This window comes from Eschrichtius robustus, chromosome 15, assembly GCF_028021215.1.
Source record: "Eschrichtius robustus isolate mEscRob2 chromosome 15, mEscRob2.pri, whole genome shotgun sequence".
Classification (NCBI taxonomy): domain Eukaryota; kingdom Metazoa; phylum Chordata; class Mammalia; order Artiodactyla; family Eschrichtiidae; genus Eschrichtius; species Eschrichtius robustus.
Window position 1 is genome coordinate 7101937 of NC_090838.1, and position 70702 is coordinate 7172638.

Here is a 70702-nt window from a genome sequence, read left to right on the forward strand (position 1 = left end):
GGGGCGCGCGGGGCATCACCGCGCGCGCACCGTTAGGAGCCCGGGCGGCTTCGGGAGCCGAGAGGGGCGGTGGCCGCACGAGGTCGCGCCGGGAGGGGCGGGAAGTGGGCGTGTGCCTTGCGCTGCTCTCTGCGCAGCTTTGTCTACCGCTCCCGCAGCGGCCCCGCCCCGCCGGCTTCAGGTGCGGGGCTATTTCCAGCCATGACGTCACCAGGCCCTGTGAGGAGGTGGCCGTTGGGCTGGGCGTAGCTGGCGGGAACACGGCACGCGGGCGGCGGGCGGCGGGCGGCGGGCGGCGGGGGCGGGGCGCCGGCGGAGGGGCAAGGACTGTGGGAACGCGGCGCACGGGCGGTGGAAAGGGTGAGGGGGCGGGGCAAAGGCTGGCTGGAAGGTGGGGGCGGGGCAAGGGCTGTGGGAAGGTGGGGGCGGGGCAAAGGCCGGCGGGAAGGCTGCACGGGGCGGGGGTCGGGGCCCGGCGCCTCAACCCTGGCGGGCTCCAGTCGGGGCCTGGGGGCCGCGAGGAGTTCGCTGGTTGGACCTGGGACCTAGTCGAGCCGCGCGGACCTATGAGAGGCCGAGAGAGAGAGGGGTGGGAGACCCGCGCCGCTCTGTCCCTGCCCACCTGTGGGCCAAGCAGGCGGCAACCCGCACGTCTGTGGCTTCACAGTTCCGAGGCCCGGGCTGCGGGCAGAAGTGGGGCTAGAGCGGCGTTTGTAAAGGCGGCGGCGTTGCCTGTGTGCTTTGGGGGGCACCTGGGCAGGACAGGTTGGATGTTTAGGCAAACTGAGTGGAAGTGTGTATCTAAGTAGATGTAAAATTTCTCTGCGAAGAGATCAGTTAGTTTCAGTCGCTTCCCGCCCCGCTTTTGCTTGACAAGAGGCGGTCTGCTGCGCTGGAAAGTCCTCGGGGCCCGGGCTTGTGGCACATCTTACACTTTGTTCCTCTCCCCGCGCTGGACTCGTGGCGTGAATCGGTGCTCCTGGGTGTGGGGACCGGGGCTGAGCCAGCGCAGGCTCTCCCGCCCAGGGCTCTGCTGAGTGACGGCCTCACTGGTGTGGAGCCTCCGGGGTTGTCGCAGATGCGTCTGTGGGGACGCTCTGGTGGCTTCGCCGACTCAGAAGGGCTGCGTTCTCATCTCACCCAACCTCAGCCATCAGTGTCTTTTCCTCCTCCCCCGGGGACAGTTTGGTACTAGCCACTGCAGCTCACACCTCTGGAAGTAAATGTTATTAATCATTTTCCGAAGGAGAACACTAGCTTAATAACCCTTGTTAAGAGTCAGGATTTTCCGTGGAAGCCCCTGGCGGACCGACTCCATTCCTTCTCCTCCCCCCCGCCCCGCCGCAGAACGCTGGCTCGGAGCGAGTGGTCCTCGGCGCTCGGCCGGCATCCTTCCCTGGAAGCCACAGCGCGTGCGCGTGCTGCCGGGGGCGGGGCGGGCTTCTGGTGTGCGCGTCCCCGTGCTGTCCGGGTGCCCCTCCCTGTGTTTCCAGGGACTCAGCCGCCGTGTTGTGTCGACTTTAGGTTGACATAATGGACATATGCGAGTCAATCCTGGAGAGGAAGCGGCACGACAGCGAGAGGTCTACGTGCAGCATCTTGGAGCAGAACGACATGGAAGCTGTCGAGGCTCTTGTTTGCATGAGCTCCTGGGGTCAGAGATCCCAGAAAGGGGACTTGTTAAAGATAAGACCCCTCACACCTGTCTCTGACTCTGGGGATGCTTCCGCCATTGTGCACGTGGACGCAGCCACACCCGAGTTACCAAAGGACTTCCATTCTTTATCAACTCTGGTAAGAGGCGGGGGGGAGGAGCGATTTGTGCAGTGGCTGGAGTACCTTCAGTAAACATGCTGAAGAGCTCCTGGGGGGATTCACCCGATGCTGGCAAGCAAGTTCATACCCTCCCCTGTATGGGTCCTAAGGGTGAAAACTTCTTTTATCTCTTGAAAATATGCTTTCCATTGATTGATCATAGCTTGCAGCCAATGATGAAAATGGGGGAAAATGTCCATAGGCTGAAACGTACAGATTGATGGGAGAAAGCAAAATGTACTCATTTCCCTGGGGAACTGAGGGTGGAGGCTTAGGTTCCCCCAGATACCCCAGGCCAGGGTCAGGATCAGCTGCCACAGCTGGGGAAAGCCTGTGCTTTGGCACCAGACAGCCATTGTTAGCTGGGTTGAGACCCTGGCCTCTGCCACCCTGTGGCAGCCAGCTTCTTTCTTGGGTGAGTTGGGTGCAGTCAAGCACTGGTTTTGGTTTTTGTTTTCTTAACTTGTTACAGCTGTGAAGTTACTGGGAAAAACTGCTTCTCAACTTGGAGAAGTCGAGAGCTGTCAATTGCTAACAAAACTGAAAATTATAATCTAATTGTCCTGAGCTGGAAGCCTGCCCTGGAAGGAGAGTGTGGAAAACCGACTTGGAGAGGGATGAGAAGGGACTTGTGGGTAGTGGAGAGGATTGTACAGGTAGTGGGCCTGGCTGTCCGGAGCACGTCTCAGCTTTGGGATCGTCCACTGAGAGGCTGAAGATAAGTGGGAGTGGTGGGGGAGGTGTTACAGAGGCTGGCTGTAGGCAGAACCCCTGGTTAGAGCAGGGCCTTTTAGGGATCATTCTGACAGGTTTTACCTCGCATCCAGTAGGCACAGGATACGTGTGTGATTGATTGGATACGTGTGTGTTAAATGATTACCACGGAGATTTTTTAAAAATTTTTGAGAATCTAAAATTATCGTGTAAAGCTTTCATCTTGAATATAAGTTTGATTTCTCATTTGTAGTCCTAATATGCAAATTGTTCATTTCAGTAGCTGTGCGAGGCCAGGAATGGCACTGGCGTCCTTACAACCGAGCAAATGGATGGGTTTGAGAGAGGTTGGGAAAAGGGGAGAAAGCTAGAAAGTTAAGTGTCTCATGCAGCTTTTATATCCACTGGGTGCGATCATGAGCAGACTTTGACCAGTCTTTTCTAGATACTTCTTTGTAAAGACCTTGGGGACAACATGATCAAAGTAAGTTCCTTAAAATTTAACCAAAACAACCTTTTCACACAGTACTTTTTTTCTTTTTTTTTTTTAAAGTGCATGACTCCTCCTCAGAGCCCTGACCTCCTGGAGCCATCAACAGGGACAGTTGTTCCTTCCCAAGTAACTGATTCCAAAGCACCCATGGTCGTGGCTGTCCCCCCAGCCTCTACTGGGGCAGCCGGAGTGCTGAGCAGGAGGTCAGAGAGGGCCCTGCCTGGTTTGAAGCCAGAGCTGCCGGAGCCAGCTGTCAGCCCTCACTGCAGGGCCACGGTGACAAGTGTCATTTGCCACACTGGGGGGTGTCCTGCTTCTGCCCACGTTCCTACCACCCAGACTCAAGCACACCAACTTTCAGCCAACGCGGGAGGAGAAGCGCAGTTTCTGGGGCCTGTTGAAGCTGTGCAGGACGCACACCTCACACGCAGCGTGCTCAGCGTTAACTCAGCGTCCTGTCAGCCTTGTTTGCACAAGTCCAGTGGCCTGAGGCCCACCGACAAAGGCCAGCAGGCAGGGTGGCCCGTTGCAATTCAGACCTGCTCACCAAAGAATTACGAAAATGACTTGCCAAGGAAAGCCACCCCTCTGATTTCTGTCCCCATTCCTAGTCCCCCTGTCCTTTGCCAAATGATCCCTGTGACTGGACAAAGTGGCATGTTATCACCTTTTTTGAAGCCACCTCCCCAAGTGTCTGCAGGGACTGTCAAACCCATCTTACCCCACGCTGCTCCAGTGCCCCAGCCTGTGTTTGTGGGACCGTCTGTGCCTCAGGGAACTGTGATGTTGGTTCTGCCCCAGGGGGCCCTCCCGCAGCCTGCCACGTGTTCCTCGAGTGGTATGGCTGTTGGGAATACCAAGTTACTGCCCCTTGCCCCTGCTCCGGTGTTCATCACATCCAATCAGAACTGCGCCCCTCAGGTAGACTTTTCCCGAAGGAGGAACTATGTTTGCAACTTCCCAGGCTGCCAGAAAACCTACTTCAAAAGTTCCCACCTCAAGGCTCATCTTCGCACTCACACAGGTGAGAACTGAAGCAAGTAGGGCATAGGGAATGTCGGATCCCGTGATCGGGAAACACATGTCCAGCCACCTTTGAGTGGGAGCGAAGCTGAGAACCACTGGAGAAGGTGGCCATCTTTCTTTGGTTCTGAAAAGCCTTCATAGTCTTGGGGTGAACGTTAGTACAGCTGTCAGTGGTTTTCCTAGAACATGGTATCTGGTCACCCCAGTAGCTAAAATGTAATATAGTTCTGTGATTGTGAACCTGTGATTGAGAGGCTTTTAGGGTGAGGCTCACGTTCCCCCTTTCTCTTCACATTGCAGTAGACATTCTTTCTTTGCATTTTAGAAAGTGTCCATTCATGTTCAATAAACATCTTATCAGTGTGACTTAGGCTTACTATGGGGAAAGAGCTCTCCAAGGTATGGAAAAGTTTGAATTCTAGAATGTTTGAGCTTTAAAGGAATATTGTTTTTTTATTTTTGGAAATATGTAGTTTTAATTCAGAAGGAGTCACAAAAGAAACTAACTATAATGACTTAATGATCTCTTTATTGTCCCATCAGCTCCATACAGTAGAATTTTCGGCACTGATGGAAATGTTCTCTGTCCATTAGGAGGGTAGCCACTAGCCACACGCACTTGAAATGTGAACAGTGTGTCTGAGGAACCGAATTTTACGTTTTCATTAAGGTTGCATTTATATAGCTACATGGGGCTGGTGGCTACCATGTTTAGCGGAGGTGTGAGGTTGCCTGGTGGATAGAACTTCTGCTGTAGTTGATTAGGGCAGAATGTCTCAGGTGTTCTGTGACACTCTTGTTCTTTGAGTTAGTGTCAGTTGTTTTGTTTTCAAGGGTCCTGTGGTTAAATAGTCTGCTTGTTAAACTCACCTTTCAAAGGTTCACACACGTATGTACATATAATAAGCCCAGTTAACAGGTTGCAGGTTCTGCAGTAAAGAGGTGCTTCGTAAACTGTCTTGATCATGGAACCCCAGATGTCGGCTAGTGGCCTGGGGGACAGCAGTGAATTGTGAAATACAGTTTAGGAAAGGCTGAATTGGAGGGAGTTGTCATAGTACTTTACTTTGAAATGCTTTCCTGGTAGAGTGGTTTCTAATTAGCACATTAGAAGTCCAATTGTGGCAGCTCCCGCTTGCAGAGTTAAGCCGCATCTGGAAGGCGGGCCTTAGAGAAGGAGCCCTGCTGTCCTCCACACTGCGGAAGGGGCTGTGTGCTTCCAGGCTAAGGCCCCAAACCTGGCCTGTGAAGAACTTGCCTCTCTGCCTTTACCATCTCTCTCCAGTTCCACATTTCTGCCCTTCACCTTCTGCCCTCTGCCTGTCTCTACTTACTGAAAACCCTTTAAGGGCCATCCCAAAGTTAGTTCTTAGAACTCTTTCCTGATCTCTCCTTCTTTATTTGACCCTAGTGGTTTGTTGTGTTTTTCACCACATTCTCCCTTTGTATTTTTAGTTACTTACATACGTGTCTGATCTCACTGGATATAGACTCTTGGTGTCTGTCCCAAGAGGCTGACGCTAGTCATTGGTGCTGCAGGGTTGCTGTCGTGGCTGTATCGGTGTGAACGGGCACCCCTAAGGGGCTCATTGACTTGGCAAGCCCTGCTTTTCACTGAGAGACTGCTGAGGTGAACTTCAAATCACATCCAAACACAGATTCCACATGTGGGGAAGCAGTGGAATGAGGTTTTACTGTTTATTCAGTCAGCTTCCCTTGGTAGAAAGATAAGGTGATCATACAAGCTCTTTTCAGGTTTCCCAAAGTACTTAAATTTAAGTAATCATAAAGGTTCTGAAGAGTCAGATTCTTGTGTTATTTCGCAAACACTAAATTGGAATTTTCATAAAAAATAGAAACCTTGGATAGGTTTACCTTAGATAAGATAGTTTTTCACTGTACCAACATGAAAATTTGTTTAATTAGGATAAGGTCGAGTGAGCAAAGGCTACATTTTTGATAATGCTGAAAACATAGGGCACTTTATAAATCCCACGCCGAAGGGTGGTGGTTCTCTGTCCAACATCTGGCCATCTGGTATGCTGCCAGCACTGGTGGTAGTTTCTGGAAACAGGTAACCTTATGCTTTCAACATGGGGTCTTTGAAATCCATCACAGCATCACTGTGATAATGAATTTTCCTTTTAAGTGAACTTTGAAAAACATCAGATATTTAGTTGATCTCTCTCCAACACTCATTCATTCAAAACCATTTATTCACCACCTGTCATACAAAGTGCTGTGCTGGGGGTTAAACTGTACGTAGATGGATGAACTAGACAAGTTGTAAACCTTCGGGAAGATAGGTCACATGACAGCACGCAACAGCATTTAACAAATCCCTTCACAAGGTTGCACAAGCGGTCTATGGTTGTCACAACCTGGTCAAGATCAGGGCTTCAGGATGCAGGAGAGGGAGCACTCCTGCTGGCTGGAAAGGCCCGGGAGGACTCTGCGGACAAGGGCTTCCCGCTCACCCCTGTACCTCCAGGAAGACACAGTACGGGCAGGACACCTGCCGGGTGCTCTGCAACTTTGAGTGAATGACAGATGCTTGAAGCTTGTAACAACAAGAAGGTAGCTGTTAGAATTCTAACCTGTTTTGCAATTAAGCTCTTTGTCAGTGTAATAACAAATAGGAAGATGGAATTAATGATTCTGAGAAGTCTTGCAGGTCCTAGAAGGGATCTTTTTTAGATATGCAGCTTTCAGAGAGGGAAGGAGTCCTTCTTTTCAAGAATCTACCTCCTACCCCAAGTCCACAGTCAAAGATTTATTTTTATTTTAAAATATCTTTAGAAGCATTAGATTAGTTTGACGTCTTTGGGCCCTGACATATTACATCTTAGGTGTGGCAGGAAGAAATGCTCTTGGACAATTTCTTGACTTCCAAATAACCTGATACCAGAATACTAGGATATTACTTGCTTCTTAGGTTTTGATGAATACAGTTTTAAAACGACATGAATTAACCTGTCCAATAAGGTGCTGAGCATTTATGTTTTCTTTACTTTGTGTTTTCTTACCTCTCAGGAGAGAAGCCTTTCACCTGTAGCTGGGACGGCTGTGATAAAAAATTTGCTCGTTCAGATGAACTCTCTCGCCACCGCAGAACTCACACTGGGGAGAAGAAGTTTGTATGCCCAGTGTGTGATCGGCGTTTCATGCGCAGCGACCACTTGACAAAGCATGCCCGGCGCCATATGACCACCAAGAAGGTCCCTGGCTGGCAGGCGGAGGTTGGCAAACTGAACAGAATTGCCTCAGCAGAGAACCCTGGGAGCCCGCTGGTGCGCCTGCCGGCCTCTGCATGAAAGGTCCTCCAGGGAATTGTGGATGGGAATTTTTCAAAGCCTTTTTTCAGGAATGGAAGTGATGGTTTTCTCTCCAAAAGAAATTGTCTTGAGGGCTAGGGGAGCTGGTTCTGATGAAAGTATGTTAACTTGTCTTTTTTGGTGGGGAACCCTGTTCAATATCTTTTGTAGTTTCAGAAGTTCTTTTAAGGAAAATGGAAGAAAATTTGATAATTTAAATCACCAGCATTCAAACAAACATTTCGGCAGGGGCTTCCCTGGTGGCGCAGTGGTTGAGAATCTGCCTGCCAATGTAGGGGACACGGGTTCGAGCCCTGGTCTGGGAAGATCCCACATGCCGCGGAGCAACTAAGCCCGTGAGCCACAACTACTGAGCCTGCGCGTCTGGAGCCTGTTGTGCTCCACAAGAAGAGAGGCCGTGACAGTGAGAGGCCCGCGCACCGCGATGAAGAGTGGCCCCCGCTTGCCACAACTAGAGAAAGCCCTCGCACAGAAACGAAGACCCAACACAGCCAAAAATAAATAATAAATAAATTTAAAAAAAAACATTTTGGCAATAAATTTTACAAAATCTGGATTTTTTGGATTTTTTTTACAACCTTCCTATTCCTGTTTTGTAGAAATGAGACAGGTTACTAATTTTTATACTGTTTTTTATAAAAAAATACATTGTTCTCAAATCACCAGTTTCTATATAGATGACTTTACAATCTTCTTTTCAATGTTTAACAAAATTTTTATAATAACCCTACTTTTAGTAAAGTTGGCACGTTATTCAGACAAACTTTATAACTTTGTAATCAGGCCTTTTAGATATAAGAATTTTTTAGAATCAGAACTGGTTGAATAGGGGCCTCTTAAAGAAATGGGGGGAAAAACTTTGCAGTCAGCTGCTTCATAACGTTTTCAAGGGAAATTCCAGACAACCATTTCTTTAAGGCTGTAGCCCAAGGAATTAAAGTTTTCGTTAAGTAGAACTTAGTCACCTGTGTCCATGGTGTGACTTGTGAAGAATGTACCCCAGAGATAAAATACTCGGTAGATACCCGGTGAGCAGAGAGCTGCTGTAGGGTCTGAGTGTCTGTACTCTGCTGAGAGCAGACCATTCAGAGTCTCCTGTTTGTACCTCAAACCCCCAAAAAAGAAAATATAAGCACTCAAACCCAGCTGCTTTGTCAGTTGTCAGTTTGACTTCTTTTGCTGTGGCCTTATCCAAGTGTTTTGTGGGTAGAGTAACTTCTTAGAGAAAAAGATGTCCTTAGTAGTTGGAGGAACTTTCCACCAAAGTAAAGCTTATGTGAGGTGAAGCGGACATGCAAATGGTCCAGCTCCAGTGTTCTGATTACTTTATTTATTAAGTATTAAGAACGATGGGGAATGCAAGTTACAGTAAGCGGCAGTAATACTACCAGGCTGTCCTTTCATTCATTTTGTTTGAAGGAAATTGTTTTGATCAAACAGAAAATTACTTGGAATGGGGTATTTTGCAATCTGCCTGGAAAATAGACCATGGGCATCACTTTGAAGCTGTGAGCACAGGTCCTAGCATTACAGAGACTGTGCCCCAGTGTCCAGGTGTCCAGGAAGCTGCTGAGACTGCTTTTGTTGGGCAGCATTGGGAATCCAGGCAAGAGAGTGCATGTAAGGAACACGGTGATACTGCTCTGCCCTTCGAGCCTGGGAATGGTTTTTATTGTGCTGTATGTATTTAGATTTTTGTCTTTGCCTCTTATTTATTTGCATTTACCTTGATTAAAATGACGGTAAGGTGAAATATTGAATAAATATAGTCAGGTTTTGTGTTCAGGTCTTTTTAGTCTAATAACCCTTGCCTGGTCATTCATTGTATGTTACTTGATACCCATGAAGTATCAACCGCTAAATTGACATACAGGTCTGTAAGCGCCGGCTGTGTGTTTAGTAGGCTTCCATGTCTTTGGAGACTTCTGTAGTTGAGTATTCCTACTGGTCATGAGACGTGCTACAGTTGGAAGACAACCAGAATTCAATGTCTATAGCTTGTGATTCCCCACCACCCAGTTCTTTCTTGCACTCATATCTTAAATCAGCATAAACATTTCTATGTGTATGCTGTAAGTGGCATTAAATTTGGATATTTTTCCTAATTATACAAAGTAATCGTTAGTCCTACTAATGTTCTGGTGGATAATACAACGTCTTTGAGTATTTGGTTGCTTGTCACCTTGAACTTCATTCTCTGATCAGTGTTGTTGCTAAAGGATAGATGTGTTTAAAAAAAAAAAAAAAAAGGTTTTGATTTACACTTCCATTTCCTGATTAGACTTTGAAATACCTTCTGTAAACAACGTTTTTGGCCCTCTGTTGATTGAAAGATTGTAAATTGGGAAGCAGCTTCATGTGAAAAATGCAGCGTGAGAACCAGAACCCCGCGGTGCGTGCTCAGCGTGGAGTCCCTCCGCTGCGGCCCGGGCATTGGAGGAGGGCGTGGGCGGCACGTCCCCCAGTGCACTTTACTGCCTGAGCAATTTTGCTTGATCTTTTTTGACTTTGAGCCTTTCAAGTAGTTAATAAAATTTTAAATGTTTCAGAATTATGTTTTATGTAACAGACTTTGACTTATTATTTAAATGAATATGTGTGATGTAACTTTTTTCTTTGGATCCTATAAAACTTTTTTGATTTGCAAACTGGACTTGTGTCCTGTGTCATTTAACTGCACTCCAGTGTACCCAGTGTCTGACCCTCCTCTTTGTTTTCTGGGGTTCTTTTCTGCTTTCAGGGCACCCTTTGGCTTCTTCGGAGGGTCCTTTCTGAAAGAAATGTGTGAAGGAGCGGCTTCTGTGTTGGCCAATCTGACGTCAGGACCGGTCTTGGCAGTAGAGGACCGTGGCTGCTGGGTAACCCATGACCCTCATCCTCATGCCGTCCGTGTGTCAAGAGGGGAGTATGGGAGGCAGCCTCTTCCCTCCCTTCCCCCGCCCCCAGCCCAGGCTTTAAAGGTACGCCAGGGAGCCACAGTCTTCGCTCCTGCTCCTGGAGTACGTTCTCTCTGGAACCCGCTCTGCTGGGGCTGTGCATCCACGTCCCGCTAGGGGAGGCCCCGTGGGTGTGGCCAGGCACTCGCGTGGGCTCAGCTCCGGTCCCCGTGGTGCTTGTCTGTGAACGGCACTGGACAGGGTTGGTGGGTTCCCCTGCAGGCCGCACCGTGTTGCTTTCCTCTTACCTCACTGCTCCTTCGCCAGTCCCCCTCCTCTCCCTGATCCCTCTTCTATTCCCCTCACAACCTTGGTGATCTTTTCCAGCCTTGTGACTTAGATAAAAATAATTTCTGTACCGTAAAGACCCCCGCATGTATGTCTCTCCTTTACACTCCGCACCTGGCTTCAAACTCCTGTATCCAGCTCTCTGCTTGGCACCTGTCTAAGCAGCATCCCAAACTTTAGACGAGTGAACTCCTCATCTCCTCCACACTTGCTTTTCTCACAGTGACCCCGCTGCCTTTAAAAAGAACAGGGAGTCCATCCTTCTAGCTGTTCAGGTGCAAAACCTTGGAGGCACCCTGGGCTCCTTTCCTGCTCCACAGCCAGTCTGTCACAATCCTGTTGACTGACTGCCTTCCCAAGCCAACCATCCTGGAATGTGATTCCATAAGCCACGCTAGACCCGGTTATGCGTGTGTGTGTGTGTCTGTGTGTGTGTGCAGGTGTGTGGGGAGGCGGTAAAGGATCACAATGCGCTTTGCATTTAGCAATCCACTTAGAAAAGTCTCTCCAACTCCAAGCCCCTTTGTGCCTAGGTGCCGGCCACACGCCTGTTAGCCTCAACTTTGTGACTCTACCTGCCATCCTCCCTCTGTGTCACCAAGATTTTACTTTCTGGCTGTAATATCCACTGTTCTTTGCTTTCAACCTGCCTCTTTGTTTAGGGACTTTTTAAATTAAGGACTTGAGACATGTTGCTAACACCCAGGCCCCATCCTGGGAGGAAGTCCAGGTACCAAGGACACTGCACCCCAGGGGGGTGAGACACACTCAGTCCCTGCTAAGTTAGGGAGGCTCATTCTCAAAAGCCTCTCACCACTCTCTAGGAAGCCTAGTTGTCCCAGAATTGCCCAGAGCTGGCTCTGCAAACAGGTTTCCTCTCCCCAGCATGTTCTCAGCTCAGCAGACAAACTGGTCAACAGCAAAGATGATAAGAAACAAGTTATAAAATAAACGTCACAGGGGTGTAATGTACAGCATAAGGAATATAGTCAATAATACCGTAATAACTTTGTATGGTGACAGACGGTAACTAGACTTACCAGGGTCATCATTTCGCAATGTAGAAAAATACCAAATCACTATGTTGTACACCTGAAACTAATATAATATTGTAGACTAATTATAATTTAATTTAAAAAAGAGAAGACTGTTTAAAAAAAAAGAAACAGGATGCTACAAGTCCAGTGGTGCTGGGGGAGGAGATGCACAGGCAGAGTGAGATGATGAAAAGGTGGGACAGTGGCAGCTAAGCTCTCACTGCCCAGCTCTGTGATAGCCTCTGGAAGCCTTCCCAGGGCTCTCCTTCTGTGGACTCCTTTAAGACTAGAGGTTCTAACCACTAGGAAGAACTTGCCAGTTTTATTGAATTTGATTGTAAGTCTTGTGGGTCCCCCAAGACTTGTGGATGGGTGGGTAGGGGTATAGATGGATGGATGGATGGATGGATGGATGGATGGATGGATGGATGGATGGATGTGATATGATTTCTATCACGGGGCAGCTTACATTTTAGCAGGTAGATTAGACTTGCACTGTTCAGTAAAATACGGCAAGTTCCTACTGGAGTGGTCAGAACCTCTAGTCTTGAAGGATTCCAGGGAAGAGGGGCCCTGGGAAGGTCTACAAGACTCCTGCCAGGCTGCTTTGTTAGGTAGTGTTGATTTGGCCTGAGACAGGCCTGGGTGCATGTCTGACTCCATCTAGCTATGTGTTGCTGAGAAAGGTACTCTACCTTTAGTCTCCTTATTTATAAAGTGAAGACTAGGTAGAGACAGCAGGTAGTGTGCCTATCTCAGGGTCTGGCACTTTTACTTTGTACGTGGAAGAAAACCTTAGTTGTTTTCTACCAAAGGGAGCTAGGGCACAGAAATAACAGAATGGGCTTAGAGTATTTATTCTTGTGTTGCCGGCTGCCATCAAGAGTGTCAGGGGCTGTGCTAAACGACACAGGGGCTCCCACTGGCCAAGTTGTGACAGTTTAAACGTTAAAGTGATAGTAGTATGAATTCCACTTCTGCCCATGATGGAGTAACAGGAAACAAATATACTCTCACACCCAAAATAACGAGACAAAAGGTATCAAATGAGAGTTTTCCAGGAGCTGGACCTTAGGTCATGAAAGACAGTGACCCTGAGAGATAGGAAATAAGTGAATCCTGTGACTGCCCAGATTTGCTGCCTTGAGGAAGTTTCCAGATTGTGGTGCAGGGACAAGAACTCAGCAGGGACCCAGAGGAGTCCCAGAGTTGAGGAGATGGAGCTGAGGGTCCAGGGACGCCAAGCTATTGGGGGTGAGGGGCAGACTGCCAAGAAAGAGAGGACGGCCCAGAAAACCCTGGAGATCTCCAGAGGGGGTGCCTGGGGGGAGGGGAACACCCTGAAACCGAAGGCAAGTCCTGTGCGCAGGGGCGTGTGTCCACCTCTGGGCTGAGGAGCCGTCTCTTGTATCACTTCTCAAAGGGCCACTCGACGTGGTTAGAGGGCCGCTCTAGAGGATAAGGCGCTCGGAGAGAGCATAGAGGGCGCACGCGGTGGGCCAGGACGTTGGCGGGGCGTCGGGCTCAGTGTGCGCCGTCCCCGACCCCATGCCCACCTGGCTGGATGTTGGAACCCAGGGAGATGGCTCTGTGTGGGGGAATTACACGAGCTGTGACAGGTGGTGCCCAGGCGGTTCTGCTGAGAGACACCCCTGCCACAGGGCCACAGCGGGGCAGCAAGTCCGCACACGCACCTCTGGGCCCCCGAAGAACCCGGGACCCGGGCTTCAGCAGCCGCGCGGCCCGCCCGCCGGGCCTGGGGGCCTACGGTCGGCCTCGAGGGGGCGCAGCCGAGCTCGGCTCCCCGCGAGGGGGACCCAATCCGCAGAAACCGCTCCGGGGACCCTCAGAAGCGCTTCTGCCGGGGCTGCCGGGAAAATTCCTGCCGGCATGGGGCCGGGCTGGAAGCCAGGGTCCCCTTGAGTGTCTGCAGACCTGGGTGGGAGCCCCCCGCCCCCAGCTCCCTCCGCACGATGCGCGCAGGCTCTGCACCCCCGCGACCCACCCCCTCTCATCCACGTGGCCCTGCGGGGGCACAGCGCCAGGCGGACGTTTGTCCCTCAGGCTCCCAGCGACCGGGGCAGAAGAAGAGGCGCCGTTGGGCAGGGAGAAGCTGCAGGGCCTCCCCACGCAGCCCGGTCCCCGCCACCCAAGCTGCCCAAGGACGGGGAGCAGCGAGGATGCTGGACCCCGACGGCGACGGCTCTTCCCACCTCACCCTGCTCACTCGCGTCACATCTTTATTTTATCCCCCAGGGCCCACCTGGCACAGGGCCTGGCCTGGAGCCCGCCCTCTTCAAGTAGATGTTGGATAAATTAAAAAAAAAAAAAAAAAAGTAACGTGTCTGTAGCCTGTGCTACTAAGGTCATATTATTTTTATTTTTCACTCAAATCCTCTCCTCACCAGGTTAGTAGAAAAGTCAGCCCCTCCCTCTACAGTTTCTCCCCTTCCCTGCAAATAGTCCTAAACCTCTCGGGCTTAGTTATCCCAGGCTGGGGTCTTTGTATCCGCCACTTTCCAGGGACAGAGACACCCAGTCCAAGCGGACACCCTGCTGTGTGGACGCCTTGCTGCCACGTGGTGCCACTGTTGACAGCCGACCACAGGCCCCTGATTTTGGTGGAGGTTTGGACCTTGAAAGCGCAGCCGGGTGCCCTCAGTGCCACACGAAACCACACGCTTTTTCAGTCTCGCGTGCACACCCCGGGGCTCCAGCTCCACAGGGTGTCCATCGGATGTCATCACCTCTTGAGGACTTAAAATGTGTCACCGCTCCTTCCCAGGGTCCACACGTCACAGAAAAGGCAGCTTTTTGTTTCCAGAGGGGTTTCATCACACCAGAAAATTGAGCCCCGCCCACCTGTTAAGGTCTGATTTGGTCCCAGGGGGTCCAGATGTCACCACCCCAAAGGTCTGGTTTTACATTGTCTCCTTCCTAGGGAGAGCACAGGACTTCAGGGCCTCAAATGTTATTTGTCCTCTCAAAGGCAACCAAGAAGGCTTTTCTCCTGCCTAACTATCGCCAGCCCAGAAGAAGAACCACATCCCCACTCCACATAGGCTACATCTTCAGAGGGCTTTTGGCTACAGTTCTCTGACAGCCTTTAGCTCCTCTGGAGTGAATCCATGTTTACGGGTGCGCCACTAGAAACAGCATGTCCTCGCTAGTGGAGACCAGATCTTGCTACACGAACCCTGGCATCCAGCAGAGGGCCGGGCTCACAGCAGCGGGGGCTCAGAAGGTGAGAACGAGTCGGGGGTTGAACAGAAATTCCCCAGGGGCGTCCACCCAGTGGTGCTATCTCACTGCATGGCAGCCCAGTGAGAAGTGGCTCTGAGACTTTGGAACATCAAAGGGGAGTGTCTTGGAAAAGCTCACCTTAGGTCAGGAGAGGGAGCCTGAGCCAGGCGGGACCCCTTTGAGAACTCGTGCGAGGGGCAGAAGGAGGGCCGTGGCCTGGCTTCTTCCCCAGGAGGACGGACACAACATTTCTCAGAGCCGGGAGTGGAGCGTGTTTTCTAAATTCCTGGGCTTTGTAGCATCTCAGAGGAACTCGCCACCACAGAAGCCAGGAGACACGTGTGTGGCACTGAGACTTTTCCAGACATCGATGTGTCATTGTCACCTTTGACATGGAGACGTTTTTCTTCCTGCCTCTATTTCAGCCACATTCCCCGCCCCACCCCCCCCCCCGCGCCCCGCTTCATGAGCAGGTTCCACACTCAGCTCCACAGCAGAAGGCTGGGGCTCAGAAGCAACACCCAGCGACCAAGAGAAGGCCTGGAGCCGCGCTCGGCACCCAGTAGGCCCTCTGTGCACGTCTAGTGCAAGAAGCACTCGCCTCCAGGCCCTGCCTGATTCACAGGGTGTCAGCTTTCTCATCAGTCAGCTGGGAATGTTCTAAGGCTCTCCTGGCCTCACTGCTGTGATTTTCTACCTTCTACCAGGTGGGAAGAGCCGGCGGCCCTGAAGACCCTTTCCAGGTGTGGCCGGTGCTCACCCGCAGCGGGGAAGGCAGTCCCGTGCCCCCAAGGGACGAGAGACCGAGGAAGCCTGGGATCGTGCGATCCCAGATGGTCAGAGCTGGGGGATGGGGCGCGCCTCCAGGACTCACTTTCTAGAGAGGGACGCTGAGGACCAGAGGGGGGACGTGACTGCAAGTTAGTGCAAGAGCGAGGATCAGAGCTGGGGTCTCTGGCTCCTGTCCCACCACACCCACTGCAGGGGCACAGGCCTCTCTTTGGGGAGGCGGGTGGGTCGTGGCTCTGGGCCGCCTCCAGCACCGGGGAAGGAAGAGTCAGCCAGGCCTAAAGCTCAGACACCTTGTCCCTGCTACTCCAGGCATGGCCGGGATCCAGCAGCCTGGGTATCACCTGAGAACTGGTTAGAAACGCAGACTCTCAGGCCCTGCTGGAGACCCACAGAATCAGAATCTGCATTTCAATAACATCTCCAGGCGACTCATTTGCAGAACAGAGGGTGACTCCCTCCAGCTCGGTAAGGCATACCTCCTGGGTGTGCCCTCCAGAGCGGAACCTCCCTGGGGCCCTCTGGGACGTGTGTTAGAGTTCCCAAAGTGTCCAGTCTGAGCCACACTCAGCTAAAGAGGCTTCTTCGGAGCAGGTGGCAAGTGGGCCTTCAGAAAGGGGAAGCATTTCAAGATCCAGGAGAACCTTGTAGACGGATCTCCCCAGAGACTGAGAGGAGGGGCAGGTATCTGGCAGGTCACCTGCCCATGCACCTGCGGGGCAGCACCTGTGCCTTCCTTCTGGCCTGGAACTGCACAGCTGATCACCTCTTGCCAGCAAGCATGATGGCCAGCAGCCGGCCACGTTCAGGACTGTGTGAATATGGATTTGAAGAGGGCAGTTGTGAAAGATCTGGGAGTAACTGCATGTTGGAGGTGGCTAAGCTCCAGCTAGAGCCCTGGGCGGGGAAGGGGGATGTGTGCGCCCAGCCTAGGTTCCTAAGAGACCCAGTCAGCTGGGGCTGGGGCTGGGAGGAATGGCGCATTGGCCGCTGGGTGACCACGGGGCTGCTGCAGCACCAGCCTTAGCAGCAGTATTCCTGCTCGATGCTGGCCATCAGCTCCTCCTCGGAGTAGTCGTACGTGATGGCTGACTGCCTCTCAGGCCTCTTGTGGCAGCTGCCTGGGGCTCTGTGGGTGAGAAACATGGACATGGGAAACAAGATGTTACCTTCAAACTCCACATCTCTACTGGACAACCACGGTGGCCCCTGTATGGAATTCGGATCCATCCTAAAACCAAAACTGAAAACCTCTGCCCTGGGAACACCTCCTCAACCTCTTCCATGAGCAGGCCCCTGCCTGATTCTCTGGTTTCATCTCCCCGACGTTACCCAAGACCTTACGCTGTGAGGAAGCCAGTGCCTGTGATGCTTAAGGGTGAGGGCCCGGGGGTGGAAAGACCCAGCTTGAATCCCAGCTCTGCCACTTACTAGCTCAGTGATAATTTTCTCTAAAATGGAGCTGTATTTCTAAATTCATTCTGAGGCATAACTGAGATAATGCGTGGACAGCGTGTGACACCGAATTTTGCACCCTGCACAGCCCTCAGCAAAGGTGAGCTCTGTCTCGACTATCCATCGGCCTGACTCACTCCCTGTGCCTGCCCCTTGGGTGGGCGGGGGTGTCTCACAGGAGCTGCCACGCTGGGACAGGATTGGGCGTCAGGATCCCGTCAGGATCCTGGCCACTCCCCCAACCTGCTGGGCAGTGTGTCAAGTGACCAAATCCCGGCTCCTCATCCTGCCGCCTGGGCTCCTGGAAGTGGTTCCCACCAGCCTGGACCCGGCTGCCCACCCCCGCTCCGGCTTTCTGGACTCTGTTGTGCCCCCAACTTCCCTGTCCTGCAGGCTGTCCCACGGCGGTGTCCACCTGTGCCTGGCCATGGCCTTGCCCCCTTCAGCACCTTTGACAGGTGGGAGGGTGTGAAACCTGGGCCGAACTGGGTGCTGCCAGCCTGAGGGGCTGCCTCTGAAGGAGGAGTTAGGCCAGAGCTGCCCACTGCCAGGTACGGGACCGTGAGCTCCCACCTGCCAGCCGGAGACGTGCTGCCATGTGAGCTGGGGGGTTGGGCTGGATGATCTCTAAGGCCCACCTGATCACTGCCGTCGCGCTCCTGACTGATGTTCACAGCAGCCTCCAGGGCCCTGTCTGCTGCCCCGGAATGCAGGGCAGGAGCTGGGCTCTGGGCCACCTGACTGTCACCTCAGGGTGTGTGCAGCCTAACAGGCCCCCCAGCGCTGAACAGCAAGGATGAGGGTCTAACGGCGGGACTCCACCTCCCCAAGCCCAGAGATGACACGTGCCTCCCGCACAGCCCTCTGGGGTCACCCAGGCCAGCCCCCTCTCTGTGGATGGGGGAGAAATGCCTTGCCCACGGTCCCATGGTGACCTGGCTACAGACCGTCCTCACCCGGTCCCACAGCTCAGCAAGGCCTTTCTCGCTAGGCACCTGACGCTCCCTGCAGTTGGGACATGGGGGAGAAAGGGGGCGAGGAGGCAGGGCCGGCAGGGGAGGCTGGCAGGGGAGGCCGGCAGGGGAGGCTGACGGGGAGGCCGGCAGGGGAGGCTGACGGGGAGGCCGGCAGGGGAGGCTGATGGGGAGGCCGGCAGGGGAGGCCGACAGGAGGTGTTGCAGCCCCAGCAGCCGGGGCTCCACTCGGCCTCACGCCACCCTTGCCTGTCTGACGGGCAACACTGTCCACCAGCGGCCGTGGGGCTGCCGGCCCGGGAGCCTGAAGACCGAGATGGGGTCTCCCCCTACTTGGGGGAGGGGAGCACGACATTAAAAGGGAGAGATGGTTTCTAGAGGTTCTGAGGAGTCAAGAATTGAATGTTTGTTTAAATTATAGTTCACTATGTCAGAGCTTCCTAAAGTCATGCAAAACAAAAGCCCATTACTCTTCCCCAGAGAGAGCAAATCAATTATAATTGGGCTACAGAGTCACATGCGAAATGAGGCCTGAGTCATTTGTACTATCTGTTGGGTCTAGAATTTACTGGCCCTTTGACCATGGGCAAATCATACCTTGTATCTGTTTACTCATTAGGAAAATGGGGTGCCTGGCCTAGGGCCTGGCTTATAGTAGGTATCCCACAAGCATTTACAGAACAAATAATGAGCAAATTTCAGCAGCAGCTGCAGACAGAAGGCTCCTGAATCCCTGTTTCCCCTCCACAGGGCCTAGGCTTCTGTTACCCAATCCTCACAGACTTTGGGTCAGGCCAGGTCAGGCCAGCCCAGCCCTGTCCTCAAAGCCAGCCCGGCTGGCTCAGCTCTGTTGCTTCCACACCCCAACCTGGGGGGAAGGGCGTGGCCGACATCGAGGATGGTCAGGACTCCGGGGTCAAGGCCCACAGGCCCAGGTTCACACCGAACGTTCCCTTCAGCTGCATCTGTGAAGCACCTGCTCTGTGCCTGGTGCTGTGAGGGCCCAGAGATGTGGCTGAGAGTGAGAAGAGGTAAGACAGGCTGTCGCAGGTACCTGCGGCGTTACAGGTACAGGCGTGGTGTAAACTGGAGCCGGCACCGCTGAAGGAGGGAGACTCACCAGGTCGACAGGGAGGGAGAGGAGGGTGAGAGTCTCTGAGCAGGAGATATCTGAACTGAGTTTGGGAGGATTTTCCTCTTCAACCTTTTATTACGAAGACTTTCAAGCATACCGAAAAGTTGAAATCGTGGATTCAACAATTAAGTAAATATTTTTCTGCTACATTTTGCTGGGTTTACTTTATCACATGTCTATTACTTTATCTGATTTCTGGATGCATTTCAAAGTAAACTGCACGCATTAGGACACTTCTCCCTGAAGCGCTGCTTTGAGGGGTTCTGGCGGCAGAGAAGGGGACGGTGGGCTTGTCTGGGGCAGGAAGGACGGGCGCTGCAGGAACCAGAAGGGGAGGGTGCTGGGGGCTGCGCTCTGCGTGCACTCGGTCTGGCGGGTGGGGATGGAGGCGCACGCTGGGTGTGTGCAGGAGCCCAGGGCTGGCCGCTGGCGGTGAGAAACCATGGTGGACGTGGCGGCAGGACACCCGCCGCTGCCGCCTCAGAGAGGTTCCCCTACAGGCAGGGGAGCCCGAGTTTGGGGAACAGAGGAGGGCGGCTGCTGCCAGCCCAGACCATGGGGGAGGCCGGTATGGCTTCAGAGGCTGCTCCCGGGAGGCACAGCCCTGATCTCACCTTCGTGACTCTCTCCCCTTTGCAGCCACTGAGCCAGGACCAGCCTGGGACCCACCCAGCCCGGAGTCCAGGGCCTAGCGTGGTGCTCAGGACGCTCCCACTGAAGTATGTTGAGGGAGTGAATGAATGAATGAATGAAGTACTCCTGGTGAGGGATGTCTTGGAGTTTGCACGTGAGGTGAAGGGACCTATTCATTTAAAAATAAGAAGAAACAGCTAATTTGTTCGAGGCAGAATGTAATCCTCCTAAAGTCCCTGGGGTGATGAAAACTTAAGAAAGTCACTGCCAGTTATCTTTACAAGCGGTAGAAATATGCAGGCGGGACTGAGCTCCGCTGGCACCGCGCCGGGCCCAGGTCCTCAGCCGCGCCACGTGCTCGGGCGTCCAGGTCAGCGGAGCAGAGCCGGCCCTGGCGCCCGGCCACTGCAGCGAGACACAGCGCCCAGTCCGGCACAGGAGTGCCCGGGGGCGCTGAGCCCACCCAGAGGCAGCCGTGCTAAGCGGAGCCTGTGATGGTTTGCAAAACAAGTGAAGAGCAGGGGCTGTGAGGGAGGACCGGGAGGGACGCTGCGCTCTGCTGAGCAAGGCTCTGGCCTTGGCAAGGGGCGGAGCCCGCGTCCACGTGCTCCCCGCTTCACCTCCGCGGCCACGGTGGAGTCCCGGCGCCCAGAGCTGACCCCAGCGTCCTCTGACTGCACAGCAGTGGCCCACGGTTTCAGCTTGGCCTTCAAGGCCCTCGTTCTCCCCCCAGACCCTGTGCTAAATGTCGCCAGCCTGTGCGTGGTGTCCTGTTCAGACCTCTGTGTCTTGCTTGTGGATCCCACCACCTGGAACGCACCTGCCCTCCTCTCTCCTTGGTGAGAATACGTGTCCTGCAAGCCATTTAAATGTCAGCTCCTCCACGAGCCCTCGGCAGTTCTGTCCCCTTTCAGACCTCCCTTGAGCCCATGTGAAGAGACCCCAATCTTCAGGAAAAGGTCTCCTCAAGTGTTTGTTAAATAAGGGAAACCGGCAAAGTTCTGGCCCTGAAGCCGTTTGGAATTGGTAATAAAAATAGCTGTTGAGCCACAATTTTCACATCTCTGGTCTTGAGCACGACAATCACCTACCTCCCAGTGACCCAGGGCCGATCAGTGTGACCCAATTAGAGATGAGGAAGCCAAGGGCAGGATGAGCCAGAGGCCCAAGGTCATCCCAGCGCAGCTTCCTGGTGCTGGCTGCTCCTGGGGCCCTGGAATCCTCACACAGCCCGGGGCCGTGCAGACAGAGAAGGCCTGGTCTCTGGGCCTGGGGTCCTCAGCTGACACTTTCCAGGGGTTTTAAATGTGTTTTCCTGCTAACACTGTAATGGGATTATGGGGGACCCACCTGCCATCCTTCTAGGCTGTAAACTCCTGAAGGCCAAGGACTGTGCCTCATTCACAGATGAGCCACTGCAAATAGTTTCTGAGTGAATGAGTCGGGGCAGGGCCGGCGATGGGGAGCATCCGGAAGGGGGATGCGGAGGCGTGGGGGGGGTGGTAGGGTGGCTGTGACTCTGGTAGAGATGTGCTTCCCCCCGGCCCCCACCCCGTACTTACTCAGAGACACTGCTGCTCTCTGGGTGGTCTTCAGTGCTCCGTTTTGGGGACACCTTGAGAAGGACAAAAGGAAGAGACATCAGAAGGCTGTCAGTGGCGCAGCCTGCCTTTGCCCTGGCTTTGTGCTGACAGACGGCCACCACATTCAACCCAGGGCTGAATAAACCAGAGCTGGAAAGTGGAAAGGCTCCCCTGCCGTCTAGTCCCATCCGCCTATTCTGCGTGTGGGAAGCTGAGGCTGGGAGAGGGGAGTGACCTACACAGCTCGCACCCAGAGACTCCCCACCTCCCCGGCAGCTAACGGCCAGCATGTCCCCATCTCTCACTCCAGGAGTCGAAGTCCTGACCTCCATCTAAGCACTGCCTGGCAGCCTGCCCTGCTGCTCTGCTGTGCCTTCTCTGTTCTAAGTCAAGGGTGCACAGATGTCGCACGTGTCTGTCTGCAAACTCTTCCAATGGTCCATGCCTGTCCTGTGCCAGCACCACCCCGTCTCAGTTACCACAGCTTTAGAATAAGCCTGGACTCTTCCCGGTTCTTTGCACCTCCTTATATGTGTACTGCAGTCAGTTTGTCCCCCTTGGGGATTTTGTTGGGGTTGAATTAATATACAGATCATTTTAGGCAGACTTGATATCTATAATAACAAGTCTTCCAGTTTATAAACAGGGAACATCTCTCCATTCATTTAGGATTTCTTTAATGTCTTTTAAGAAGTCTTATCGTTTTCCCTGTAGAGGTCATAGATATCTCTTTTTAGACCAATTTCTAGATACTTGATATTATCCTTTCTTAAATAAAATTTTATTTTCTTCCTGTTTGTTTCTGCAGATATATGATTGAAATATATGCATTTTATGTTCAGCAGTCTTACTAAACTCTCTTATTCGTCCTAATAACTTATTTGTAGATTCTTCTGGACTTTCTTTCTTCCCGTTCACATTATCTGAGAAAAATGGCCATTTGATTTTTTCCCTTCTGGTCCCTACACACTTTTCACCTAGCCCTTCTGCACTGGCTAAGACCTCCAGTACTACCTTGAAAAGAAATGATAACAGGCATCTCTGTCTTGTTCCTATATTGAAAGGGAAAGTTTTCATTATTTCAAATGTAATATTAGGTTTGCTGTGGCTTTTTCTCAAGTTGTCCTTTATCAGATCCTGTGTAGGTCATTTCTTCAGCTCTGTCTTCCAGGGCACTGATCTTCTCTTCATCTCTGTCTAATTTCCTGTTAATCCAAACCATCAGAATCTTTAATTTTGTTTATTGTATTTTTCATTTCTTCAAGTTCTATCTGGTTCTTTTTAAAATATGCTAGGTCACTTTCTAGTGGTCCTGGTCCTTCACAGGTATTTCCCTTAAATAAGATAAAATACACATAGTTGATTATAATCTGTGTCTGGTAATCCAAATAAATAACTGAAGTCTTCATTGGTCTATTTTTGTTGTCTTTATTTCTTCTAGTGTTCACTTCGTTCTCTGGCTGATTGGTTATTTTTTCTTGTTTGATGCTCATTATCCTTGAAAACACTTTGTTGGTGGTCTCTGTCCTGAGAGGAACATGCCTTCCTCCAGAGAGGACATGAGCTTGCTCTGTCCAGGCACCAGGGGGCACTCCTGGTCTGGGGCCACTTGAAATTAAATCCACGCATTCAGGTATATTGGACCACCTAGGTGATGGGAACTGGGGCTGCAAACCTTAAGAGGCAGCTAGACTGTGGCTTTTCTACCCTCCTGCACTGTTCTGTGCTGTGACACTTTTCCTTGCAGTCCCCCGAAGGTCCTGGATTTATGAGGGAAGGATCTACTATTACTTTCATTGGGCCCTAAATTCTGTTCCCTTTACTGCTGGACACCATCAGACCCAAAGCTCAAGTTCACCTGAGGCAAATGCAGCCCAATGTCCTATTTCCATCTCTGATTCTGCCTTTCTTAGATCTGGGCTGGTAATTCCTCACTATCTCACCAGCCACTTAATGCTTCAATGACACTCTTACTACATTAAATATATCCAGTATATTAAGTTGTTTTCAGCAGCAGAGGGGTCTGTCTGAATAACCTTCCACACTGTGTTCCCAGCATAAGGCACTTGAGGGCACTGTGGACACCAGCCTTTGACCCATGAAGCTGAGCAAGGCCATGGCCCAGCCAGATGTCAGCCTGCTTTGTGCACGAGATCCCCCACTGGCACAAGCAGTGCCCTCCAGGACAGGCCATGACTGTCAAGAACCAGTCTTCAAGGAGCTCACATTTCATGGGGAGAGTCTCATAAAAATGTAATGTGATGCTATATGATAAATTCTGTAGCCAAGTTATAAAGGGCTGGGAGAGGAGGGGAAACCAACTCTGAATGGGAAAAACACCATGGGAGGTTTCCAAGAAGAGTGGCAAGAGTGACATTTTAGCTGGAGTTTTGAAAGAGTAGGGGTTTACCAGGTGGAAAAGAGGGGAAGGGCACTTCAGATAAGGAACAGCATATGCAAATACACGGAGTCGTCAGAGGTCGTGAATAAGCATTCATCAAGTCCATGTGCCCTGTTGTGCGCCATGTTCTATTACCCATACAGGATATGGTCCCTGCCCAGAGCAGCTCACAGCTGGGCAGAAAAAAACTAGCGTGATGACACAACTAGAGAAAAATCCAATGCCAGACCCCGAGGTGTGGACTACAAGTGCACAGGTCATCAGAAGTCGTGATTACAATGGTAAACCAAACATGCAGTCCTGCTTCCCGCTTCCATCCCAAATCCTTAGAAATGACAGAAGACGCCATAAGCAAAAAACAAAAACAAAAACCAAACCAAAACAAAACAAACAAAACTCACAAATCTCTAACAGTACTGCAAGACTAGAAAGTAGTAGGGGTTTTTTAAATAAATTTTTTAATTTTTATTTTTTGGCTGTGTTGGGTCTTTGTTGCTGCATGCGGCCTTTCTCCAGTTGCGGCGAGCGGGGGCTACTCTTCATTGTGGTGCACGAGCTTCTCATTGCAGTGGCTTCTCTTGTTGCAGAGCAAGGGCGCTAGGCGAGTGGTCTCGGTAGTTGTGGCTCACAGGCTCTAGAGCACAGGCTCAGTAGTTGTGGCACACAGGCTTAGTTGCTCCGTGGCATGTGGGATCTTCCCGGACAAGGGCTTGAACCCGTATCCCCTGCATTGGCAGGCAGATTCTTAACCACTGTGCCACCAGGGAAGCCCGGTAGTAGGGGTTGTTGGAAGACAGACTGGGTTAGATCGATGGAGGAAACCACAGCCCCCAGCACACACAGGAGGGGACTGCTGGACAAAGCAGCAGCTTTGGGGCTCCAAGTTCAGAGGTGACAGACACCAGAGCAGGAGAGGGCCTTGGGGCAAGGGTCAGAGAGGAGGGGCCTGCTTGTGCAAATGACAAGGCACAGAGGTGCATCCCTCAGGCTGGGGCAGGAGAAGGAGGGTAGCATGGGCAGCCGCTGACACCAGGAAGCACGGGAAACTGTTCCCAGACCACTAACAGTGGCCACACTCACCAGGAGCACATCCTGACCCTGCTCTGTGACACATGGAGGCAGGAACCAAACTCATCAGTTCAAAGAATTAAACCTGAGGAAAGAGTTATTAGAGCAGACTGAAAGTGACTTTAAAAGGAGAATGATTCACAGTCTCAGCCAAACAAGAATAAGCTGTTGTGCAAGATAACCAGCTAGAGATTTTGGAAATGCCATCTATGATGGAAGAAAGGAAAATCTCAGTAGGTGGTCTGAAGAGTAAATTAGACACAGCTGAAGAGAAAATCAATTACCTGGAAGATCAAACTGAGAGATTCTCTCTGGAAGCAACACAAAAAGACAAACAAATGGGAGAGAGATACTAATCCTAAATAAATTATTAATCAATAGTCTTATCCTCACGTATTCTGCAGACATTGGGGAGTTTTAAAGGTTTTGTTTTTTCCTTTTAATAGCAGAGCAGGATGAGCTTTCCACTGTGCTCCCTGTGCACATAATCCTACACCGCCAATAGGCAGAACTGGGCTTTTGCCCCCACAGGAAGCTGCTTACATTCCCTCCAAATTCTTTTTTAAAGTCCCCCTCCATCCTCCTATTCTGAGGCTTAATCCCAGGTATTAATCAATCATCAGTACCCCGGTGTGCCCAGTGCTTTGTCAGCTGCTGTGGAGACCCACACCCTGTACTTTTGAGGCGCAATGTCACCAGAGAAGTAAGTCTTAGACATGTTAACAATGAGCAAAATGATAAGAGCACAGACTGGGGGCTATAAACCTCTGTGCAATCAGTTTAACCCTCAGTTTACTCATTTGTGTAATAGGTACTTAGCCTTCAGGGCTGCAGAGATATGAAAGATTATTTGTCTCTCTCTCTTCTGTCTCATCCTTAGTATAATGCCTATCCTGTAAGTGACCAGTAAACACCATTACGAACATCTGACCCAACGTCCGGCCCAGAGTAGCCTCTGACACGGCCCTGCTAGAAGAGAACCTGAAGGCGTCAGGAGGAGGAGAGCACAGGGAAGATCTTGGTGCTCAAGGCCTGAGAGGTTCCAGGACAGCAAATGCTTCCCTGAGAAACTAGTTCTGATGTGTTTCTTGGGAAATGTTAGTTAGTGGTAGTAAACAGAAGCAAGCTGACCCTGGGTGTGTCCTGCCACACAGGCCCTGTGGCATGTGCCGTGGCAGCCGCCTGCCACTACAGGCACTCCCATGCATTGGCCAGAAAAGCCTGTCCTGCCCGCCTGGCGCTCTCTCCACGTGGAGGTGGGCTGCACAGCAAAGGTGCACAACTTCCTTCCAGGGGTACCTGAGGGGCCGGCTAGTGTCTGCTAGTGGCTGGTGATCTTGCCGCGGGGATTCAGTATTCCCTGCATATTCCTTTGAATATTCGTGCCTTTGGGGAGTGTAAAGATGAAGAGGAGATGACTCCCAAGTCAGCAAGGAATTCACAGTGGGAAGAGGGACAGAGGGTGGGGAGGGGCGATGAAGATGAGAGAGAGGAGGGGAAGTCACACGGGCACGCACACGTGTGCACGCACATGTACACACACGCGCTCACCTCCACCACCTCCTGAAGCAGCCCATTCCTGCTCGGGCAGCTCAGACTAGCTGAAAATTCTTTTTAATCGTTTTTTATTTAAAAAAAAATTAATTGTGGTAAAATACACACATCTTAAACCATCTTAACCTAAAATTTACCATCTTAACCATTTTTAAGCGTACAGTTCAGTAGAGTGGAGTACATTAACCAATCTCACAAACTTCATCTTGCAGAACTGAACCCCTGTCCCCAGTAAACAACAATTCTCATCCCCCAAGCCCCAGCAACCACCATTGTACTTTCTGTCCGATAGATCTGAGTCCTTTAGCACCTCACCTGAGTGGAATCATACAGTATTTGCCCTCTTGTGCCTGGCTTATTTCACTCAGCATAATGTCCTCGAGGTTCATCCATGTTGTAGCATGTGCCAGAACTTCATTCCTTTTCAAGGCTGAATAATATTACACTGTACATGTATATCATGTTGTGTTTATCCATTCATCCATCAAGGGACACTTGGGTGGCTTCCACTTTTTGGCTATTGTGAACAATGCTCCTATGAACACAGGTGCACAGATACCTCTTTGAGACCCTCCTTTCAATTCTCTTGGGCATATGAGAAAGTTCTCTCGTATAATATTGACACCAATCTTCCTCCCTGCAGTTTTCAGTCACTGAGGCTGGTTATTTTCTCAGGGACAACAGAGAAGTAAAGTAATACTTTTACTCAACTACCCTTCAGCTATTTTTTATGAAGTCATCCAATAGGGACCCTAGTTCCCTCTTGTCCATTTCTGCTGGAACCAGCTTTTGCCATCACCTGCTGGCGCTTTTCCTCTCATCACCAGGTTTTGTAAGAGTTGTTACAGATATGGTTTCTCCCATCGGGAGGGCAACTGAGTGAAAGAGCAAGAAATCGGAATCAAACATTTGCATAGTCAGCCGGTTTCCACTTCTCTGCGCTGCTCTACTCACTACTAACGGGCACACACTGCCAGCTGTAGGGCAGTGATGATGTGCTCCATCAAGTGTGTGCACTGGACGCCCCGAAGCTGCACTCACACAGAAGGCCATACTCTTTCTTTCATAACTTCCCCGACAGCTCAGCTTTGTTGTATCTTTCATTTCTTTACCTGTGTTTCTTTCTGTGGTTTGAATGTGTGGTTCTTCCTCTCGTCAATTTAAGTCTTTACCTTGACTTTCTCAGATGCAAAATGTGTTAGACAGGCCTCCCAGAAGATCCAGCTTGCTGAAGCAGCTCAGGAGCTTGTGAAAAGCAAAGACACAGCAGCCCCTGGTGGCTGCTCCAGGCCTAGTGCAGACACAAGCTCCCAGCCAGCAGGAGCCTGCCACTCCTTGTCGGTAGGACACATCTGGACCCCGGGGAGGCCGTGGCGCCTGGGCTGGGGCCGTGGGAACCCGGCTGAACTCAGGATGAGCGTGTGATGTGTGATCACGGGAGATCGTAGGGAGGCTTTGAAAAGCCCAAACCACAGCTGAACAAGCAGCAGAAAACATCTGAGGAAGAACTGAATAAGACGATTTCTTAAGGTCTTCTCTGGGACTTCCCTGGTGGCACAGTGGTTAAGAATCTGCCTGCCAATGCAGGGGACACAGATTCGAGCCCTGGTCCAGGAGGATCCCACACGCCACAGAGCAACTAAGCCCATGTGCCACAACTACTGAGCCTGCGCACCTAGAGCCCGTGCTCTGCAACAAAGCCCGCACACCGCAACTAGAGAAAGCCTGTGTGCAGCAATGAGGACCAACGCAGACAAAAATTAATTAATTAATTAATTTAAAAAAAAAGTCTCCTCTGACTCTTACAACTAGGGTTTTTCGAAAAAAAGTGAAGTATCAGTGGTTAATCTTTAGAAAACCCACTGAATGTTTTATTTAACAATATGTATATCCTGCTTCTTCTGTTTAAAGAGTTCTCCCCTTAACTCTTAAATGTTAACAGCTTTATATGTATATATGTACCCGTATCAATAATATCTATAATTGACATGGAACAAGCTGCGGATGTCTGAAGAATACGATCTGACAGGTTTCGACATGTGTATCCACTGTTAAACCACGTCCATCACCCCCGGGTGATGTTCCCTCCTCCCCTCCTCCGCCTGCCCATCTCCAGGCGGCCACTAGTCGGCCCCTGTCACCGCACACCCGTGTGCCCTCTCTAGAAGCCTAAAGACGTGGGGTCAGACAGCATGCACCCTTTGTTGCCTGGCTTCTTTCACGCCGCACGACGAGCCTGAGATCCATCCACCCTGTTGTGTTTTATCAGTAGACTTCCCCCTTCCTCTCTAAGAATTGTCCTTCTTTGAAGCCCAGGTTTGCTTATGTTTCATTATGGAAATGTTGACACATGCAGTGGAGAGAAGAGTGAACTCGGTCTCCGGGTACCGAATCTCCCGGCCTCGGCAGGTTTCAGCACTTTGCCAGTCGGGTTCAGTCCTCTCGCCACCGGGGGCGCTACTGTCCCCACACGGCTCCACTTCATGGCTTCCCAGGCAGCACACGCTGCAGGCCCAGTGGACGCTGTTGTGAGGGCTGCTTTGCGTTCCTAAAGTGACAAAGGACTTTTGCAAAAGGAGGCTCTGACTCTGAAGCCACCATTCCTAGGGCGCCCACCTGCCCTCACCAGGCCTTGCTTCAGGAAAGTGTTTCCAGAGACAGAAGGCCAGGGAGACCTGGAGAAGGTGAAGGGTAGGACTGAAGGAAAATAACAATAAATTACATATCTACAGCGTCATAACACCTTATGAAGCACCTGCAAACGCATTTTCACACGGGCAGCCAGATCCTCACCCCCGGAGGCAGATGACCTGGCATGGATCCTGGTCCTGCTGGGGATTTGGGCAATCACCCTGCTGGGACCCAAAGGCCTGGGATGTAATGAGAAGGTAGCCTGGGTGGTCTCTAAGGTCCCTTCAGCTCCAGCAATCTGTGATTCTCAAACTGTGAAGAAACCAAAGCGGCTGAGTCTGCTGGGAATCTGAGTGGGTAGCCTTGGGCTGGAGGCTGCCTTCTGTGCTGGTGACAGCTTCCAGCACTCGGGTGCTAAGAATCTCCGTCTGCACAAACCACTGCTGACCCTCCTCACCAGAGTCCAGCTGGGGCTCGTCCCAGGCGCTGGGGGGGCCCGAAGCTCCTGTGCAAGGAAGGCTTCCTCAGCATCTCGCTGAGATGCTGCAGTGACGGCCCATCCACTTCACTCCCACACCTCCCCGCACCAGCACTCAGCAACAGTCGCTGGGGCCTGACCTCAGGCAAGGCGCTGGGAGACCTGCTTCCAACCTTCACTACGGTCAGGCTTCCGACCATGGACAAAGCCCACATCCCGGAACCACGGAGGGAGGGAGCCCTCTGGGGTCACACCTCTGACCCCATCTCCAGGCAAGTGCTTCTAAACACTTTTAAATCTGGCTGTCTTCGTACATCTCCTGAGAGGAAGCGTCTTCCTCCGGTTCCTGGAGTTCTCCAGGGCTCCAGCTCAGGACTCTTCTCCTCCCACCCACATGCTCTCCCTCGTCGCCCCATCTAGATGCTGAGGTTCACAGAGTTACACGCCAGCTCCAACCACCTTGCACAGTGGACCTGAGCTTCTGACGGCCCACGAATTTGTCTGCCTCACATCCCAAAGCCAACCTGCACAACACTGAGCGCCACTGTCGACTCTACGACACCAGCAGGAAACCCGGGTGCCTCTGCGGCAGCCCGCCTTCCCTTGCTCTCACACCCAGTGTGCACCTCGCTTTCTCGCATCGCCTCTTACCTGGATTTCTGCAGAATCTCCCACCTGGGCACCCTGCTTCCCGCGCCATCTCCTCTCCTCCTCCGCCCTCCTGCCACCCCTTGTCTTTCTAAACACAGGCTGGGGAGGAGACACAAGGACTCTGTAAGGTGGGCGTCTCTGGAGAAGGGAACTGGAGAAAGTGGGAGACAGGGAGGAGGGGAAACTTTCCTTTCAGTGTACCTGTTACATTTTCTCTCATGTGCATGTATATTACCTATTCTGATTTTTTTAAATAATCATTTAAAAATAAAAAACACAAAATTTCCACTAGCTCCCTGTTGCCTACAGGATAAAGTTCAACCCTTTAGCCTAGAAGGTTGTGAAACCATGACCCAAACCGATCTCGTTGTCTTTTGCGCTCCGTCCGGCCATCATCACCTTGCTGCCCGGCCATTATGGACAACATGCTGTTCTCCTAAAGCACTTGGTCCCTCTGGTTTTTCTACATGCTGCTCGCTCTTTATGGAATGCCCCCTCCTTTACTGACTGCTGGAAAACTCTACCGATCCTTCACAACCAACTCAGATGTCAGGTCTTCTTGGATGGGAAGACTTCTGCCTTGGATGGGATTATTCAACTCCTTGTATGTAATAATTCCTACTTACCTCCACTCCAGGGCTTCCATGATGAACGCTCACTTCACAACCCTCCCCCAACACAGTATGAGCCTTGGGGGTAAAGCACTATGCTTTACTCTTCTATGACTCCTAGGTTGATCAAATACCACTTACTGCCACTTAAATTTGTGTTCTTTGCTAGAGATCTGAAAGCAGACAGAGGGTAACTGTCTTCAAAATAGTGGCTTTTTGCCAAAAGTCCATTATAGTATCCATCACTTTCAAATCCCTCTGGTGGATCTGCTTTCCGGCCACGTGATCATTGTTATGCCTGTTTTCACCTTCACATCCCACAGCAGCTGCGACCCAGGATTACTGTGAAGCCCTGGCTGATGGTAAACGACAAGAAAGAGTTACCCTGGTCCTCCTTTGCTAGAGCAAAATGGAACCTTTGCAAAAATGGTGGACAGTGGATTCATTCAGCCTAGAAGACAGATAATGATCTTCCCTAGATCTTGAGTGACTAAGATTTATTAGGTGGTGGTGGTGGGGGGGGGAGTATGAATTATCACCTGGTAGTAAAAACACTGAATTTATTTATATCTATTAGACTGAATCAGAATATCCTCTTTAAGGGTGTCCTTGAATTTCACTAGCACATTTAATCCCCCAAACTTCTTTTAGCTCGCCCATTCTGGGACTGAGATTTTATGGTTAATTCAGTGTCCTAATGGAGCCATCTTTATGGCTACCCACCAGCACTGCACTGTAAAAAGAACCTTCCTGAAAGCCTTGGCTACTCTCCAGTTCCTTGCCTCCCATTCTCGATGAAGTCCAGCCCATCAGGCTTCCCGCACCGCTCCACTGAAACGGTGCAGGCCAAGGGCACCAGGGACCTCCAAGCCGCCAGATTCAATGGTCAGCTCTCAGACTTCAACTCACTTGTCCCATCGAGCAGCATTTACAAGAGCTGGCCACTTCCTCCTCCTTGACATACTTTCCTCCCTTGGCTTCCAGACCTGCATCCTCTTGGTTTTCTTCCCTTTAGGATGTCCCCTCATCTTCTCTACCTCTGAACACAGGTCACACACATAAACACCCAGAGCAGTGCCTGGCACACACTCAGGTGTTAGCTGGCCTCAGGATTACTGGTGGTCCGATCTAATCTCAACCCTTCTATGTTTTAATGGCTGCCAAATTTATAAGTCCAAACCCAGCCTCTCCCCTGAATGCCAAACTCTTACAAAGATCTTTTCAATTGATATCTCTATGTAGATGTCTAGCACGCATCTCAAATTTAACATATTCTAAAACAACTTTCTGATTCACAACATTCAAACCCTGCCCCTTCCACATTTCCCATGTCACTTAATGGCAACTACGTCCTTCTAGCTGCTCAAGCCGAAATCTTTGGGGTCCTCTGACTCCTTTCTCACACAACCCACAGCCAATCCATTAGGAAACTGGCGGTCTCTATTTCTAATCTAGGTCCATATGCCAACCAGTCCTCCCCAGCTCGCTCACTACCACTCTGGTCCAAACCAATCCCTCTTCTCACTTGGATTCCTGCAAAAGCTTCGCAGCTCTGCTCCCAGCTTTGGCCCCGCCATCGCATGCCAGGCTGTCTTCAACAGGGCAGCCAGGGTGAGCCTTAAAACAAACCAGATCATGTCATTCGCTGTTCAGAATTCCTCCAGCCTTCTCTACCTCATTCAAAGTAAAAGCCAAGGCCTTGGACTTCCCTGGTGGTCCAGTGGTTAAGATTCTGCGCTCCCAATGCAGGGGGCACCGGTATGATCCCACCCCCTACGCCCCCACAAAAAGCGAAGGCCTTCCGGTGGCCACAAGGCTCACCGTTCTCTGCCCGGGCACCAGGCCACCACCCTGTCTCCCCCAGCTCTGACCTGCTGAGAGCGGGCCCACTGCTGCTCTCCCCAGCCCCTACTGCTTTTTTGTCCTTTATACTTTATTTTGTTCACTGTTGGACTTCCATGACCGAAGGTTAGTGAAGGTTTTGTCTGTTTAGTTCACTTATGTATAACCAGCACCTAGAACAGTACCCGGCACACGTAGGCGCTCAAAAAATAAACGTTGAATGGATAGACCAATATTAGATGGTACATTTTTCTAATTAACAGGCCACTGATTGAGAGAGATGCTACTGCATTTTTTTAAAAAAATCACAATTTGATTAAATAACTTAATACAAGACAAATCCAAACCCTTAGATTTTCACACATAATTCTCCCACCCTAAATAGTTTTCAGTTTCAGTATCTCACTAAAATACTGCTGATTTTAAAGTTCCTCTGACTTTGGGAAAGGAATTCTGCCTTGGGCACCTAAGACTGCCCAGGAACAAGCTGAAAATTAGTCTAGAACAGTAATAGATGCTTTAGTGAATTAAAGTACGTGAACTTGATGAAATATTTTGCGTTCATTAAAATAATAATGAAGAATATTATGCAACAGCATGAAAAGCCGCTTATGAGATAGTTTATGTAAAAAAATTTTAAGACTGTTATAATTCAATGATATATATCTTTAAAAGAACAAAAGAAATGAAAACAGGTGACAGCTGATAAGTTAAAGAGTATATTGGGAAACATTTTAAATTGTTAATGATGCAATATGGTCTTTGCCTATACAATTTTCTTAAGATTCTCAACATTACGGGAATTCTCTGGTGGTCCAGTGGTTAGGACTCCACGCTTCCATTGCAGGGGGCACGGTTCAATCCCTGATCGGGGAACTAAGATCACGCAAGCCACGACGCGGCATGGCCAAAAAAAAAAGATTCTCAATATTGGCAAAAAATAAACAAACAAAAAAACCTACCTGGAAACAGCCTGAATATCTCACAATAAGAGATTAATTAAATAACACTACCTCTGGATGGTGGGCAAATTATGAAGACATTATGATGGGAGAAATGCTTATACTATAATGCTAAATAAAAGGATGATATAAAATTGTATATCTACACTACGCTCTTTTTTTTTTAAGGGAACTTTATTATTTTTTTAAATTTATTTTTGGCTGCGTTGGGTCTTGGTTGCTGTGCGTGGGCTTTCTCTAGTTGCGGCGAGCAGGGGCTATTCTTCGTTGCGGTGCGCAGGCTTCTCATTGCGGTGCGCAGGCTTCTCATTGCGGTGGCTTCTCTTGTTGTGGAGCACGGGCTCTAGGCGCGCGGGCTCAGTAGTTGTGGCTCGTGGGCTCTAGAGAGCAGGCTCAGTAGTTGTGGTGCACGGGCTTAGCTGCTCCGTGGCATGTGGGATCTTCCCGGACCAGGGCTCAAACCCGTGTCCCCTGTGTTGGCAGGTGGATTCTTAACCACTGCACCACCAGGGAAGCCCTATGAGCAATCTTTATTTCCTTTTCTATATATTTTTTTTTTTTTTTTAAATTTTTATTTATTTTTTTAAAGTATTTATTTATTTATTTATGGCTGTGTTGGGTGGGTCTTCGTTTCTGTGCGATGGCTTTCTCTAGTTGTGGCAAGTGGGGGCCGCTCTTCATCGCAGTGCGCGGGCCTCTCACTATCGTGGCCTCTCTTGTTGCGGAGCACAGGCTCCAGACGCGCAGGCTCAGTAATTGTGGCTCACGGGCCTACTTGCTCGCGGCATGTGGGATCTTCCCAGACCAGGGCTCGAACCCGTGTCCCCTGCATTGGCAGGCAGATTCTCAACCACTGCGCCACTAGGGAAGCCCTATATATTTTTTAAATATATATTTTTTCTGTTTTCCAATTTTTCTGCAATGAGCATATATTCCTTTACAATTGTAGAGTGAAGCTAATATAGGGCTTATCTTTTTATTTAAAACCTCTCACGTGGGACTTACCTGGTGGTCCAGTAGGTAAGGCTCTGCGCTCCTGAAGCAGGGGGCCAGGGTTCGATCCCTGGTCAGGGAACTAGATCCCGCATGCATGCCGCAACTAAGAAGCCCGCGTGCCACAACTATGAGCCCTCATGCCACAACTAAGACCTGGCGCAGCCTAAATAAATAAATGAATAAAATATTTTTTAAAAAACCCCACATCTCTCACGAGTAAGATCATTTTAAGTTTTTTATTGCAGAGAACGACCAAGAGCAATTTTTTTCTCATGTGCATGTATATTACCTATTCTAACTTCAAAAACAAACACTTAAAAGTAAGCACAACCTTTTCTGGGCTGAACACATCTTTAGTGACTGGAACACATCTTGTACACAATCACGGAAGCCGGGGTATGGAGACCTATCTCAGAGAAAAACTGAGCACCAGAGGAATCAGGGAACAAGTGAGAATCCCTCCTGATGGCAAATTCACTCAGTTAAAATTCTAGTATACACAGTGCTCTACAGAGGTATAGTCAGAAAGACTCCGACTGGCTCTTTCAAACTGCACGATACTGGCCAAGTTAACTACCTCTCTGGGCCTTGTACACTCCCCTCTGACATGAAGTTGGGGGGAGGCGACACCAATTTGGCAGGTACCTATTCTGATGAGGATTAAGTAAAACAATGGATGTAAGGAGCCGGCTGTTAGAATAGCCTGAATAAATAGCGGCTGTATTACAACATCTGAACAATTTCCGAGTGATTGTAAGTGAACTGCAAAGCCCTCTGTTTCATAGGAATCAAAACTGATACAGGATGGGGAACGGACTCTTTCTGAGTCTTTTGCCTCTTTGTTCTTCTGCTTCTGCCCCCGTGCAACCAGCAACATGCTTACACGCAAGGGCTCATGAAAATGCTCAAGTAAAAGGATGCTGGTGACAGACGTACTAAGTGAATAACTGGGAGTCTCACAACTTTTAGTAAAAACTGTATGACCCCTAAGCACATAAACATCTGAATGAATAAGGAGGCTGCCGAAAATAACATTCATGGGGTATTATGAGGGCAAGACGGGTGGTACTTTTATCAGACAAAATACAGGTTCTTGATGAGTTTGCTTGGGGAATGCCAGGTAGGGATTATTGAATGTTTAAAAGAAATCGTAAAGAAAAACGGGCCAGGCATTAGTGCCACTGTGAGCAGAGCACTGGAAGCACTGGATCTGCCTTGTGACTTGGACATCTGGAAAGTGGAAAAGGAACATTCCAGGTTATCTACGGAGGGGCTGGAGCCCGGCAGGCCTGCTACAAACTCTGCTCCCCCCACTTACTGGCTGTGTGGCTTTGGGTGTGTTATCAGTCTCCTGGGACTGAGACGGCCTTGTTTGTAAAATAGAAAGCACTATTTATCTAAAAGGCTGTTTGAAGAGGGGAACGTGGGGCAATGACCAGGAAGTACCTAATTCAGTCCTTAACACAGAACAGGTGCCCAACGGACGCAATCCTCCCTCCCCTCCTTTACTGCGCACGTCATCTGACGGGAAACCGAACATCTCACTCTCACGCGCATCTCTGCAGTGAACACGCACCCAAACTTAAAACTGCATGAAGGGAACGACTTCTTTCTAGCTGACCTGTATTGGTACCAAGAGTTTATGGAACTGGACTGGAAACTAGGAATGTCATGGAAATGCTCTTTATTTGGGGAAGTGTCTCCGTAGTTATATTTCAGTGAATGTAAATCCACACACAGACACACACAGACTGTCACGGGTTCCCCAGTGGCCTTGGCCTCATTCATCCCATTTTCTCCCTGAGATCCTGTTTCTTGGACATGGGGATTGAGACTACTGTATCCTTCACATTTGTGTCTTACCTCAAATTTGCCCATAAGTTTTCCTAAATTTACAATCCAAAGTGAAAATCCTCTTACCTGGTGTTTCATTACAAAGTATTACGGTTCACAGACAAAAAAAAAAAAATATATTTAACTGAAAGTTGCTTCTACCAAAATGTAAGGGAAAAATTTACCTTGATTCAGAACACACACATACATAATAAGAGCTGAAACACATACATAATAAGAGCTGAAAAACTCCATGGTTAGAGAGGTTTTTTTAAATAGGTGATTGAAATACTTCTTTAAAATGAATTTTAAAAATTCAGGTTTTAGATGGAATATAGCAATACCTTATTCTTATCCAGCAACCTAAACTGTATCAGGAAAACAACCAAGAATTAAGAAATAAGACAAAAAAAGAGCACTTGATCAACTAAAATTATTGCCACAAAGCTCATTCACTGAACAGATGGCCCCTCAGGCCGGGGAGGAAACCTCTCCCAGGCCTGACCTTGGGGGGTTCTGCTCCTCCTTTAAGCTCCATGCCAGCGAGCATGCTTCTGTGATTCTACCACCCGGGGCAGCTCAGAGAGGTGTCTATTTGGGCGAGGGATACAGAGAAGTTTGGCTGGTTGCATACAGACTGACAATGGTAAACAGTGACAGTTGTAAGACTGAGGCTGGACCAAGGACAGAAAGGCAGTAACAAGCAAGTCTCACAGCTGCCAGGGCCATTCTGGTACGAAGGGTGCAGGAGTCTGACTGTCAAGGTCGGGGAGGTCTGATCTCTGCTCTGCCATAACCATATGGCTTTAGTCACTTAACTTTCATCTGTGCCTGTTTCCTCTTGCCCATCTGTAAAAATGGACGATAATAATAACGGTAAAAATGAAATGAGTTAATACATGTCTGAGACCCAAGTGCTCACTGAAATATTAGCTACAATTATTCTCGGACATAGACAAGAATAATACGTAAGATTCAGAATGAGGGTTCAGAGATATACACAATTCATCTCTAAGAAATTCTAATCAACAGTGGTCAAAATTTTAAATGTGGGTGCTTAAAGGGATAATTTCACTTGAGTTTGACATTCTCTTATGAAGAATACCTCTCTCCTCCAAAATGCTAGATAGTTATGAACCTAAGAAGGCTTTTCTTCCTTCCTTCCAAAGAAATTTAAAATAGTGTTTATTTACATGCTCAATCAGGCTTTTTCTCTGTCCATGGTAACATCATTTCTAACATTTTGAAGAAGGGCCAACTTCTACATATAGGTTTCAATACCGACTCATCAAAATCCCCATTTTTTTCCTAGGTTAATGGTGTCTTGTTAATGCAGAGTCTTATAAAATGTACAGCTGCCAGAGACTCAGTTGAAGGGTGTAAACTGTAAAGCAAAAAAGGCACAGACTCCACACTTGGCCATACAGGCAGTTAGCCTTCTACCTGTGACCTCTAGAGCCAGGAAATTAAGAGGCTTCAACCTTTTTCCTTCATCTCCCCAGACCTGAAAAGAAAGAACTGGACTCAGGAGCCTCCTTGCAGCTCTAATAGTCTAGGACAGCTGGCTGACTTTACCTCCTAACCTCTCTCGACTCCATCTCCGCTTCAGCCCTCTCGCTGCCCTGCTTCCCTCAGGACCTGCGCGTCTGGACCACGGAAGCAGCCCCAGTTGGACATCTCACTCCTAGTCCTTACTTTGCCCAGTTCATCCTCCCCATGGCTATTGGTCCAACCTTCCTAAGACACAAAATGTCACTCCCCTTAGTCCTTCAAAGATACCCACGGCTTTTATGGTAAAGTCCAAACTCCTCAGCATGGAATACTCCTAGCCTGGCATTCACCTTTCCCAACCTCTTCAACTCCAGTGCTCCCACCCACACCCTGGGTACCATATGCCCCGGCCACCACTGCCTTTGCATTCAGGCTTCTCTCTGCCCAAATGCTCTTCGCTGCTTGTTTGCCTGGCTAGTGCCATAGACCCTTCCAGATCCAGGTCAAGTGCTGTCCTGCTGGGATGCCGACCTGACTTCTCCAGAGGACCAGTTGCTCCTCCTGTGGACTCTCTCTACAGACTGCCCACAGGTATTCTACTTTTTGTTTGCAGATCTCTCTCCCCCATTACACTGTCAACTTCTTGAGGGCAAGGACTGCGTGCCAGCAGTGTTCATCTCTAGGACCCAGAGTGATGCCCGGCACACAGTAGGTGCTCAAGCAATACCTGAGAAATGACTGAAAGAATGAGTAAGGCAGCCCATGCACCCTAGGAGTTGCTGTGATACTCAGCGAATGGGGGTGGGGACGGGGGAGGGAAATCCATTCCTTCTGTTTTCTTTTCATCTTCGCTTCTGAAGTTTCCAAAGCACTTGACAACTGATCCCTAAAAGATTGCTTCCATGCCGTTTCAGAATTTCCCCCAAAATTTCTCAACTGTTTATCCATTTTGAGGGTTATATAATGGAACTCTGATGTAATCTTAAAGGAATCTTGTTATATAATTGGGTCTCACTTGCTGCAGCTCACTTTGGGAGGGTAGCAGGGGATGGGCAGGAGGACAGGAGAGGAAGACCCTGCAGTGTCCGGGCTGGCCCAGTCCTTTCCACCCACCCCTCCCCACCTCACTGAGGAGCTTCCAGGATTCCACTGCTTGGTGGCTGCCCCGGAAGACACCTCCCTCTGGTCCCAGCAGTTGTTAAGCAAAGCCTGCAGGACTCCGGGGAAGGGGGGAACTGCCTTGGACATCCTCCCCAAGCCCAGGAGCTGATATCACAGATCTTGTTCATTCAGCTCTGCTGGAGTGAAGGCTGCTGCCATACGAGAGTGCTCACTTTTATTGTTTTTCTAGAACAGCGGGGATGTTATTACAAGTGTTCTGGAAGAGAGAAGAGGGAAGCCAAAAAGAAATTGCGCAGCATCTTAAAAATAGCCAGTAGTATGCAAATTGCTTGACCACAAGGCAAAGATCCTGTTGTGTCTGACGCGAGGGGCCTTTGTAAATAAACACTGTTTGGCTACCGGTCCCACCTCCTAGCATCCTCCTCCGACAGTGCCCGGGGAATGGCCAAGGGGGAGGTACCTGAGAAGAAAGCAGCCCCGCTGGCCAGCCCCTACCTAGGCTGGAAGCAGCCACAGTTCCAAAAGGAAAAAAAGGCAAGCTCTGGCCAGAAGCAAGCCTGGGAGATGCATTTCTGCTAAGGGATGTCTGTCTCCCTGCCTTTTAAGGCTGCTGCCAGCACTGTCACCCCCCAAATTGGAGGCAGTGAGACCAGCACCCAGAGGAGGCAGAGAGGGGAAGGGGGCGAGCAGGGAGAGCGCGGCGGGACGGCCGCGGGCGCTGGGGGACAGGGCAACAGGGCGGGGGCCCCGGAGGGACAGGGCGCGGGGTGCGGGCCGGCGGGGAGGGGGCTCCGGGGCAGGAACCGGCGCAGCTGCCCCACCGGCTCCGCGGGCTCCGCCACTCACCGGGCTCCGGGCGCCGGCTGCGGGTCGGGGCCGCGCCGGGCCCCGCGGGGCCAGCTCCCCGGGGCCCCAGGCCGCCGACTCGGCCAGCAGCTGGTCCAGCAGGCGCAGCGTCTCGTCCCCGCCGTCGGGGGGCGCCGCGGGTCCGGGTCCGGGTCCGGGTCCGGCCGCCCCCTCCGCCGCCTCCGCCGCCGCCTCCCGGGCCTCCTCCCGGGCCGCCGCCGCCGTCGCCGACACTGGCAGCCCCGTCCCGCCCTCCGGGGCTGCCCCGCCGGGCCCCGCCGGCCGGCTGTCGGGGCTGCGCAGCCGCCTCAGGGCGCGGCCGCTCCGGCTGCTGCCGCTGCCCATGGCGCGCCAGCCAGGCAGGCCTGTGGCGCCGCCGGAGCGCGGCCCGGGGGCGGGGACGCGGGAGGGGGCGCGGCCGGGCCGGGGGCGCGGACCCGGGCCGGGCGTGAGCGGCGGGAGGGGGAGATCCCGGGTCTGGGACGCGATTGGGGGCGGGGACGCGAGCCGGGCCTGGGGGAGGGGCGAAGCCACCGGTGTGCGGAACGTGGGGCGTGGTGTCGCGGTGCGGGAACTAGATCCCGGGACAGCGGAACGTGGGAGGGGGCGCGACCGGGGCCGGGGTGCTGAGCCCGGCCTGGAGGTGGGGGCCGAGAGCCGCGGGTGAGGGCTCTCGGGGAGCCGGCGGCCGGGGGCGGGGAGCGAGGGCCGGGTATCCGGGCACTGGATGGCGAGGGCACTGGGGCGCGGCGTCCCCTCCTCCTCCGACTGCTTCCTCCTCCCTCCGGCCCGTCTCGGGCCCCGCCTCTCCTCGCCGGGTCAGCCCTCCAGGCGCTGGCTCCCCGACCCTCCGGGTCCCCGCCGCCTGGAAGAACTGAAAGCACTGGGGCTCCTGCAACACGCCCAGACCGGCCTGCGTGGGGTGGTGATGAGTGCGGAGGTGACTCCACAGCCGGGCCCCTCCCGAGCTTAGAGCGCGATGGGGACTTCACCTCTCCCAGCCTCCTATTCCTCACATGTTAAGTTGGGGGAAGGGGCCGGACGGTAAAAATACCTCTGAGGATGGAGTAAGATGATGAAGGTGCCGGGCCTCCCACCCTTCCATTTCTGCCCTGCTCCGTCGCGCGACCTAAGACAGGACAGAAGGAGGGAAGGGGGCGATTCTCCCGGACCGGACTCCCCGCTGCAGCCTTTCAGCAAGGGAGCCGGCAGCAGGCAGTGGTGGGCCCTGGGTTTCCTGTCCCTCTCCTCCTGCCCCAAAGGAGATCTGGTGCTTGAATGCCGAGCCTCATTAAAAAAGTAACTACTTTGGGGAAAGAAAAAATTTGAAAGGAGACAGAGAAAGCATTCTCTCCCCAAGGAAAAAGCCAGTAGGTACTGATCATAATTAATTCTAGCTTTTGGTCGTTGGATAGAAAAAAAGAAAGAAAGAAAAAAGTTTATTATTTTTAAGTGAACCAACCCCCAAATAAGAAAAAGAAAAAGGCCGAAGCTAATTCAAACCCGGTGGTGTTATTGTTGGTTGTGCTTGCATTTTAAGACTTGACTTCTTTCTCTCCCTTCCTCGCTTACTTAAAAAAATCTAACCTTTCTAAAGCAAGACAACTCAAACATCCCGGGTTTAACTCACATCTTGACATTAACCTGAATCCAGATGGGATTGCAGAATAATTGTTAAAATGAAATTTTGGCTAGGACTTCCCTGGTGGCGCAGTGGTTAAGAATCCGCCTGTCAATGCAGGGGACACGGGTTCGAGCCCTGGTCCAGGAAGATCCCACATGCCGCGGAGCAACTAAGCCCGCGCGCCACAGCTACTAAGCCTGTGCTCTGGAGCCCGCGAGCCACAACTACTGAGCCCACACGCCGCAACTACTGAAGCCCGCGTGCCTAGAGCCCGTGCTCCGCAACTGGAGAGGCCACCGCAATGAGAAGCCCACGCGCCGCCACGGAGAGTAGCCCCCGCTCGCCACAACTAGAGAAAGCCCGCAGGCAGCAACGAAGACCCAACGCAGCCAAAAAATATAAATAAATAAATAAATAAATTTATTTTTTAAAAAAATGAAATTTTGGCTAAACTTTCCCTACCATAGACTTGAAATTTTACTATTTTATCACTTCAGGAGTAGGCATTGAAAGCTTTTTTCCCAAGACAATGGAATAAATATGGGATTCAAGTCTATATCCATTTGTTTTATTATCAAGAGACTAAGGAAGTATTTGTAACTATTTTTTTTTTTTTTTTTACAGTTTTTTGATGTGCTGTCTTAACCATCCAGATGCAGGAGATGGGCCAAATACATTATTTGGTGTCATTTGGGTGTTCTGATTCCACAGATGTGTCTAGTTTGGAAGCTATTGATATACGTTTTCTTTTTAAGAAAACAAATCTCATCTTGAAACTCTTTAAACCTGGTAGAAAAACATTCACAGGGAAAAGAAATCTTTCTTGTACTAAGTTCAACTAAGTTTAATCATTTAAAGGAAAACATGTTTTACTACTGCCTAAGTAGAGTCTAGTCATGTGACTCATAGTTTAAATATATCCAGAGCTCCCTGTGTTCACCTCCCAGGCCAACTGATTTTTCTGACCGCTCTTGATTCCAACCCTGTTTCCCCAGACTTGTCTGGCTCACTCAGCTTCAGTGAGCGTAACTGCCAAAGCCTCTGTTCTTTCCACTCTGAGAGTGCATTTAAAATCAGCTACATTTGGGGACCTGGCTTCCATCTACTTGTGCTAAAAACCCAGACTGATTTTATTAGAAGCTTCCCATGACAAGCAAACAACCTGAGTTTTCCCACATGACCAATGCCACCTAAGATCATCTCTAGAAATAAACAAGAATCTCTTTGTCCCAAAGGGTTGGCAAAGTCCCGGGAATATTGGGACCTTGAAAATGGGGTCTGATCCCTCTTAAGGAAGCAGCCATACTGGCGGCCACACTTCTCCAGCTAAAGGACTTCTTTATGCAGCGACTGGGGTGGTGGCTGGTGAGGGCAGTGGAAGATGAGGCCCAGGGTGGGAGCTGTCTGCTTAAACTCCTGGAAAATAAGAACATCCTGCAATGAATAAATTAAACTTTGCGAGAGAACTACAGTTGTTGATACTTTCGGCAGGACATGTGTCCTGGGTGATGTTTCCCTTGGCAACAGGACTAGCCTGGCATCTGGTGATGAAGCAGGTCCTTTCCTTACCGCATCCTGAGGACCACCTTCATTGCAGTGGGCGGGCAACCTCTGCCCCCCCTTGCAAAGCCCCACTCAAGTGCCCTTCTTCAGGAACCCTCTAGATCTCTCTGCTCAGAACCTCTATGATTTCCCACCATCCCTGACCCATCACTAGCTATTACATAGGAGAGAGATATTGTATAGGTGCAGGTCATTATGAATATGCAGAAGGATAGTGTTTGTATTCAGATGAGAAATGAGATAGCATTTGAAATGTAGGCAAGCCATGTTTCTATTTTTAATGCTTAATCAGTAACTTGAGAGAGCCACAGTGCTATCAATATTGCTGATACCTTCATACCTTTTGAGAGCAGTATCTCATATAATTGCTATTGTCTTCTTGCAAAGTTCCAAGCTTTTGCATTTGGTTTCATGGCTTCACCACTAAGAGGGGTGGGAGAAGTTGTAAAGGAGAGTCAACACCATTCATTAAGGACTATTATTGAGTTACAGAACTCCTTTGCAAGATTTATTCAGAAATAACGTATCTTGGACTTCCCTGATGGCGCAGTGGTTAAGAATCCGCCTGCCAGTGCAGGGGACATGGGTTCGATCCCTGGTCCGGGAAGATCCCACATGCTGCGGAGCAACTAAGCCTGTGCACCACAATTACTGAGCCTGCGCTCTAGGCCCTGTGTGCCGCAACTACTGAGCCTAGAGCCCATGCTCCGCAACAAGAGAAGCCACCGCAATGAGATGCCCCCGCTCACCACTACTAGAGAAAGCCCGCATGCAGCAACAAAGGCCCAATGCAGCCAAAAATAAAAAAATTTAAAAAAAGAAAAGAAATAACGTATCTTAAGTCCTCAGAGTTGGCATGTTTACATCATGATTGATTTGGCCCATTCTATAACATTGTAAAAGATTCTGACCCTATGCGGTAAAACATGGATGACTTATACCCCATTTGAACAAAAGATGGAAAGTGGGATTTGTGACGCAGACTTTCCATTAGTTGACCAGTTCTCACTGCTTAGAGAAACAGCTACGGGCTTCTGGTTCAAAATGACAGATCAGGCAGAGTTTGCTTCTCTTGTTACTTGAGACCCCCCTAAAATTAAGATATTGAAATTTAAAAAAGGAAGTTCAGAAAAGAAAAAAAGGGATGGGGAAGGAGCTGTAAAGGGGAGAGAAAATCACAAATGAGAGATTTCAACACACTTCTGGAAGATGGAAAGCTGTCAGTAGAGAGCTGCCAGATGAAACAGGAAGAGAAATTACAACCTAAGCTATGATGTCAGGGGCTGGAGAGGAAACGGGAGTCAGCCTTCTGACAGATGAGGCTCTGGGACCCTTCCTACGGACAGTGCGTTATCCCCCACCCCGTTCACGCGTAAGGAGAAAGGACCAGGTCGCCGGTGTGGCTTACTCTGCTACTGTGTGAATAAGACTTTTCCTGCTGAGTTTTTACTTGGAGTGGGGAGCTGTGTGTGGACGGGGTGTTTGCTGGCCGCTCTGGAGTTGCGTTCCTCCAGGTTCAGGTGCTCACACCTGCCCAGTGAGCTGTGGTGATGGCTTGTGTGGAAAGACTGTCCTTCCCAGGGGCTGTGGACAGGGCAGGCATCGTGACTGTGCAGTACAGTATCCATGGCTGCTGGCCTTGATGAACCCGTTCTCTTCTCCTTGCAGAGCCGCTGCACAGAAGCCATAGGCTGAGTGTTCTTTCCACGAACCCACAGTTTTTAGTTGGAGATTTGGAGGCTACTCAAAGCATACTCAGATTCCAGGCTTTGTTAGGGTTATTTATCACCCCGAGGAAATTGTGTAGCAGGAGGGGAGAGGGGAGAGGGCAATGGTGAGGAGAGGGCAATGGTGAGGAGGGAGCCTGTGCACATGTGGCCATTAACATGCTCTGTTTATCACAGAAGTTAACCTTTGCAATACCACTGGCTAAAAAAGAGTGTGTAACATACATGAAATGTCGAACTTTAAGCTCAAACGTCCTCACCATGAGTGGCAACTCTGCAATGTGGAAACTGCCCTGTTTGGATGGTCAGTTCTGCACAGAAACAGCCTATGGTTCCAGAGAGCTGGGAAGATGCTTACAGTCCCACTTCTTGCTGGAGACCTAAGAACTAACTAGTGAGATAATCAGCTGAAGGCACAGAGGTCAGGTCTCCGCTTAAAGCTCAGGTTAAACGTTAAGTCTCTTGACTCTTTTGTTCGCAGCTCTTTAACTTGTAAAGTGGAGTTAAAGTCCTAGCCTGCTCACAACTGTTCCTGATGAACGCCTGTGAGATGTTTGCACAAGTCCTCCTGCTGGGAAGGATCTCTTGTCCTCTGGAATGCACTTTCTTCCTCTGTGCCATCAACTAACCGTTTCCTGAGAGGCTGCCCTGGTTCCCTTACAGGCTGTAACTCATTGAAGGAGCCGCTCAACACATCCTTCTGATGTGGATATCAACTTCCTCCATTTTATGGATGCAAAGCTGAGGCTCAGGAGAGTGGGGGACCTACCTAAGGTCTCAAAGCTAGTAAGTAACAGAGCTGGGACTCAAACCCAGGGTCTTTTTATTATGCTAGCTACGCCCAGATAGATGAGCAACCTAATGGAATAGACAAGCTGACCTCTGAGTATAAGGAACTACTACCCTGCTACCCAGGGCTACCATGCAGGTAGGGTGACCAACCATTCCTGCTTGCCTGGGTCTGGGGGTATTCCCAGGTCATGGGACTTTCAACTGGATGAGTAGGTTGCCCTACATGTAGGGTTGTACAGGTTGCTCACTGCACAAAAGTATCTGACCAAATAGCAAGTCGAGGCTGCAGTCCACCCACGCTCCATTCACCAAGCTGCCCCTGTAGAGCAGAGCTGTATCCCCCTAGACGAAGGGCAGCATGCGCTCACCAAGGCCCCGCTGGTTCCTCTGACACTATTGACCCAGAACTTTAAGTAATTCAGTGATTAAGGTAACAGCTTCATTTTAAACTAACCTTTTTACACTCTCTTGCCAGAGAATTTCTCCCAATCCCTGTACACACACACACACACACACACACACACACACACACACACACACACACAGAGGAGCAAAACACAAAGTCCTAATCACGTTCTTACAAACTAGCCCTGTCACAGATGGGAAACGAAGCTGGAGAAATACCATGACAGATCTAGAACACCGCGTCTGATGGTCGTGAGTGCTGCTTTGTGAACATTTCTTCCTGGATGTGTGGGAGGGATGTACTTTCCCCCTGGGGATTGGGTGGTCCTGGAGCCAATCTCTGGCCAATAACTCATGAGCAAAAGTGAGTGTCTCTTCTGAACTAGAGCAATCAATCTTGCTGAAAGAGTCCCTCAGTGACTGGCTGTGTTAAAGATGGTGGCAGCTCTGTCAGCCAGGGTCCTGGAGGGGCCAACTCATAATGGACGTGGAGCCTGGGTAAGAACTAAATCTTGGCTGTCCCAAGCGAGTTCTACTGGGTGTGTTTCCTACTGTGGCATAATCCAGTCTACCCTCGCTGATAACTCCACGGTAAAGACAGTGACACTCGATTCTGTGAACCATGCGGGGCCCTGGAGAGTAAGAGAGTCAGGTTTGCAGTTTTCAAAGACCACCCTACTCTATCTCACTGGGGATTTTAAACATGAATAAGTTTAATAATAAGGTTAGTCTTAAATATATTCTTTTTTTTTTTTAGTAAAAGTTACTTTAATGGTAGATGTGTGGTTAATTTTATGTGTCAACTTGACAGAGCTAAGGGATGCCCAGACTGCTGGCACAACATTATTTCTGGTTGTGTCTGGGAGGGTGTTTCCAGAAGAGATTAGCATTTGATTCTGGACTCAGTAAAGCAGAGGCCCTCACCAACGCGGCTGAGGGCCTGAAGAGAACAAAAAGGTGGGGAAGGGAGAATTCTCGCTCTCTGCTTGAGCTGCGGCATAGTCTTCTCCTGCCCTTGCACGTCAGCCATCCTCATTCTCAGGCCTTATACTCAGACTGGATTACATCACCAGCTTTTCTGGGTCTCCAGCCTGCAGACGGCAGACTGTGGGACTTCTCAGCCTCTCTAACCCTGTAAGCCAATTCCTGGAATAAGTCTCCTCTTATATACATCTCTATATGTATCCTATTGGTTCTATTTCTCTGAGAATCCTTACTAATACAATAAGCCACATAAAATCTCTGAGTAATAAAAGAAGCAAATTTACTTTCCTACATTTCTAAGAAAGTTAACACTTCTAGTGTATGAAGGTTTGAGTAGTTGCTTCAGAGACCATTTGTCAAAAAAAAAAAGGGAATTCCCTGGAGGTCCAGTGGTTAGGACTGTGCACTTTCACTGCCAAGGGTGAGGGTTCAATCCCTGGAGACCATTTGTCCTATGAAGCCTAAAACATGTAGCATCTGGCCCTTTACAGAAAGTGTGTGGAGCCCTGGTTTAGTTGAAAGCGCTCTGAGTTTCACCCATTAGTCCTGGATGATAGGGTTTATTCATGAAAGAAAAGGAAGTTAATATTAACCACCTACAATTTTTAGTAACTTATTTCTGCCTTCATACATAACTCAGTATGCTCACCTGGGCCCCCAGGTGAGATTGCTGAGTTACGAAACCCAAAGTAAAAAGGTTCTTCTAGACAAATCAGCCTTCCCAATGTTTAAATTCCTTCTTGTGTATGAACCAGAAACTAGATCTGAAAGTCACCTTTACTTTTCTACTTCTAGATTGTATTTTTTCCTTACAGATAAAATATTAAGAGCATTTCCCTTCCTTGTTCGCTCTCTTATTTGGATACAAATAAAAATCTTTTTTATACAAATAAAAATCTTTTTGATTTTTTGCAAGTATCAACACTAGGAATATACTAAAAGTTATTTTTGATCCACTCAGGAATACTTATCCAGGGGCTTCCCTGGTGGCGCAGTGGTTGAGAGTCTGCCTGCCAATGCAGGGGACACGGGTTCGAGCCCTGGTCTGGGAAGATCCCACATGCCGCGGAGCGACTGGGCCCGTGAGCCACAACTACTGAGCCTGCGCGTCTGGAGCCTGTGCTCCGCAACAAGAGAGGCCGCGATAGTGAGAGGCCCGCGCACCGCGGTGAAGAGTGGCCCCCGCTTGCCGCAACTAGAGAAGGCCCTCGCACAGAAACGAAGACCCAACACAGCCAAAAATAAATAAATTAATTTTAAAAAAAAAGAATACTGATCCAAATATGTTTTGATTATTTAAACTGAAAGCAAACTTACACCAAAATGAAATCATCAGAAAAGAAAATCTGTTTGAACAAGGATACACCCCTTGTATGTAGATGCAATTTAATTCAACTCTACAAACATTTGCAAAGCACTTACCATATGGTAAATTTGGGGAATATACAAATAAATGATCCATAATCCATGCCTTCCAGGAGCTCAGGGACCAGCGACAGAGACAGCTGTGTTGAACAATTAAAATAAAGAGAGAAATGTGAAATAGGTACAAAATCAGAGGAAAGACAATTTACGTGAGTTAAGAAGGAGAGGTCAATAAAGCATCATGGAGAAAACACCAGAGCTGGGTTTTAAAAGAGGAGCAGGGCTTCCCTGGTGGCGCAGTGGTTTAGAATCTGCCTGCCAATGCAGGGCACACAGGTTCGAGCCCTGGTCCAGGAAGATCAAGATCCCACATGCCGCGGAGCAACTAAGCCCGTGCACCACAACTACTGAGCCTGCACTCTAGACCCCGTAAGCCACAACTACTAAGCCCACGCACCACAACTACTGAAGCCCGCGTGCCTAGAGCCCGTGCTCTGCAACCGGAGAAGCCACCGCAATGAGAAGACCGCACACCGCAACGAAGAGCAGCCCCCGCTCACCGCAACTAGAGAAAGCCCGCGCGCAGCAACGAAGACCCAACGCAGCCTAAAATAAATAAATTTATTTTAAGAAATAAATAAGTAAAATAAAAGAGGAGCAGAAGGAGAGTCTCCAAAAGCAGAGGCGAAGGCACCGAGCTGTGAAAGGCACAGGACATGTGGGCTCGGGGGTGAGGCAGGGAAATGAGAGCTCGTGCCCTCTTCCAAACCCCCTCCCGGATACTTAGCTTACTGTTATAGTGGGGAAAACAGCCACCTGATTTTTAAAGAGAATCCTTCATTTGGTACGAATGAAACCCTAAATTAAATGATGACTTCTCCAGCCCCAGCCCATCTTCCCTCCCGGAGCCGACATCATTCTGCCACTCGGAGCATAGCCCGCGTGGTCCTCCGTGTGTGACAGCCACAGTGAGGAGGCGCACACAGTGAACACAGGGGTGTGGAGCCAGCAGTGGAGGGAGCCCTGGGTAGCGCATGCTCAGAACAGAGTCCTGAAGAAGGAAAAGTGGCTCGTCCAGGGTCCCCTGGCAAGGATTTCAGAGCTATCATTTATTGAGAGCTACGATCTCCTGGACACTCTGTGAGGTTCTGATGGTTTAACCCTCGGCAGCATCATGGGGTATATTCTGTGGTCCCCCATTTGATGGGCAGGGCACTGAGGCTCAGAGAGCCCAAGTCACTTGCCCACAGTCACACAGCTAATCAGTGCTGGAGCCTCCGGTGGTCTCGCTGCAAAGCTCACACCCCCCAACACCTGTCCTAATGGTGAGTCCAGGTATCCTGGGCCCTGGCCATCCCTCCTTCACCCAACGAGCCACCCTAACTAGCAGAGCAGCAGACAGTGACACAGACGGCTTTGGTGACCCTGTTAAAGCATGTGCTCCTGCCCTCTGAGGAGCCTCTTTCCTAGACCAGGACTGTGTCAGTATCTTCGTGCCTAAGGAGATCCCAGTTCATCTTTCAGTTTGTGTGAGCTGGCACCCACCCAGCGGCCACCGCAGTAGAGCTTCATTTGAATGTGCCTGGAGCTGCCACCGTCGTGACGTCATGCATCTCTAACTCCAAATAAGAGCTGAGGGGCTTCCCTGGTGGCACAGTGGTTAAGAATCCGCCTGCCAATGCAGGGGACACGGGTTCGATCCCTGGTCCAGGAAGATTCCACATGCCACGGAGCAACTGTGCCCGTGCGCCACAACTACTGAGCCTGCGCTCTAGGGCCCGCGAGCCACAACTGCTGAGCCCGTGAGCCACGACTACTGAAGCCCACGCGCCTAGAGCCTGTGTTCCTCAACAAGAGAAGCCACCGCAATGAGAAGCCTGCTCACCTCAATGAAGAGTAGCTCCCGCTGGACGCAACTAGAGAAAGCCTGCGCTCAGCATCGAAGACCCAACGCAGCCAAAAATAAATAAATTTTTTTTTAAAGTGCAAACCCCCCCCCACACACACACACACAGAAACAACAAATAAGTGCTGAACACCAGCTGCCCTGAAAGCAAACTTTGGTTGCCATGGTAACCGGGCCATCAGCCTCCTCCTGACTTGAACAGTGCCAGCAGCATCACTGTGGTCTTCACTCCAAACTGTGCCTCCAGCGGCTCACTCTCTGGCTGCACGCTGCGGAACTCTGGGTCCCTGGTCGGGCGAAAGGGGGCGAGGGGGTGAGGAGGGTGGGAGGGACGAGGAGGGGCAGACGGGCCTCTCCTTACTGGCTGCAGTGTTCTTCAGCTTCAGGGCAAATTTCAGAGTCAGTGTTTTGATCCTGACAGAGTTCAGGAGGGCCCACCCTTTCCTTAACCATCTGTGCTCTGCTGGGGAAACAGGCAACACAAGGGGGATGTTTTGCTGCCTCCCAGGCCCAGCTCTGTTGATCAGAAGTGGCCGTGGTGACCGGGGATTGGTGGTCCCTGGGCTAGGAACTCCAGTGAGCTGCGGACCAGTGCAGTGGCCCAGGCCAGGGAGAGACCCAGCTTGGGCTGCTTCTCTCTTGGGCAGGCTCCCTGGGTGGGCAGCCAGAGCTTCACCCCGGCCCCAGACTCCTGCCCAGACCTGGGGCCCAAGGAGAAAGGAGAGAGATGCCTGGCAATTGCCAAGGAGACCGAGAAACTGTCTCCGATTGGAGGAGAGTAAGGAGACATGACAACAAAACACAGGGAGGGATCCTGTATCACAAAAACAACAGTAGGGGGAAAAACTCGGGAAATGTGAGTAAAGCCTGCAGTTTTTAGTAGTATTGCGCCAAAGTTAATGTCTTATTTTTGTAGCTGTACTGTGGTTATGCCATATGTTAACAGTAGGGGGAGCTGCGTGCAGTATGGAAACTACTATCTTCTATAAGCCTAAAAGTATTTCAAAATAAAAAGTTTAAAACATTGTGTATTTTCCTTCATGGAAAGAAAAGGAGGTGCTGGCTTCCATGTCTTGGTACACTGTAAAATAGTTTTGTCATACTGCCTTCTGTCCTTACCCCTATAACTCTGGCACAGGCATGCCACCCAGACCACTGGGCAAAGGTCCACAGAGGCCATGGGCTACAGAGAAGAGAACAGCTGGCCTCTTCTTGATGCTACAGCATCATTCTAAATTCTTTATTATTCCAGTCGCTCAGTTACTTGGGGTCCTCCTTGACTCCTTCTCTCACATCCCACCTTCAAACCACCAGAGATTCCCTCAGTTCTGCCTTCCAACTACATATCTAGAATCTGGCCACTTTGACTGTCTCCATTGCCCTTTCTTATCTCTCTCCAGCCTCGCTGGAGTCCTCGCTCAGCCTCAACAAGACACATACACGCGCCTCAGGGCCTCTCCACTGACTGTGTCTGCGTCATTCTTCCAGAAAGCTGCGCGGCTCACATCCGTCCCCAGTCTCCCCATCATTGCAGGGAGGCTTATTTTAAATTAAATCTCCCCTCTTACACTTCAGCTCCTCTTTATTTTGCTCTATTTTCTCTCCATAGCCTGTTCTCCTTCTAACGTAAATTTGATATACTTATTAATCATGTTGATAATTTGCTTCAGTTTTCCTCCTGCTAGAATACAGCTCCCAGGGGCGGGATTTTTTTCTGTGTTGCTCCCGGTGATGACCCCAGCATCTGGAATAGTACTTGGCCCTTGGTAACTATTTGTTGAGTCAGTGATCAGTGTGAGACAAGTGGTATGTGACAGCCACTTTTTCTCTCCAGGGACAAGCATGGGCAAACTGTCCACAGAACTGTTCTGTTGTGTTTGTTTTTCCGGAGCAGAAAACTGTCACATGCACACCGTCCAGCCAAGGCCAACACAGAAGTGGGGTCTGTTCTCAAGTGTTAGCTTTACGGAGCAGTGGCGCCTTGGAAACGGAGACACTCGGGTGTGAATCTTGTCGGCACCATCTGTGTAGCTTAATCTCACCGTGCCTCAGTTTCCTCATCTGTCAAATGGGGATTAATAACACCTGCCTCATCGTGTTGTTGTGAGAAGTGAATAAAATTGAATGTGGTGGGCTTCCCTGGTGGTGCAGTGGTTAAGAATCCGCCTGCCAATGCAGGGGACACGGGTTCGAGCCCTGGTCCGGGAAGATCCCACATGCCGCGGAGCAACTAAGCCCGTGCGCCACAACTGCTGAGCCCGCGCTCTAGAGCCTGCGAGCCACAACTCCTGAGCCTGCATGACACAACTACTGAAGCCCGCACGCCTAGAGCCCGCGTTCCGCAACAAGAGAAGCCACCGCAATGAGAAGCCTGCGCAGCACAACAAAGAGCAGCCCCTGCTCGCCGCAACTAGAGAAAGCCCGCGCGCAGCAACAAAGACCCAACGCAGCCAAAAATAAATAAAATAAAATAAAAAATAAATAAATTTATAAAAATAAAATAAAATGTGGTAATGCCTGTCAAGTCATCAGCACAGAACAGCGTCTAGCCCATAACAAGCACTCAAAGAATGTGAGCTCATAATGCATTTGTAAAAGGCAACTGTTTGAAATCCAAAAGACATTTTTCCAGAGAATGAATGGAAAAAGATAATTATTCCCTAGAGCTCGTGAGGAAAGTTTGGTAATTGAACTGAGGGTGTATAATCAGCTGGAGGCTGATGTCAGTTCGGTGAACATTTACTGGGGACACACCGTCCAGTGCAGTGGTGACAGGTAGGACATTTCTTACGCACTGCACAACCTGGTTTCACCTTCTGGCTCTGGACTCATCAATAGGATTAGAGAGCAGAGTGGGACAGAGCTCAAAGGACCCTTAGCGATGACACAGTCTAAATGCCATCCTTCAGGATGAGCAAGCTGAGGCCTGGAGAGGGTGTAAATACCTTGCCCAGGGTCACACAGCTGGCGTGTGCCTCACACCATGGCCCTCCTCCAAGTCCTGCCCTAAGGACTGAACAACGCGCGTGTACGAAGCACCTTAGCCAGGTGGCTGTTACACTGAGTACGCAGCTTCCCAGGGTCGCACCAGCCGATGGAGAAGAGGAATTCAACACAGGTCTGCCTGCTTCCAAAATCATGCCCTCTTTGATGCTTATCATGACTGTATCAATAACTATTTTATGGGTTAAAATGTCTCCTTTGTAGTAAACACGCAGCCTGGTGTCTTCTCTGTAATGAACAACGGTGCCACTGCTCTCGGCCTCGGCCTGTGTGGCCCGAGCTCCCTTCTCCAGCGTCGCTTTCTTTCTGTCATATTTCATAACACAGTCGCTCTCAGGGCTGCTGGAGAGCAGCGAGGCTGCCTTCTGTTTGGCTCCCAGCCTTGAGGGAAAGAACTCATTCGTGTCACAAAGGCTAAGCACACCCCCTGCTGACCACTAGTGGTAAACGTTTTCCAGGACAACAATCCCAGTTCCAGCAGAGTATGGGCTCCCAGAACCTCTGTATGGGAGGGGCTGAGGGGCACCCACCTGCCCTTACGTGGAGGGACTTGGAGTGGCTACGGGCCTTGACCGATGCCTTTTGGAAAATGCACTGTTTGACTTGAGTTGTATGTTTATTTGAGGAGGGCTTAGGAGACATGCCCCATCCCCCAAATTCACACCACCGCTGGCTTGTTCCTTCAGCGTCACTTAACTAAATTAGTATTCATCAGGTGCTACCAGGGGCAAGGCACTGGGCTCAGGGCAGTAGGAAATACAAAGATTCATAAGACGTATATTCCCAAAGATGAAAACACAACGCGGTGTTCCATTCGGCCTCTGGAGCACTGCTATGGGCTGAGGAGTGGGCTCTGCAATTGTTTAAAGGCAGTAAGGTTGGGGCCTGAGCCAAGAGATGGGGCACACACACCTCACAGCCTGTGCGCACTCAGCGTGAGTGGTCATCAGCTCTACCACTGCTCAAGGATGAGTGGACACGATGGAGGTCCCAGAGTGGGAGATGGGGCTTTCAGTGGAGTGAAGGGTGCATATATATACATATATACACATACATATATACACACACATATACATACACATATATACATATACACATATACATACTAATATACACACATGCACGCACATATATGTGTATGTTTATAACTCTTTTGGTTCAAATGCTTTTTCTCTCTTAATGCATCCATGGCGCTGGAAAAAAGAAGTTGAGCTTGAATGGTTTCTCCGTCTTCCTGGAAAGGCCAGGGGGAGTGGAGTGGGGTCTTCTTCCCCACACCTCCTCCTACAGCTGAGGAAGATCCGGAGGATGAAGGCCAGGTGGTGGTCCAGGAGCCCAGGGTACAGGCCACCAATTTTAGTCTCGGCCACTGAGGTTAATGGAGTTCTCTCCTGCAGGATTCTCAGGCCTTTAATCTGCTAACGTGACCTCCAGGAGGGAGATGAGGAGGTAACATTTCCCAGCATCCTTCGTCAAGGAGCATCTCTCAGGGACGAGTGTTCAGAGGGGGAAATAGAGTCCCCGTGGCCTTGTGGGGACCCTGTAAGGCCAACCAGGTTGGCAGTTGTCCTCGGTGCTTCTGAAATTCAGCCCTGGCCCCGTGCAAGCCGCCCCAAAGAGCCATTCTCCCAAGGCTCAGGAGCAGCGCCTCAGACGAAGGTGACCAAGGGGTCACCCTGAAAGCAGGATGGACTGTCCAGGTTCACTGTCAGTGGGGTCTCTTCTTCCTTTGCCAGGCAGCTCTGACAGTCAGCTGAAATCTCAGGGCGCTGGGTCATTAAACACAGCAGCGATGTAACCAGGGGCCGATAGATGGATCTGTTTCTTCCTTTGATAGAAAGCTCAAAACAAGCCACTGGAAATAGATGCAGTTGAAGCAACCCACACAAGGGACCCAAAGGCAAACAAATAACATTGGGTTCTTAAGTGGTTTTGCTTCCTCAGGTATGAGGAGTAGCCCAGGGACTGAAGTCAAAGCCATTATTCCTGCCTGTGGCATCCAGACAATGACACTGTATCTGGAATTCCTTGAACCAAAGTCTCAAGGAAGAAAGAGAGCTGCTCTAATGGATGGGCTGCTCTAACGCCCTTGCCGAGCCCCCGGCGTTAGTGAAACCCAGTCAGAGAAAGGCCGCAGCAGATAGGGCTCTAGCTCGGGATTGTTGATGGCCAAGGCTACAGAATGAATTAATTCTCCAAACACTGAGCATCTGGCTGGCCCCTGAGGATGCAGACCCAAGATCTAAGGCTCTCATGGTCTAGAGTGGGGGGACAGACCCTTAAGAAGAGGGTTGGGATGCCACCAATGGGGTCTCCTGGGAGCATTGTGGAGAAGGGGTGGCTTGCTCCAGTGAGTGTGCGTCAGGGCTGTGGGTTGCCAGCAACTACAACCCGTAAGCAGAAAAATAATTCATGAGATGGAGACTGGAACTGATAGGAAAATTGGAGAGCCTGGCTCCCAACACAGCAGGAACTGAGGTGGGCAGGACAGGAGCCCTCCACAGGGTAAGAGGAGGACCGGGGCGGCTCCCTAGAAATGGTGCCTGAGCTGCGTGCTTGAAAACGGGTGGGAAACTCGAGGAGGAAGCGGGGAGGCGTGCGCGAGGGCGTCCAGGCAGAGCTGGGTGGTGAGCACGGGACAAGCGGGTCCACGGTGCTGTAGCAGAGGGCGGAGCGGGGGGCTGCGGCCTCAGGTGGCTGCAAGGGGCTCAGGGCCAAGGTAAACTGCGGGGCTGCACCTGGAGCTGGGGCGGGTGGGTTTGAGGAGAGGGCTGGTGCTTCAGTGAGCTGGATCACTCTGGTCCTGCGAGGCACATGGAGTGGAGGGGCCGGAGTGGGAAGCCTTGGGAAGCTCCTGCCACAGCCCAGGGCCTGAGCAGGACGCGGCACCGGCAACGGAAAGGCAGGAGGAGGTTCGAATATGGAAGGAGGGAGGATAGCGGGACTCGTGAGTGATCGGAGGGTGACCTCTGGGTGATCCTTTAAGGACGGATGAAAAGCCCAGTGTGTAGGGCCCAGCTAACTGGGGAGAGTGGTCAGCTCGGGATGTTACAATCCCAAAGGGAAAATACGTCGTGCTGACCCCATAAAACAATCCCCGAGGCTCAGCAGGGTCTGGACCACCGCAAGCAGAGACCACTTCCCATCCCCGATCGTGGCTCCACCGGTGTCAACTCACAATCTGGACCTGCTCGTGGGAGGAAACACTTCTTCTAATTTTGGTCTTGTAAGATTATTGTAACTCTGGGAAGGCGTCTAAACAGGTAGAGAAGTTAGTGAAGAAGTGAGTTGAAACCCTGGGGCTATCAGCCAGTGCCCGGGCGGGAAACAGCTGGCACGCTCCAGTGGGTTCATCTGAGAAGAGTTGAATAAGGGAACCCTTTGCGGCTGGGGTGACGCCAGAGCCGGAGCCCAGGGCTGGGAACAGCGGGTGGCGTTCCACCCCGACCTCTGAGGGGAGGGAGGGAGAGAGCGCCGTTACCAGACCCAGGTTTGGGCCTGCAGGGAAGGCTGCCCGACAGGAGCTGGGACCTTGGTCAAGGTCAACAGCCTGTGGTGACCCTTGAGGGAGAGAGCCAGGGGGATAACTACCCCACCCGTCTCCTCCCTTCTTCCAGTGTCCCATGATGCTCCCATCGGCCAAACCCCCTGAAAGCCAGACCCAGGGAAGCTCTCAGATGCCACCCACGCAGGGAACAGGGCAGGGTGGGGGAAGGGTGGTGAACTGCAGGACCTGCCTGAGTCAGTTATGACATGTCTGTAAATACGGCTTAAACCCCTTATGGGAATTTAAATACATGTGCAATAAAATGTCTTAAATACTTAAGAACACATGGTTTTTAAGGTTTTGTTTTTTATGTACCATATGTATGTATGATTTTACATATGTGTGTATATACCTCTTTTAAGGGAATATCGTCTAAATACCAAAGAGATGTCTTTTGTTGTCGAGCCCTATTTTAATCACTAGGCTCTTTTTATAAGGAAGTAAGTAAAAAGTTCAGATTTTTTTAAATTTATTTTTTTGGCCATGCCACGCGGCTTGCGGGATCTTAGTTCCCCAATCAGGGATCGAACCCGAGCCCTTGGTAGTGAAAGCGCAGAGTCCTAACCACTGGAAAGCCAGGGAATTCCTGAAAAAGTTCAGATTTTAAAGAACTAAATATCAGTTGAATTTTTTTTCTATTCAAGCTAACGTTAAGTGGTGTTTAGACCTTTCCTGCACTGTTTTGAACTCTCCTTGAATAGTTTCCTGTGTCAAAGCAGAGCTGGAGGGTCTCACCCACACATCCTTGTCTTAGGAGGGGCAGGGGGGACAGAAAGGTGGGGCTGCCACCCATAGGAAGATGCTCAGGAATTAAGCCGACATGGGGGTGGGCAGGAGCACAGCCAGATGACCGCCCCAGAGACGGGGTGGAGGACAAAGGCGGGGGCCAAGCTGATGGCGCCGCAGGTGCTGGGGGCAGACATGGCGGGATGTCTACTTCGGACCGTTCAGGCACATAAACCAGTAACACCCTTTATGCTTAAGTGTCCATCACTTGCAGCCAAAAGAGTCCTAACTAACAGTCTCCCTCTCCATCTCTGTTCTGCTTTCCTCTACGTTGATTCCACTTCCCACTCTGTGCTCCCAAGAGCCTCAGGCTTAATTCTCCAAGCTCCAAATGCAGCAAAAGTCAGAGCTTCTCTTCGCCCTCCCCCTGTCCCCCACGATCAGCCTGTAATCGGGCTTCCTTAGGAAGGTTTGAGTTGGTTGCCGTTCCTGAATGGGTCAAGAGGCTAGAAATTACCAAGGTCATGTCCCTCTCGCACATCTTCAAGGGCAAGGAGGACAGGTGGGGAGCTGACCCGCTTAAACCTCATGAGCCTTGTGGGCCTTGTAAGGACTTGCACTTCTGCTTTGTGTGGGACGAGACAGATGAAGGCAAAGTGCGTCAGGACCAGCGCTGACTGTGGAACCCAGGCATCTTGGCCCCCTGTCCACACTCTCTCCATGACCTCATCCTGTCCCTCTACTTCCTGGAACATTTTCTTGCCACTTTGGGTTGTGTCAACCCGCCCTAAATGTGATTCTGCAGGTTTTTTAAAATGTGCATCTGCCAGGCCCAGCCACCAACCTGTCTAATCTCCCTGCACCGCACGGGGGGCTGAGCCAAGATAAGCTTCCCATCAGGCACAGGCAGAGAGAGAAGAGTGACACCTCTGCCGGGTCTCCTGAAGCAACGCAGTGGTGGAGCTTTTGGATGGGGGGTATGGGGTGGGGTCTTGGAAACCCCTGGAGCAAAGCTCACAATCGTCATAACAGCTACCATTTATTGAGGGTCACGACATGCCAAGCACTGCGCTAGATCTGCCATGAATTCTCATTTAAGCCTCACAACATCCTACCACAGCATGAATCCCCATTTTACAGATGAGGGAGGTAAAGCTTGCTGAAAAAGCAACTTGCTCAGTTACACAGCTAGGATGTGGCAGGGAGGATCCACCTTGGTGTGTCTGGCTCCAAAGGCCATGCACTAAAGTCACGGCACCTCCGTTTCAATGTCCCTCCTCAGATGAATCTGGTCTCTTGTTGAACTTTTTCAACCTTTTTCACTAAGTAGGGTTATGTGATATGCAGCAGATAATAGTATCAGTTTTATTCCAAACTCTACATTGTCCACCTATTAAAATACTCCTATAAAAGTTAATAATGGAAATGTACATCAAAGCCACAACGGTTATTATTTTCTAAAAAACATAGAATAACAAATGTTGGTGAGGAGGTAGAGAAATTGGAACCCTTGTGCACTCTTGGTGGGAATGTAAAATGATGCAGCCAATGTGGAAAACAATATGGCAATTGCTCTAAAAATTAGGTTATTCTCCATACTTAACAACATTTTTTTAATGAGAGAGAAAAACATGCCACATTTTCTGATCGCAATGCAATAAAAACAGAGAGTGGAAATCAAAAGATATCCCAAACTGAAATCAAACCAACATGGATTATTAACATTTTTGACCTTCTATGTAACTCAGATCAAGGTGGAAATCAAAACCAAAAATTCAGACTATTTAGAAAAGTGCAAAAATGAGATCACTACCTATCAAGACCTGTGGGATTTGTCCAAAGCATACTCAACAGAATGCGCAAGGGCATTAATGATTTCATTTTTAAAAATTGCTAAATGCAACGGGGGATCCTGGATTGGATCCTGCAACAGAGAAAGGACATTAGTGAGAAATCTAATGGAATCTGAATAAAGTCTGTAGTTAATAGTTTGGTGCCAACATTAATTTTTAAGTTTTAATAAATGTAAGATGTTAATATTAGCGGAAGCTAAATAGAAGTCAATACGGGAACTTTCTGTAACATCTTTGCAAGTTTTCCGTAAATCTAAAATTATTCCCAAATACAAAGTTCAAAGTAAAAGATAGCAGTTTATAGCTACATGGGTGTCAAGAGGAAGGGCATAGAGCATCCAGCTGGTGGCAAGCAGTGCGGACCGGAACCCTGCAGTTGGGCACTGGCTTCCTGATACCAGTCTGCCGACCAAGGCACTGGTGGAAGCTCCCGTGGGGAGTTCTACAGTGTTCTGGGACTTGCCCCTGGCGCCCACCCCTCTAGCCCTTCCAATAATTTTATAAGCACTAATTCCCCCTAGTAAATCCTTTTCTGCTTAAATTGGCTATAGTAGTTTCTGTTATTCTCAACTGATCCCTAACTGAGGTGCAGATAGGAACACTGAATCTATTCACCCCATAGAAAGAAGTGAAAAAGTTGTCAAATATTTAGCTCCCTCTGCCCAAAAAAAGGTGATAATCCTTGATAGTTTTTACAGGCAAATTCTATCAAACTTACAAAAGACAGATCATTTAAACTATATCAGAGCAAAGAAAATATGTTAAAATTCTTATTTTATTCTAATGAAACTACTTGGATTCCAGACTATGTGAGAATAGAGAACATAATAAAAAACTAACAATTTTATTTATGAATGATGCAATAATCTAAATAATCCTACTCATTCTAGTAGAGGAATAAAAGAATAAAAGACCATGACAGATACAGACTAACTTTGTAGTTAAAAGCACAGATTCAGGAGTAAGACATGGAGGTTCAAACCTGGCTTCACCAGTTTGATTTTGGGTCAGTTACTTAACCCCTCTGTTTCACTTTCTTCATATGTAAAAGGAGGATGACGATGTACCTGCTTCATGGGGTTGTTATGAGTTAAAATAAGTAAATGCAAAAAGTGCTTAGGTGGCTTCCCTGGTGGTCCAGTGGGCAAGAATCCGAGCTCCCAAAGCAGGGAGCCCAGGTTCGATCCCTGGTCGGGGAACTAGATCTCACATGCTGCATCTAAGAGTCCACATGCTGCAACTGAGGAGTCCGCATGCCACAACTAAGAACAGGTGCAGCCAAAATAAATAAATAAATAAATAAATAAATATATATATATATATATATATATATATATTTTTTTTTAAAGTGCTTAGGACAGTCCTGGTGTAGAGTAAATGCTGTGTATGAGTTGGCTATTATCATTAATATCATTCCAGGATGCAATGAAGCAATTGCATCAATAAATTTAAGGAGAAAAGTCATACCATTTTATTGGCAGATGTCAAAAGAGTTTTTGATTAAATTCAACTTATAAAAACTCTCTGTGATCTAGGAAAATATTAAAATTTATTGTAAAAATGTGTGTCAAACATCAACAGATACTGCTGGGTAAAGAGAGTGAAGTGAAGCCCAGATCATAGACTCACTTGATTCACTCTCCTGTCATTCATTGAATGAATATTCATCAAGAACATACTGGGATCCCGCGCTGGGGATGCAGCAGTAAGCACAGCTCGCTGGTTCCTCGCTCTCGTGAGCTTACATTCTACAAGGAAAAAATTCAGAGACTGACAAGTACTGTGTAAAACATTGAAATAGGGTGGTGTGTTAGAGCGTGACCGAGCAGGTGACAGGAGGCTGATATCTGAATGAGAAGAGTGAGTCAGCCATGAAAGAGGCTGGGAGAAAGGGCATCTCAGGCCCCGAGACCAGCTACTGCAACAACTCTAAGTGGGAGTCAGGTTGTAATGGCCTTGGGACAGAAAGAAGGACCATGAACTAAGCTATAAAGATACGGAGAATTAAACCCTACAAGAAATATGCAAAACCTACAAGAAGACTATTATAAAACTCTACTGGTGGTCATTGAACAAAAGCTTAATGAAGGAGTATACTATGTTTATGAACAGGAAGATGCACTAAGATATTATCTTCCCCCCAATAGTCTACAAAATCAATGCAATTACGATTTTTAAATTCCATTAGTGGCTTTAATTTGGAACTTGACAAATAAATTGTAAGATTCACCTAGACAGGGTCTTCCCTTGTTGGCGCAGTGGCTTAGAATCCGCCTGCCAACGCAGGGGACACGGGTTCGAGCCCTGGTCCGGGAAGATCCCACATGCCGCGGGGCAACTAAGCCCGCGCGCCGCAACTACTGAGCCTGCGCTCTGGAGCCCACGAGCCACAACTACTGAAGCCCACACGCCTAGAGCCTCTGCTCTGCAACAAGAGAAGCCACCGCAATGAGAAGCCTGCGCACCGCAATGAAGAGTAGCTCCCGCCTCCCGCAACTAGAGGAAGCCCACGCGCAGCAACGAAGACCCAATGCAGCCAAAAAGAAATAAATTAAATAAATACATTCAAAAAAACAAGAGAAGAATATGGAGCAGCTCTGTGATAGATCAGTGAAACATAACTGGGAATCCAGAAATAGACCATGTACACATGGAAATGTAGTATTGTACTCTAAAGGATAAAGATACGTCTAAAATGAGAATAGAAAGGAGAAATGGATTATTCGATAAGGATATTGGAACAATTAGCTATCAATTAAAGAAAAAAAGTAGAGCTTGGTCTCAACCTTATTCAGCAGATCAGAGATTCAAGTATAAAAAATAAGCTATCAATGTTATATGAGAAAATGTATCTTTGTATGGTGTTCGAGCAGGACAGCAAAACCAGAAACCTTTAGAAAAGGAAAACTTTTAACAGTTCTACCGCAGAAAAATTTGTAAATTTCTGAATGGTAATAGACACCATAAATGATATTAAACGAGCCACGGACTGGGAGAAAATATTTGCAAACTATATATCCAACAAAGGACATGCACAGAAAAAAAACCAGCAAACCTCTCTAAACTCAACAGGAAGAAAAGAACCACAAATGTCTCCAGACATTGCTGATGTCCCCTGCGGGTTCAAATCACCCCTAGACGAGAACCACTGAATTAGAAATCAGCAAAAGACTGGAACAGACAAAACCATGAGAAGGAGACAAGGATTGAAAATAAATGCACATGAAAAGATGTTCCATATCATTAGCCATAAGGAAAAAAAAAAAGCTCTGATAAGATAATGCTACACGCCTATTAGAATGGCTAAAATAATAAAACACTGATAATACCAGGTGTTCGCGAGGAAGGGGAGCGATTGGCGCTCTCGTTCATTGCTGGTGAGGATGCAAATGGTACAACCACTCTGCCAGACAGTTTCAGTTTCTTGTAAAGTTAAATATCCCCTCGCCACATGATGCAGCAATGACACCCCAGCGTATTTATCCTAGAGAAATAAAAACGAATGTTCACACCAAAACCTGTACGCAAACATTCCTAACAGCTTGATCTGTCCTAGCCCAAACCTGGAGAAGACCCAGATGTCCTGCACCAGGTGGCACATCCATACCATGGACACCACTCGGCAATGAAAAGGAACAAACCACTGATCCACTCAGCAACCTGGGCCATCTTAAGGAAACTATGTTGGGTGAAAAAAGCCAATCTCAAACGGTACACACCGGGATTCCATTTATATGATATTCTGTAAATGACAAAACTGTGGGAATGGAGACCAGGCGGGTGGTTCCCAGGAGTCAGGGTCGTGGGAGGGTATAACTATTAAGGACTAGCACAGGGAGTCTCCTTCTGGTGATGAACTCAAATCTACATACGTGATAATATTTCCAAGAACCATGTGTATACACACACACACGCACGCACGCACGCACGAGTGTGTGTAGGAACTGGTGAAATCCAAATAAGGTTGATAATTAACTTAATAGGATTGCATGAATGTCAGCTGCCTGATTTAAACAATGCACACGGTTGTGTAAGTTACGAAGGGAACCTGGGTGAAAGGTACACGGGAACTCTCTGTACTAATTTTGCAACTTCTTGTGTGCCTTAAACTCTTTCAAAATAAGAAGTTATAATCTAAAAAAAAAAAGAAAGAGAAAAAAGACACAAATGAAAACCCAGGAAACATAGCTGCAACGTATATAATAGAAAAAGAGGTACCATCCAAAACGTATAGAGTTCTTATAAATGACTATGAAAATAAATAGCTCAATCAATAAGTAGATAAATATCAGGAAATTCAGAGAAGAAATATAAATGTCCATATGTCCATATTCAATCTCACTAATAATCAAATACATTCAGATTAAGGCAAGGAAATATGAGTTTCCATCCATAAAGATTAACGGCCAGGATACAGAGAAAGGGCCACTCCTAGACACTGCCAGTGAGAGTGGAGATTGGCCAGCATTCTAACATGCAACTTGATGGCACCTATCCAAATTTTAAATGTTTACACCATTGGACCCAGTAACTCTACTTCTAGGAAACACAAAGATGTACATTGCAGTACTGTTTTTGGTTTGTCTGTTTGGCCGCACCGTGTGGCTGTGGGATGTTAGTTCCCCAACTGGGGATTGAACCCCAGCCGTTGGCAGTAAGAGCATGGAGTCCTAACCACTGGACCGCCAGGGAATTCCCGAAGCATTGTTTATAATAGTGAAAAACTGGAGATGACCTGCATACGTGTTACAGAGCGCTGGTTAGACAAATTATGATAATGGCAACTAATATTTACCTGTTGCTTTTGATGTCCCAGGAACTTTCATGAGTATTTTACATGTAATAACTCAATTTAATCCTCACAACCACCCTATGAAGTAGGTTCTAGATGCTGTTATTATGCCTGTTTTACAACTGAGGAAATTAGCCAGTGGGTAAGCTGGGATGCACACGCAGGCAGCCTGGGTCTAGAACCTGCACCCTTAACCGTATACCACATCCCCAGGTGCTAACATGGAGGGATGTACAAGGCATACTCCGTGAGGAAAGCAAGCTGTAAAGCAGTACATGTAAATAGGATCCCAGAGAGTGTGCATATAAAACGAAAGGTCTGACAGATTCTCTATGGAGCTTGATATTATGGAAAACATTTACTCTTTTGTTTATACATCTTTATAGTGTCTGGCTTTTTTACAATTCAAAAATGCATCATTTTTATAATTAGGAAGACAATAAGGATATTTAAAGGTAACAGACCAAAAATTTAAAGGAGAGAGAAAAAAGAAAAAACACCACATAGGTTGGTAACTAGACTTATCCTGGGGATCATTTTGAAATGTATAGAAATATTGAATAACTATATTGTGCACCAGGAACTAACTAGTGTTGCAGGTCAGTTATACTTCAAAAACAAAGAAACAAACAAACCCATAGAAAAAGATCAGATTTGTGGTTAACAGAGGTGGGGGGTGGAGGGAGGGGGAGTTGGATGAAGGTGGTTAAAAGGCACAAACTCCCAGTTACAAGATACACAAGTACTAGGGATGTAATGTACAACATGATAAATATAATGAACACTGCTGTATGTTGTATATGAAAGTTGTTAAGAGAATAATTCCTAAGAGTTCTCATCACAAGGAGAAAAATTTTCTGTTTCTTTTTGTATCTAATGTAAGATGATGAATGTTCACTAAACTTACTGTGACAATCATTTCATGAAGTATGCAAATCAAATCATCACGCTGGACACCTTAAACTTACACAGTGCTGCATGTCAACCATATCTCAATAAAACTGGAAGAAAAAAAACACCACATAGGAATTGCACAGCCTGGGGCGCTCCGCCCTCCTCAGCCCCCTCACCCAAGCCACGGGATGTGTGTCTTGGGAGGGGCTCCCTCGGGCCGGGGCTCTTTTTTCCCTCAGGAGGAGGTGAAGCCTCCAGGAGGGGCCAGGTGGTGGGCCGCCCTCTCCAGAGATCTCCAAGGCCAGGTCTTCCCTGAGGAGCTGATACCCCTCCCAGGGCAACGTGGGATCCCCGGCCAAAGTAAACCAACTTCAAAAGAAAAACAGTACACTGGATTACAAATACCATCAAAACTGGAGATTAGAAGGGATGGACCAAGAATTTATACATAACAAATATACAGAAGTCTATGGATCTGAGGTTCTAAGAAACACACTGTCTGCTTTAAAAATGCTTATATTTGCTACATGGGGGAAATGACATCCCCTGCACATAACTTTAACTTAAGATGAAAATGTTTAAAGGTCAATTTAAACGTGTACAAAGGGACACACTACTTTTCAACATCATTTTAGGCGTTACTTGAGCAAAAAGAAAACCCCTGACCGCAGCCCTGTGCCGTGCTGGCTGCCTGATCCTGTCTCTGGATGGCTGACGCCATGAATCTGCTTGTTCTGAATTTAGGGCTCTGCCAGGCAGTGGAGCAAAAACTGCCTAAATTCTTCTCCTATCTTTGCTGTGGTTAACGCCCACATCAAAGGCTCCACCTGTTTGGGGCTGGGAGGGGCCGGGCGCTTCCTGCTTAACCATTTCTTGCCCACTTCTGGGTGAGCTACACATAAACTAATTACAAAGCTTTAGCTAAAAGGGCTGGAGCAAAGCAGGGAGCTGCTGCCTAGACTTATGGATGTAATGCTGCCATGCCGATGGCCGCCATCTATGTCTGAGCCCAGTAATAATTAATTTGATTTTTAAAACAGATTTTTAAAGAGCTAACATTTAATCCAAGAAGAGACGCTCTCTTTAGCAAATGCTACTACCCTCCGAACAATGAAAAGGTGAATTTCAAAAATGTCCTCTTGCTCATCAAATATGAGAAAATCTGGGCTTTTGACCCAAGCTCCCCCATGAATCTCATTGTTTTTGAGGGCCAAGGCTGTGCTTGAATCTGGTCCAGTGTAAGGCCGTGTTTAACCTAAGTGTGCAGGATGATGTGTAAGAGTTCTCTGGAAATACTTCCTGGTGTAGCTGGGATTCATAATCTAGGTTCCAGACCTCTATGCCATGATGCGTCTTCTTCCTCATTCTTTTAATTTCAACCAATGTGTGCTCACTCAGGGGAACTGCCTCCTTCCTCCCCCTCCCCACACTCAACCTGACTGCCTAGGAGGGCGACTCAGACAGAGGAGACAATGACTAGCCCAGGAGTGATGGGGCAGCCCCACAGCACAGGCACCAGGACTGGAGAGAGTAGTCAAGGTGCCGCCCCCGGGGCCAGGCACATACTGTGCAGCTGGTGTGTCGGGGGGTGACACCCTTTAGCACGGATGTTATCTGACCTGGATGTTATTAGACCTGGCTAGTTAGGACAGGCTTCGGGTCAGAATGTCAGGGGATTGATGCTTCCATGGGAGTAGGAATTAGGCCAGGAGGCATGGGGTGTTTGTTGAGTTGAGACACTTGGGCCTGGTCCCCTCTTCCTAATGAGTCACCCCTTCGTCTCCTTGGAGGAAGCCTGGCCCCCCACTTGTGATGGCCAGGGAGTGCAGCAGGGCCCTCTGGCTTGGGTGGTAGGTGCTGCTTCTGCTTTGCTCACCGGCATGAAGTGAGCCATGTGGTGGTGATGGGCAGGAGACAGAAAAGAGATGGTGGACGGAGGAGCTGGAATAGTGACTCCAGGGCTATAGTTAACTGAGGACCTGGACATGAACTGAAGTAGGAAACTAAGAAAAACACATTGGAGTAACTTGAGTTTTGTATTCTAAAGGACTAAGAGAGCTCAGCTAGGCTAGCTAAATAGAAACGATTGAACTAAATATCCTACCCCATTTAGTCCTTAGGCTCACCCTGTGGTGTAGAAATTCTCACAACCATTTTATCAGTAAAGCAACAGGCTCAGAAATATCAAGTGACTTGTCCAAGTGACTTGTCTAATAAATAAGAAGTGACAGGAATTCAGACCTGAATCCAGTGTTGGTCCCTTTATTCCACTACACTGATCTAGTCTAAAAGCAGCTTAACTTCTAGGAAGTGAATCATCAGGGCTTTGCAGGGTTGATTCTCCTGGGCTTTGCTTCTCCCCCTCCTGAAGTTATTATTTAGCTAAGATGGTGGGCGGTGGCCTAGGGAGATTTATCTCTATGCTGGAGCTGATGGTGCTTTTCCCTCCTCCCCTCCCCAGCCCCCTACTCACTCACTGAAAGAAGGAATTGCGTCCTATTTGCATAGGTTGCTCTATGTCTACCAGTTCAGAATAACATTAAAGTTGGCTGCACCCCCATTCCCCAAAACACACACACACACACACACACACATACCCATACACACACACACACACCACTGTACTTAGAAAGTAGTTGATATTGTGGTCTCCTTATCCAGGAAAGGAGGCTATTAGTGAAGAAATTATTCAGTAATAAGTCAACAGGAAGCTGAACTTGGTAAGGAAATAAACTAACCCTGGACCTGCAAAATCCTGGCCTTACATTCCTATTTTTCTTTCTTTTTCAAGTCAATCCGTGGGAAATCCTCTCCTTCAGACATAGCCTGGAAAGGGTAGAAACACAGCCTTCAGGGGAGGGACTTGACCTGGGCCCAGGAAGACCAGAGCAGGGCTGACAGGAGAGCAAGGAAAGGCCCTGCCTGGAGGAGGGAGGGAAAGATGGGGACACCGGGGTAAGCAAAGGAGGAAATAGATGTGTGGAGGGGGAGGTCCCTTGGCAGAGAGACTGGAGGGCAGAGGGAGGCGGACCCAACCCACCCTCAGCCCACTGCCTCGCTCTGGAAATTCCACGGCCAACAAGTCACGCTTGGAATGAAGTATTCCATCTTCCTGCTTCCCGAGAATGCTTTTTCCTCAACAGAGAACTCTGAGCATCCTGAAGGTCTGAAAGGGGAACGTCAAGTTCAGAAAGAAGAAGGAGGTGCTCTGGAGTCACACAGGGAGTAGCTCAGTTTAGAGGAGGGTTGACCTTGCTTCCTAGTAGTTGGGAAACAAAAGAACTCCATGGAGGGAAGGGGCTGACGGGTTGCAGAAAGGAAATCTCATAAACAAACTGTGGGATATCCACACAGTGGAATATTATACAGCCTTAAAAAGGAATGAAATTCTGACACAGGCTACAACATGGATGAATGCTGAAGACGTTATGCTAAGTGAAAAAAGCCAGACACAAAAGGACAAATAACGTAAGATCGCACTCGTACGAGGTACTCAGATTCACATAGACAGAAAGTAGAATGGTTTTTACAAGAGGTTGATGGGAGGGAGGAATGGGGAGCTAGTGTTTAATGGGATGATAAGAAGTTCTGGAGACGGATGGTGGTGATGGTTGCATAAGGCTGTGTATGTGCTTAATACGACTGAACTGCGTACTTGAAAATGGTTCAAATGGTAGTTTTTAGCTTATGTACAAAAAAAAGATAAGCTAAATTTAATAAAGCCTTTAGATCTAACTTTCAGTTTACAGTAAAAACAGGGATTAACGGAACAAATTAAGTGACACTGTGAAGACACATCAGGCAAATGTAGAATATGGGACATTCTACAAGAAAACTGGCCTGAACTTTGAAAAGTCAACCTCATGGGGGAAAAAATGGAGTAGTTGTTTGAATTAAAAGAGACTAAAAAGGGACTTCCCTGGTGGCGCAGTGGTTAAGAATCCGCCTGCCAATGCAGGGGACATGGGTTTGATCCCTGGTCCGGGAAGATCCCACGTGCCGCAGAGCAACTAAGCCCGCGCGCCACAACTACTGAGCCTGTGCTCTAGAGCTCGCGAGCCACAACTACTGAGCCTGCGAGCCACAACTACTGAAGCCCAAGCGCCTAGAACCCGTGCTCCGCAACAAGAGAAGCCACCGCAATGAGAAGGCCACGCACCGCAATGAAGAGTAGCCCCCGCTCGCCGCGACTAGAGACAGCCCGCGCAGCAACGAAGACCCAACGCAGCCAAAAAAAAAAAAAAAAGAATGCCCCAAGGCAAATAAAACTCTGTGATAAATTCAAGAACTGTATTAAAAAAATAAGAGACTAAAAAGACACAATAACCAAATGTAATGCATGCGTTTAATAGGATCCTGCATCAAAAATGAACAAACCAAATTAAAAGACATATTTGAAATGACTGGGGAAATTTGATTATGGACTAGATATAGGTGATATTAGAGACATAATGTTAGTTTTCTTAGGTCTGAATGTGGTACTGTGGTTATGTTAGAGAATGTCCTTATTTTTAGGAGCTACTTGTGCAATACACTGCAATATCTTGGGGTGAAGTGTCGTATCTACAACCCACGTTCAAATGATCCAGAAAAGGGTTTCCCTGGTGGCGCAGTGGTTAAGAATCCGCCTGCCAATGCAGGCGACATGAGTTCGAGCTCTGGGCCGGGAAGATCCCACATGCCACGGAGCAACTGAGCCCGTGCGTCACAAGTACTGAGCCCGCGATCTAGAGCCCGTGCTCTGCAACAAGAGAAGCCACCGCAATGAGAAGCCCCCATGCAGCAACGAAGACCCAACACAACCAAAAATAAAAAATAAATAAATCAAATAAATTTATTTAAAAAAAAAAGATCCAGAAAAAACAAAAGCCTCACACACCGTAAAGAGGGATAAAGCCAATATGGCAGAAGGGAAACAACCGTTGAATCCTAGGTGGTGGGTGAACACTGTAGACTTCTTTCTATTTTTCTGTATGCTGAAAATATTCTTAATAAAACGTTGGGAGAGAAAAGTTCCAGCTGCGCAATGTAAGGAGCTGTGTGACCTTGGGCACCCTCCTGGCCTCTCATGCCTTAGTCTCATCTAAAGAACAGAGCTAAAAACACCTACTTCACACTGTCGTCTGGATTAAAAGTGTAAATCACCTGGTCCAGTGGTCCAGGTGCCCAGTGGCTGTGGAGTTATCGTCATTAGTATTATTGTGACAGTCCCCAGCACGGTGTCAGGTATCTAGAGGGATGAGTGGCTTTGGGAAAATCACTTGAGCTCCCCGGGCCTCAGTGACGCCGCCTGGTGTGGGGTGAGGGGCCCCGTAGAGGTCACCGCACCCCTCCGCGCGAGATGGTAAAAGTGCAATTGCTGGGGGCGTGGCGGCCGGAGCGCGGGCTGCGGAAGCGGGGGCGGAGCTTCTGGTGGCCCGGCGTGGGATCCCACAGCCTTGAAGAGCGCAGCCTCTCGGAAGTTGGGGGCGGAGTCTCTGTCTCGCGGACCAGTAGCGGAGCAGCTGTCAAAACGCACCCCGAAGGGAAAAGGAGAAGATCGCAGGTGGATTCCAGGGCTTGGCGCTAGGCCGCTGCGG

The 70702-nt window shown here is 49.3% G+C and overlaps 2 protein-coding genes across 3 annotated transcripts in view; one reads left to right on the forward strand and one right to left on the reverse strand.

The window, feature by feature from the left end:
* Window positions 1–9998, forward strand: part of KLF11 (KLF transcription factor 11) — a 10256-nt gene extending 258 nt beyond the window's left edge. Inside the window, exons 1-4 of one of the 2 annotated variants that reach the window (XM_068564892.1) lie at window positions 20–181; window positions 1525–1794; window positions 3083–4046; window positions 7082–9998. In XM_068564892.1, the coding sequence (XP_068420993.1) occupies window positions 1534–1794; window positions 3083–4046; window positions 7082–7362 (1506 nt within the window). In that variant the 5' untranslated portion in view covers window positions 20–181; window positions 1525–1533 and the 3' untranslated portion in view covers window positions 7363–9998. Of the gene's footprint in view, window positions 1–19; window positions 182–1524; window positions 1795–3082; window positions 4047–7081 lie in introns of those variants that run through there. The other variant, XM_068564891.1, reaches the window with a different exon arrangement.
* A 4004-nt stretch (window positions 9999–14002) lies between these two features.
* Window positions 14003–40636, reverse strand: CYS1 (cystin 1). The gene is made up of 3 exons (XM_068564927.1): window positions 39943–40636; window positions 21436–21488; window positions 14003–16805 (listed from the first exon to the last, which is right to left on the reverse strand). Exons 1-3 carry the CDS (start codon window positions 40285–40287, stop codon window positions 16700–16702), a joined length of 504 nt encoding a protein of 167 aa, XP_068421028.1. The 5' UTR covers window positions 40288–40636; the 3' UTR covers window positions 14003–16699.
* Between the last annotated feature and the right edge of the window lie 30066 nt (window positions 40637–70702).

Excerpts from the sequence above, each read along its gene's own strand:
- CYS1 (XM_068564927.1), bottom strand. The coding sequence starts at position 40,287 with ATGGGCAGCGGCAGCAGCCGGAGCGGCCGCGCCCTGAGGCGGCTGCGC. Across the intron at positions 21,489-39,942 it reads CAGCCGGCGCCCGGAGCCCG|GTGTCCCCAAAACGGAGCAC; the intron begins GTGAGTGGCGGA and ends GTCCTTCTCAAG. Across the intron at positions 16,806-21,435 it reads GAGAGCAGCAGTGTCTCTGA|AGCCCCAGGCAGCTGCCACA; the intron begins GTAAGTACGGGG and ends TCTCACCCACAG.